General features: G+C 52.5%; 1 protein-coding gene across 2 annotated transcripts; it reads right to left on the bottom strand.

Moving 5' to 3' along the window:
* Positions 1–23,592: 23,592 nt before the first annotated feature.
* Positions 23,593–52,529, bottom strand: COLEC11 (collectin subfamily member 11). Of its 2 annotated transcripts, none has more exons than XM_024756923.1 (7): positions 52,410–52,529; positions 48,362–48,504; positions 41,757–41,828; positions 29,049–29,120; positions 26,571–26,624; positions 24,619–24,714; positions 23,593–24,461 (listed from the first exon to the last, which is right to left on the bottom strand). In XM_024756923.1, exons 2-7 carry the CDS (start codon positions 48,477–48,479, stop codon positions 24,070–24,072), a joined length of 804 nt encoding a protein of 267 aa, XP_024612691.1. In that variant the 5' UTR covers positions 48,480–48,504; positions 52,410–52,529; the 3' UTR covers positions 23,593–24,069. The 2 variants fall into 2 exon arrangements, with proteins under 2 accessions (XP_024612691.1, XP_024612690.1); XM_024756922.1 differs by lacking the exon at positions 52,410–52,529 and adding an exon at positions 50,415–50,620.
* Between the last annotated feature and the right edge of the window lie 292 nt (positions 52,530–52,821).

The following is a 52,821-nucleotide window of genomic DNA, read 5'->3' on the forward strand; positions in this document are numbered from 1 at the left end:
AGCCGGGCTGCCTGGGCCACGGCCGCCACCGCCCGCGCTGACGCCACCGGCGATTGCGACCGCAGCGCGCTGCCGCCCGGGAGAGGACACGTGAGGGGGAAGCAGAGCCGGGACGGGTGACGGGGCATCAGAGTCCGGACAGGTGAGGACGGCAGAGCTGGAGAAAGGGACGGGGCGCGGCTTCCGCGAAGGCGGCGGGAGGGCAGGGGGCAAGGCACTGGGCACCCACCGCGACCCCTCCCACTATTCCTCCGTCCTCCGACGCGCAAGACATGGGGACATGGCGGGTAGCAGGACCGTCTTGACAATTAAAACTGCGTCAGGGAGGAATTGTCAGGAACCGTGCAGAGCGTGGGAGAAACTGGAATACTAGGCGCAGCTGGCACGTGGTATCGCAAAGGTGTAGCCTTCGGGGCGCACCTTAATTTAGGGGGAGAACAATTCAAGGGCCTGTACGTCCTTGGGAGAGTCGTGCCCTATTCTGTTTTTTTTTTTGGCTGCATTGGGCCTTCGTTGCTGCGGGCGGTCTTCTCATTGTGGTGGATTCTTCCGTTGCGGAGCATGGGCTCTAGGCGTGTGGGCTCAGTGGTTGTGGCTCGAGGGCTCTAGAGCGCAGGCTCAGTAGCTGTGGTGCACGGGCTTAGTTGCTGCACAGCATGTGGGATCTTCCCAGATCAGGGATCGAACCCTTGTCCCCCGCACTGGCAGGCAGATTCGTAACCACTGCGCCACCAGGGAAGCCCTTGCTTGCTTTTTGTATGGCGCGTAGTAGGTGCTTGCATTGTTTTGTTGTTGTTGAACTAATAACTCCAGGAAGGCCAAAAAGCAATTGGGAAATTCACCACAGATGAGTGTTCGGTGCCAGAAATCAGCATTGCTAAATCCTACACCGACTCACACGAGAGCCTTACATTTTTATTTTTACAACACATTGCTTTGCAATGCAACTGAGAATACTACAGCTAATATTCTCAAAATCAAATAGCTGCTGAGAACCACAGCAGCCTGAGATTAGGTCTGCAGAGCAGAAAATAGCTACCAAGATCCATTCACATTATCTGATTCTAATAAAATGAATGCTTTTTATTTGTTTGATTATTTCCTAGAAGGTGGAAGCCAAGCTTTTTTATACAGAAGCTCAAAATCATTCATCAGAGTATTCTGCTGAAGCCAGCCCTATATATCTGTACATGAAAGATTTGGTGAAATTGAGTGATCTGAAAAAATTTCAGTGGAACAGTGGGAGTCTCGATATTTACAGTAAATGAAACCAGACTGTGTTGGCATAAAACCCAAGAAAATATACTAGCGAGACTAACTCACAACACTATTCTGGTTCATGGAACATTGTGATCTGCTTTAATGGTATAGAATGTTAATGTCTGTTAACGTAAAGCTGGTTTTACATTTTAAAAAAATGAGGTTCTTCTTTACAGAATTAATATCCAGCCTCCCTTTCATCAAAACTGTCATGGAATATTAGATATGCCTCTTGGTACTTTTGAGGGAGACTCAATAAAGCAACTCCATGCCCACCCCAGGTGTCCCATTGGGTTCTCCTACTGCTTCCTCTCCCTTTTAAACTTGGATCCAGGTAGAATCCTCATGGAGCAGTTAAAGGTGCAGCGGGGGAGATGGGGAGGAGAAATCTGCATACAGACATGCCCACCCCTCACCTTCTCTCCGTTGAGGCTGCCAATCAAGAACGAGATTTAACGTGTGCAGGAAACTTCAAGGACCAATCCCACAAAGCAGGGCTCCCACCCAATACCTTTTCAGACGCTCCCTCAACTCCTAAGCTCTGTACACACTGGGTTGAACATATGAAGTTGCTATTTCAGTTATCAAAATTTGCCAAATAGAAATTTCTCAGGGCTCTACTAAGTGCTTTTGTTGTGACACTTATCACTATTTTTGCAGGATCTTTCTTGTGCATCTCCCACCTGGGTTGTTCACTTTGTAAGGGCGAGGACCCTGTCAGTTCAGTCTTAACAACAAATGGCTACTGAGCATCTACTCTGTCCCCCCAGCCTGTGCTAGGAAGTGGGCGTGAGCAAAGGACAGCCCAGACAAATGGCTACTGAGCATCTACTCTGTCCCCCCAGCCTGTGCTAGGAAGTGGGCGTGAGCAAAGGACAGCCCAGACAAATGGCTACTGAGCATCTACTCTGTCCCCCCAGCCTGTGCTAGGAAGTGGGCGTGAGCAAAGGACAGCCCAGACACATGACCCCTGTCTTCAGGAAGCTTGTGTTCTGTTGCCTCTGCCCTACTCATCATCTGGGAAGTGATTATACGGCCGGTGCTTAGCCCCTAGCTCAATGCAGCAGTACCATAAGTGTTTGCTGAATTAGCAAACGTGAGAAGTCCTAAATCTCTCCTGTTGGCTTTGCTCTTTCAGTTGCTTCCATTGATTTTAGAACAGATGGTTTCCATGAGCAAATCAATATCACTAAACGTGATCACGTCTCTACATGTTGGTGTCTTACTTTAAAGCATGATAACCAGAAACGTGTTGCATCTAAAGTGAGGGTCAAGAGATCCACTTCTAGCATGATGGCACATGGATCTCTGCTGACCCATTCCCCAGGGAAGTTCGTGAAAATTAGGAAAAAAGCAACCACTTAGGGCTTCCCTGGCGGTGCAGTGGTTGAGAGTCTGCCTGCCGATGCAGGGGACACGGGCTCGTGCCCCAGTCCGGGAAGATCCCACATGCCGCGGAGCGGCTGGGCCCGTGAGCCATGGCTGCTGGGCTTGCGCATCCGGAGCCTGTGCTCCGCGACGGGAAAGGCCACAGCAGTGAGAGGCCCGTGTACCGCAAAAAAAAAAAGCAACCACTTAAAGTCTCTGGGAATAGTCCTAAGGGCACACAGAAAATGAAGCCACATTTATTCCAAAAATCTACTAAAACTCAGCAAGACTGGGGAGAGTCTATGGTATGTGAACCAGGCCAGCACCTTCACTCCCTCCTCCCACTACAATGAAGTGGAGTCTCCCCTCCACCCAGGTGCAGCCACGAACGCAGGGCTGGTCCCCAGATCTCAGTTGGGGGCTTTCTTCCCAGGAGGGCTCTCATTCTGCCCCATCTACCTGTTGTGAGGCTAAGTTCCAGGTGAGTGTGGCTGAGAAGAGGGGGGCACCTTCCTTCCACCCAGCCCCCACTCAGGAGATGGGGCTCTACCCTGCACACAGCCCTACTGAGATACTGGAGCCATGATCGCCTGTGTCTCAGTTCACAAGGCAGGGGGTCCACATTGAGAGAGACAAGCCAAGAAGACCTGAGGCTACTGCCCCCGTCCACTGAGCACCCAGCTCCTAAAGCAGGGCTGTCAGTCAGAGAGAAGTACACCATTGTCCCCACCCCCCAGCTCCAGAGCCAGGGCTCAGAGATCAGGGAGAAGCGGGTCCTAGAACAGAAAGCTCCAGATCTCTTCCCAGTAAATGGGCTTCACGTGGAACAGAGTATGGAGAAGTTCAAGCCTAAGGTGCTCCCAAAAACAATGGCGGTGATGGTGAAAAGCTGTAAGAGGAGACTGAGACTAATACATTCATCAGATATTCATATATATATATAACTGCAGTACAAACTGTAAGCGAGACAGTTGGCTGGAAAGAACAGGGAAAGAGCTCAAAGAAGCCTTTCTGGGATCAGAAAAAATCTCAAACACTGACCTTGGGCTTCCCTGGTGGCGCAGTGGTTGAGAGTCTGCCTGCCGATGCAGGGGACACGGGTTCGTGCCCTGGTCCGTGAAGACCCCACATGCCGCGGAGCCGCTGGGCCCGTGAGCCACGGCCGCTGAGCCTGCGCGTCCAGAGCCTGTGCTCCGCACCGGGAGACGCCACAACAGTGAGAGGCCCGCGTACCACAAAACGAAAAAAAAAACAAAAAAAAAAACCTCTGACCTCAAAAACTATCACTTCAAAGAAACCCAAATTTAATTGGATTGGTATGTGGAGCAGTTTATGCCCAGGGCGTTGTTGAAAAAATAGAGCAATCGGACGGCAATTAGTGGAGCTAACTGTGCATGTGGTTAAGGAAAGAGACAGTCAAAGAGAGCTCTACCCAAGCTGTCGTCTCAGGGCCATGTGGGCATCCCCAGGGTTGTGCCCCCCAAGGGGCAGCACCAGAAGCTCACACTGTGAGGGTGAAATTGACTTCACTGAAGTAACACGGCCAGCAGCTAAACATGGAAAAGCAAAGAGCACCTGTAAAGGTGATTATATAATTATTATAAGAGACAGTATAAATACACAGCTCCTGTCCCTTCTTCTGTTAAGTGATTTAAAAAACAATAGTATAAAATAATATGTATATACTGTATGTTGGGCTTTTGATAAATAAAAATGTGATCTATGTGTAATATATTTACCAGTAACTGCACAAAGGAGGTTGTTGGGAGCACAGCTGTATTGGGCTAAAGAAAATGACTACATATGGTAACTTAAATCCACAGGAACAAGTGAAGACAACCAGAAATGATAAATAGGAAGGCGAATATAACAAACCTTAAGTAAATGTAAATAAACTTGCTGTCCTTTCTTCTCTCAGCTTCTTCAGAAGACATAAAATTATGTAAATAATTGTAATAGTGTATTGTTGGGTTTGTAACATTTATAGGTGTGCTTTGTAAACCAACAATGCCACCAAGGGGGGAATGGAAATAGAGCTATATAAGAGTAACGTTTCTGAAAGAAAGTAAAAATAAAATAGTGGGGAAAATTACTAAATAAATTAAAATGCTGTTTATAAAATTTCAGTTAAATCAAAAGAGTGGTAAAGGAGGAAAAGAGGAATGAAAAAAGACATGAGACACAGAAAGCAAAATGTTAAATGGTAGCTGTAACTCCAACTATATAATAACAAACAATAACAAAATATGTATTAAACAATCAAAAGGCAAAAATAGTCCCACTGCATGGAAAAACAAAACTTAACTATATACTGCCTACAGGAGACACACTATATATTCAAAGATACAAATATATTGAAAGTAATAGGATGGAAAAATTAGATCATGCAAACAGCAACCACAAACAAACTTGAGTGGTTTTACTGATAACAGACATAATAGACTTTAAAACAACAACAACAAAAAATGTTACTAGAAATAAGGAGGAACATTTTATAATGGTAAAAGGGTCAATCCTTCAGGAAACTATAATGATTATAAACATGTATGCACCTAATAACATATACCCAAATCATAAAGGAAACAAACTGACAGAAATGAAAGGAGAAATAGACAACTCAACAGTAATAGTTGGAGACTTCAGTACTCCACTTTCAATAACGGATAGAAAAACTGGAAAAAAGATCAACAAGGAAACAGAACACTATAAACCAGCTATAGCTAATTGACTTATAAACCACTTCACCCAACAACAGCATAATACACATTCTTCTCAAGTACACATGGAACATCCTCCAAAATAGGCCATATCTGTGGTTATCAACAAATGGGTTGAAATAATACAAAGTGTGTTCTCCAATCACAATGAAATGAAAGTAGAAATCAGTGAGAATGAAATTTGGAAAACTCACAAATACGTGAAAAGTAAACAACACACTCTAAACCACTGGGTCAAAGAAGAAATCAAAAAGTAAAATAGAAAATACTTTTAGATGAATGAAAATGAAGATACGACATGCCAGAACTTACGGTGTCCAATAAGCAGTGATTGAAGGGAAATTTGTAGCTATAAACACCCATATTAAAAAATTAGAACCTTTACCTTGGGACACTGGGAAAAAAAGCAAACTAAACCTAGAGCAAGCGGAAGGAAGGAAATAATAAATATTAGAGTAGAAATTAATGAAATAGAGAGTATCAATGAAACTGAAATCCAGTTCTTTGAAAACATTAACAAACGTTTAGGTAGATCGACTAAGAGAAAAGAGAAAAAAGACTCAAATTATTAAAATCAGAAATGTAAGAGAGGACATTACTACTGACCTACAGAAGTAAGAAGAATTATAAAAGAGGAATTATATACCAATAAATCAGATAACTTAGATGAAATGCACAAATTCTCACAAGACACAAACTACCGAAAATGACTCAAGAACAGACAATCTGAATAGACCAATGTCACGTAAATAGATTGAATTAGTAAACAAGAAATATATATCAATTCTTCACAAAATCTTCCCAAAATATAAAACAGGAGGGAACACTTCCCAACTCATTTCATGAGGCCAGTATTACCCTGATCCTGAAACCAGACAAAGATATCACAAGAAAAGAAAACTACAGGCAAATAGCTCTTATGAACAGGGACATGGAAATCCTCAACAAAACACTAGCAAACCAAATCCAGCAACACATTACAAAAAAGTAGACACCATGACCAAGTGGGATTTATCCCAGGAATGCAAGTTTAACATCTGAAGATCGATTAACGTAATACACTGTACTAACAGGATAAAAGACATTTTATTAAGCCACACGATAACCTCATAGACAAAGAAAAAGTATTTAACAAAATCCAACACCCTTTCCTGATAAACACACTCAACAAAGCGGGAGTAGAAGGGAACTTTCATAATCTGATAAAGGGCATCTGTGAAACCCACAGCTAACAACATATTTAATTGTGAAGGACTGAATGATTTCCCTCCAAGACCAGGAAAAAGGCAAGGATTCTGCTCTTGCCACGTCTTTTCAACTTTGCACTGGAGATTTTAAAAAACAGAGAGAGAGAGGAGGGGGAAGGAAAGAAGGAAGGAAGCTGGCATTCATATTGGAAAGGGAGAAGTAAAACGATCTCTATTAAGAGATAATATGATCTGGTCTGTAGAAATCCTAAGGATTCCACTAAAAATCCATTAGTACTAATAAACAAGTTCAGCAGAGTCATAGGACACAAGATTAATTTTCAAAAATCAATTGTATTTCTATACACTTATGATGAGCAATCCAAAAATGAAATTAAGAAAACAATTCCATTTATAATAGTATTCAGAAAGAATAAAAGATGGAGTTAATTTAACAAAGAAGTGCAAAATGTATACTTTGAAAACTACAGAATGTTGTTGAAAGTAATTAAGGAAATGTAAACAAATGGGAAAACATCGCATGTTCGTGGATTGGAAGAGTTCATTTTGTTTTGTTTTGTTTTTTTTGCGGTACGCGGGCCTTTCACTGTTGTGGCCTCCCCCGTTGCGGAGCACAGGCTCCGGATGCGCAGGCTCAGCGGCCATGGCTCACGGGCCCAGCCGCTCCGCGGCATGTGGGATCTTCCCGGACCGGGGCACGAACCCGCGTCCCCTACATCGGCAGGCGGACTCTCAACCACTGCGCCACCAGGGAAGCCCAAGAGTAAGTATTTTTAAGCTGGCAATACTCCCCAAATTGATCTACAGATCCAATGCAAAAATCTCTGTGAGAATCCCAGCTGACTTCTTTGGAAATTCACAAGCTGATTCTGAAATACAGAATTGCGTATGGAATTGTAAATGACTCCAAATAACCAAAACAATCTTCCAAAAGAACAAATTTGGAAGACGAACTTTCTGATTTCCAAACTTACTACAAAGCAACATTAGTCGAAACAGTGTGGGACTGGCATAAAGATAAACACATAATATTGAGAGTCCAGAAATAAACCCATGTATGTATGGGTCAACTAATTTTTCACAAGTGTGCCAAAATCATTCAACTGGGAAAGAAGAGTCTTTTCCAGAAAAATGGTTCTTGGACAACCGATATCCACATGCAAAAGAATGAAGTTGAAACCTTACCTTACACCATATATAAGAATTAATTCAAAATTGATCAAAAACCTAAATCTAAGAGCTAAAAAGATAAATCTCTTAGAAAAAAATCTAGGGGTAATTCTTCATGACCTCGGATTTGACAATGATTTTCTAAGTATGACTCCAAAAGCATGAGCAACAATAGTGGAACTTCATCAAAATTGAGAACTGCTGTGCTTCAAGAGACAGTGAAACTGTCTGTGCTTTCTAGAGAAAGTGAAAAGACACCCACAGAAAGGGAAAAAGTCTCTGCAAGTATATATCTGATAAAGGGTTTGTACCTAGAATATACGAAGAACTCTTCAACTCAGTAATAAAAGACTAATAATAAAATAATAACATTGGATTTTTACCCAATTTAAGAATGGGCAAAAGATCTGAATAAACATTTTTCCAAAGAAATATGCAAATGGCCAGGTAAGCAACTTAAAAGATGTTCATCGTAATTAGTCATGAGGGAAATACAAATCCAAACCACAGTGAGGGGCTTCCCTGGTGGCGCAGTGGCTGAGAGTCCGCCTGCCGATGCAGGGGACGCAGGTTCGTGCCCCGGTCCGGGAAGATCCCACATGCCGCGGAGCGGCTGGGCCCGTGAGCCACGGCCGCTGAGCCTGCGCGTCCGGAGCCTGTGCTCCGCAACGGGAGAGGCCACAGCAGTGAGAGGCCCGCGTACCGCAAAAAAAAAGAACACAGTGAGATACCACTTCACATCCTCTAGGATGGCTGTAATCAAAAATTCAGAAAATGACAAGTGTTGGGAGGATGTGGGGACGTTGGAACGCTTACGCGATGCTAGTGGGAATGTAAAATGGTGCAGCCATTTTGGAAAAGAGTCTGATAATTCCTCAAACAATTAAAAACATAGAGTTATTATATGATCCAGCAATTCCAACCCTAGGTGTATACCCAAATGCAAACCATATGTCCACACAAAAACTTGTACAGGAATGTTACCAGCATTATTCGTAAGTATTCAACAGGTGGAAACAACCCAAATGTCTATCAGCTGATGAACGAATGAGCACCCTGTCTCTCTGTACAACGGAACATTATTTGGCCACAAAAAGGAATAAAGTACTGACACATGCTACAACATGGATGAGCCTTGGAAACATTATGCTAAGTAAAAGAAGACAGTCACAAAAGACCATTTATATGAAACGTCCAGAGTAGTCAAATGTATGGAGACAGAAAGTAGCTTAGTGGCTGCTTAGGGCTGGGGGAGAGGAAGGTTGATAGCCAAGAGTATCAGATTTCTTTCTGAGGTGATAAAAACTGTTCTTAAGTGGACTGCAGTGGTGGTTGCACATATATATCATTTACATAGACTTTAAATCGTACACTTAAATGGGTGAATCGCATGTTATGTGAATTACAATAAAGCTGAGGGTAATTTGTACATAGCACTTCAACTAATGGACCTGTGAAACAGACATTGTTAGGAGATATCTAACCCAATACAGCTTAGTTCCATCACATCCTAATTTAATTGATAGTTTTTCCTAACTCCCTATGGATGGGGACGCTAAGACAAGAATTTCCTAGCGCACTAAAAGGGCAAATTATAACCCTGAAGTGCTAGAGCAAGAAGGAAAGGGTGACTTCATTTTGTATTTTTAAAACCTGCCAACATTAACTAAAGAAGCCCCAGTGCTGGAGAGGGGTCCACATCATATTTACCAGGGAAAGGTTGAGTCGTATGTGACCTCACCTCTGCCGGGAGTTGACAGGAGAACAGTGTGGCTGGAAGCAGGATTTCCCGGTTTAAGCTCTGTCATGGGAACCAAACAATTCCAGTCGCTGGACTTCAGCTAGCAGTAAATATAAAAATGTTAGTGATGGCTCTAGGCAACAGTAAATTCTCTCATTCTAATGCCCGTGTGGGGCTTACAGGGCAGGACATTTTGTAATAAAAATTAATGATGGATGCCTAATGGAACACTTTAATAAAAATACTAATAAAGATCAAGTGTCAGTTTTAATAAACAGAATAAAGGCCTGCTTTTTTTTTTTCACCCTGGTCAAAATAGCCACTGGGTGGTGGTGAAAGGGGATGGACAGGGAGGTCTGGGAAGGAGCCTCCAAAGCCTTCACCTTGAGGGCTCACAGAAAGAAACAGCCGGAATGTGGTGTGAATGTTCACGTAAAATCCGGGCTCTTCCCATGGACCATGGCTTAAATGGGTCAGCCTGAACCTCTCAACAGTTTCCCTAGATCAGTGCTCCTCAACTGGAAGGGCCCATTTGTTGTTACCATTATGTATTTCCCAGCCAGCGCTGGATCAACGCTTTTGTAACACACAATATAAATTAATTACTAGACAAACTTGGAAAAACAAGAATGTACCGAAACACAAGCCAAATGGTTTATTGTATTAAATTCATCACGGATAACGTTACTTCGTCCAATTGCTATCAGAAGTATTTACGGTGTCAGTTTCTGTATTTACCTCATCGGGCATCATTTTGCAGCGGGGTCCCTGCGAGCAGACCACCCTGTGGGAAGCAGAGCCCTAGACCTCGCATAGGCCATGGTACTGGGGTTGCACAAACCTCTCCAGATACATCTTCAGGGTCACACAGGGCAAGTACACATGCACGAGCTGTGCCAGGTTGAGTGCATGGCCGGGCGAGGAGGGCTGCTCCCTTGCTGTCGTAACAGCCCATGACAAGACCCCGTTCCTTGGGGAGACATACCTTAGCGATGGCTTCAGACTCCTCAGGGCTGGCTGTGGCTCATGTCCTGACTTCTCGTTGTGGGATTTCTGGTTGTTTATCTGAAGTTAGAGTGACCATTAGGGTTACGGTTTGTGTTCAAAATCAGAGGATATATATACCCTCTTAGCGGATTGTGTGGTCATTTTTATTTTGCCAAATAACACTAAAGACATCGTTTCTTAAGTCAAAGTATCAGATGATCAAAGTAACAGACACACATGTTAAAGTTCCTCAGTATTTAAATTACGATGGTAACCTCAAAAAGAGGTGCAAAACATATGGTGGTACGTCTGTTCATTAAATAATAAATATCGTTTCCAAGTTCAAACTTCAACAAATTTATCACATGACTAGAGTTTTCAGAAAGCTTGATTAGTAAAGTTTTGGAATATTGTAAGTCAATTCCAGAGACACTACTTCCCCCAAAGGCATCCTTAGAATTGATACGTGGGCGATTCAGAAATAGAAGCAGTCGTGGCCAGTTGAAGGGCTTGCTGAAGGCATCTTAGTCCTTGTCTGCTAGTCTTTCCTGCTTGTAAAGGAGCATCCCTCGTATCGCCATGTGACTTTCCGGGTTCCCCAGCTGTCTTCCAGGAGGTGAGCCCATTCATGTCCAAGAAGCCTCATACGGTGCTGTGCGCGGAGTTGCTTCCAAAATACGTTTGCTAACTGACATGATTCCTCTTTCCCAAGTACACGTATAGACGTGCACTTAATGGTACATGTTTCCAAAAAATTAACTCTGGGACCAACCTTGGAGGATGCCAATTAAAGAGCCTTATGAGTCACATGGCCCAGTATTCCAGGGTGTGGAAAGGAACCCTTTCTGGAAAGCCCACGGCTGTCATGTCATTACGCAGACCAGGGCAGCCAAAAGGGGGCAGGTACGCTGCTCCCACAGGTGGCTCAGACCTGGCTTCATATCGTCCAGGCGGTGCGGGCAGCCCACTCCTGCCACCTGCCCCAGCAACCTGCTCACCAAACCTCACAGTGACGTGCGGGGGCACCATGGGGTGGGGAGGGGTGGCTTGCAGAGCGTGGGAATAATGAAATCTAAATCGGGTCGAAGAACACTGTTAAGGTAAAAATCAAAAATCACAGAGCACTTGAGCGGGAATCTCATTGTAAAGCTCCCGTGGCAATAAAGGGGCCTCTAGACAAGTTGCTGAGCCTGTCTGGGTGGGAAGTGTGCAGTCGGGGGCAGATGGGCCTCACCACCCCACAATGCTCCTTCCCGGGGTAGGGACACTGGTTCCCGAGGCACCTTCTTCAAAGTTTGCCGCTTGAATCGACACTCGAGGAGGATAATCTCCTCGTGTGAAGTGAGAAGTGTCCACGTCGAAGCCCCGGATGACCCCCTGTACTCCCAGCTGGATGATACACCAGTCGTGACCTGGAGACGTCAACAACAGCAACACCCACCTTAGATTGAATTCGGCAGACGAAGCACACGATTGAACAAAACGACAATGAAAATAAAACACCAGAAACGCGCTCCTCCCATCACAGAAAAACGTGTGTGGGCTCCTTCTTGACCGTGGCTTCAAGATCTCTCCTGCCGTGGCCGTACATGACCGTTCCCGCGTGAATTCTCAACTCTAATCAGACCAGAACGTGAAAAGGCCTTGGATTCTGAGAGCAATTCTGATTCCAAACTCACCATTTCCTGAGTTGTGTGTGTCTTTGGCAAATTGACCTCTCTGAGTCTCAGGTCTTCAGCTGTGAATCAAGGATGAGATTGGCTTCCAAAAGGTTTAGATGTGGGAATTCCCGGGCGGTCCAGTGGTTAAGACTCCGCGCTTTCAGTGCTGAGGGGCCGGGTTCGGTCCCTGCTCCGGGAACTAAGATCCCACAAGCTGCACGGCCAAAACAAACTCACAAAAAGTTTAGCTGTGACTCTGGCGTAGGGAACACGCAGCCCAGCTCGGCCGGCGCTCGGTATCGAGCTGGGTCTCCTAGAAACATCGTGTTCTTTGCCATCTCAAGCTTCAGGGGTTTCCTACAGCCCCAGCCAGGCGCCCTCCTCGGCATCAGCTAAGTCTACTCTTGATCAGTGTGTCGCTGTGTTGTTCTTGGTTTCTGGCAGTCAGATACAGACGCACCTTAAAACGTCCAGACGTATTAGAATCTCATAAGGTCTGGAGGACCACAGAAGTATAGAAAATTAGAACTATCCAATATTTCTATAATACTTGAGATGATAGCAAAAGAAAGCCAGTTATTAGCCTAATGCTGGATTGGCTTCCTTTTACAGGCATTTCTTTAACTGTATTTTGATTGATGAGTAGCGATGAGTGAAAGTAGCATCTTAAGGTTACATAAAAGATAGGATGGATCTTGGCTCAATTCCCAGTTTATGTTACCAGTGATGCGACCTGGGCTGAGTGAATGAGGCTGTTTCCATGGCAATCAGGTGGGACAAGAACACCTGCTTCAGGGAGTGGTGCTGAAGCCAAATGCGACGCATACACCAAATGATGTTTGCGCAGCTCGTATCCTTCATCCACAGCCCTCATCGTCTTTTCCTTTTCCTAAAGAAGTGTTTACACCCTCCTATTTGCACAGATGACCAGGGCTCGCACGACCTCTCGTGAATTCTTAGAGCCTGATGGTCAGAAGGGACGTCAGAGGCGACAGAGCATTCCAAGGGTCCCAGGTTAAAATCGACCCCAAACGTACACTGCTTTCCAACAGCCCCTGGTTTTAAACTTCGCAAGCGTGAATGAACAGAGTCATCATCATCTTACCTGGGATCCTTTTCCCTCTGGTCTGCCATCCAGACATCCACTTCCTAAACTCAGTGTACTCGTGTAAAGCAAAGACGTGTGACAGTGGATCATTAACATCCATGCGAGAGCCTAGGCTAAAGGGACAGATGGGCAGTGCAGACAGGGGCTCTAGGCAAGACCTTAGCAGGCGCGGTGGTGTCTGCCCCACTTTCACGCCCCCGGAACCTGCTCCAAATCAGGGGGTGCCTCCTTATCTCTGTATTGCCTTCAGAGAAAGAAGTCCTACTTCTCTGTGGGCCTTCATTCACAGAATTAGCCACTGACAGCAAAAGGTAAGACCACATAGGATTCATTCCACGAGCCCCGTCACTGGTGCAACTCCCGACTGCAACCTAGGTGCCTCCCAAAAGGCTGTCAAGCAAAGCGAGAAAGGGCAGTCAGATTCCCAAAGCAACCCCGAAAAGACCATGTAACCAGGAATTCAGCCGACGTCAGAGGAAAAGTAGGCTCGATGCTGGGGTCCAGCTGAGCACCCAGTGCCCCGCGCTCTGAGCTGCTCCGTGGCCACGTGTGAAAGCAAACACTCTGACACCACGGAAGCCGGCAGCGGGCCCGGGGAAGGCTCAGCTCGGCCCCTCGTGGAGCCTTAGACAAACGGCTGCGTCCCACCACTTAACTGGAGGACAGCAATGGTGAGCACATCCCCCGAAGACTGTTTCCAAGTTGAAGTAACGCTTGTGAAGCCCCTTGCACATATTATGTATTTAAAAGTACATAATATATTAGAAGAATATGCCAATCTTATCATAGTGTTAATTCTACAAAGGGAAGGAGCCAATTGGCATTGAATTGGTGGTGAAAGGGACTTTAGCTTTACCTGTAATATCCCTTTTTCTTTTCAAACAAGAGAATGTGTGTGTGTGTATATATACATACATACACATCTTAAGTGGTCTGTAAGTGTGAACATATGTAAGTGTGTATATATAGAATATATATATATATATATATATATATATATTATATATATACACACACTAGAGTGGAGTGTAGGAAATAAGGCCCATTCTCTCTCTCGCCAACTTCCCCAAGCCCGGCTCCCCACAGACACCCCGCCTCATGGTTGGCGTGAACCCTTTCCAGCATGTCTCCGGCACTCATGGCCTGCCTGGACCTCTGTCCCAGCGCGTGGGCAGCCTGCTCAGGTTCTGATGGCCACATCATTCCATATCTGAAAGACCCCAGGGTTCTTTAACTAGCTCCCCACTAGGGGACATTGAGGTTGGCTTTTTCCCCTTCAAGCAACACCGGAATGAATATTTTCTACATATCTTTGTGTACTTGTGCAAATAAGGTAAGCCTGTGGAATAGCAAAGTCAAGGTGTGGATGCATGTCAACTTTTTCAAAGATAAAAGTATGGTAAATCGTAAGAGCTCTGACAATGATGGCTGTGTGACCTAGAGCAAGCTAATCAACATCTCTGTTCCTTATTTTATGATCATTTTCTCCGACGGGTAAGTTAGCATATGCGAGGTGTCCTCAGAGGGTCAGACTTCAGCGTGCTCTGGACCTGGCCGGGTCCTGCCCAGAAGGAGCAGCTGTGCCACCAGAGTGGCCAGATGGCCAGAAATCACATCACCAGGCCAGAGTCTGCACCCCACCCGACCGCAGTCACACCCACTGCCGGGCCTCTGCGTCCATCATGCCTCACGAGAGAACTCTCGCTGCTCTCACTGGTGGGACAGGGTGGCAGTATTCCAGCAGAGTTCCGGCTCTTCCCCATATTTATCAGTATTTTCTCTTTTTAATAAACATGTCCTACATTTTTATAATTAGGCAGGTAAAACATTTTCCAAAAAAACTCAAGATCTGCCCCACTTTTCTTCCCATCACGGATTATGAACACGACGTGGGGCAGAGAGAAATACAGGAGGATCTCAGTGATTTCCCCCGTAGAGCAAAGTGGTCCCAAAGTCCTGTGTCAGGTCCCCGTCTGTCTCTGCCATGTCTTAGCATGAGTGGAGGCTGATTTCTGCACTTCTCTGCTGCTCTAATATGCTAATTCACTGATTGGCATCGTGTGGCTCCCAGCCCAGGTACACGGGGAGATTTTAATTAACAGGGCTGCGTGGATTACCCCACCCGAGCACTTCGCAGAGGCCAATTTACAGTACCTTTATAAGGTTTTCTGCAGGAGCAAAAAAGTCATCTGTTGCAAATAAAATCTAACCAAAGAAAGAAAGAAGGATAAAATAACCATAAATTACAAACCGTTTTATTTCATTCCCTAGTGAAACATTAGGAGCTGCAGTAAAAAGGAAACGTGAAACTGCCTGGGGGAGAGAAACAATGTACAGTTAAGTCACAATATGCTTTTAACTGTTCAGATTTCATTGCCTGCTTCCCCCTTAATCTTTCCTTCCCACACTTTTTTCTTAATCCCCTTTACCATCTGGATGCAAAAGTGCTAACTTCTTACACTTGGAAAGAAAATAAACCAACTTATTTTCAAGAACAAAGGACACTGGGCTTTGTGAATCTTTCACAGAGCAAGGGCAAAAAAAAAAAGTGGCACAAGGTCACCCCTGTGTCTTAGCCAGCTCATCAGAGGATGCCCTGCAGGTAGTTTGGCCTGGTGATTTGTTAACCAAAGCAGAACTTCTTTTTTCTTTTGGCTATGCTGCTAGGCTAGCAGGATCTTAGTTCCCGGACCATGATTGAACCCAGGCCACGGCAGTGAAAGCACCAAGTCCTAAACCCTGGACCGCCAGGAAACTCCCAAAGCGGACCTTTTTTTTTTTTTTTGGCGGTACGCGGGCCTCTCACTGTTGTGGCCTCTCCCGCTGCGGAGCACAGGCTCCGGACGCGCAGGCTCAGCGGCCATGGCTCACGAGCCCAGCCGCTCCGCGGCATGTGGGATCTTCCCGGACCGGGGCATGAACCGGTGTCCCCTGCATCGGCAGGCGGACCCTCAACCACTGCACCACCAGGGAAACCCCCACAGACCATTTCTGAGAGTAAGGTTTAAAGTGGCTGCTGGCCACCCTACTGAACCTGGGGCCCAGGGACGCCTGTGGTCTGGAAAGGATGCAGTGTCCTGGCCTCTGACCCCAGCCAGAACCCAAAAGGCAGGGGAGGACCTGGCTGTTCTGGAGCTGCCAGCGGTTTGGGTGACCTAGCTTGTGGGGCTGTTGCAATGTGCGACCTGCGTCAATGAAAACAATGCTGCTGCCATATCAGTAAACAGAGGATGTTGGGCCATCGAGCCGTCACATTGCAGCCGCCCAGATGGTGAGCCCTGAGGGAGCTCAGGATGGAAACAGGATGCCCGCCACCAAGCCCTCAGCCCCTGCAGCCACCCCCTGAAGACAGGGGGCCCCCTACGGGGACTCAGGATGGAAAAGCACAGGATCCTGGCCCCAGGTAGCTGAGGTGCGGATCAAAGGAACGATTCCGGTGAGCCCAGACTCCTGCCTCTTCCCATGCACAGAAAAGGGCTGAATTCATTAACCTGAGATGTCTGGTTCTCTTTAATGAACAGTCATCTTTGATCTTGTGACTGCCTGGTCCTTGTGGCAAAAACCCCTGTAGATCCTGGTTCCTCCCCGACCTCTGCACAGCGGTCCCTCAGCGCTACTGACAGGCTGCGTCCTGGGCTTACGTCCTCAGTTTTGTCCGCCAAACAAAACAACTCTCAACTTTTAGGTTGTGCAGGGGTTGTTTTGGTTGACACCTGCCCCTGAGAATGTAGCAGAGCGAGCGAAGCACAGGGGAGCTGACCTGGGAGTCCCTCCCCTGCCCCAGGGCCTAAACCCTGGGACACAGGGGCCCTCACCTACCCTCCAGGCTCCTGCCCCTCAGGCCCCCCGTCAACTCCCTTTGCTGCATCCTCTGTCTGGCCAGCTCCCTCTCCCTCTTGAGGAGTCCTTTGAGCATCACTTACCTACGTGGTACTCCCCTCTCCCCCACCCCACGCAGCGCCCTGGCCTGCCTTGTTGCCAGCGCTGGTCTGGACGTCTCCGGGCAGAGTGTAAGCTCTGGAGGGCAGGCCTGGGTCTTTCCCTCTGTGCCTTACCTGGTGCCTTGCACACCACGTTAAGCTCTCCACGTGATTCTCCTACAACTCTGAGGACCACTCATCTCTACTGTAAGAAAACACAGAGGGACGGGGAATTCTTTTCACGGGTGCAAAATGTCTTTTTGTTTAAACCTCAGGCAATGCTGCCTTTGCTCATAACTGTCGCCAATTTAAGAGAAGTTCTCGGAAGCCTTTTGCAATAATGGGCTTTCTCAAGGAGGCTGCCCTTGGGTCTGATTCGTGATCTTCTAGTCAGGGTCCCTGCAGTGGTAAGTGAGCTGGAACTTTGGCCTGGGTGCTTTAAGTGCTTCTTCTCACCCTGAGAGACCCACTGACCTTTCCTCCTACGAACTCAGATACCATATCCATCCAAGGCTAACCAAGGAGAAGAGTGGGCAGGATGAGGTGGGCGGAGCTGGAGCGTGGGAGGGGGCAGGGAGGTCCTCTGGAGGGGGGCTGCTGTGTGGGCACTGAGGGAACAAACGTGAGGCCGGCTGAGGTTCCCCAGAAACAGATGGGTGTGCTGCATCTTCTCTGGAGATGCAAACACAGGGTCCGGGGACTCTGTGCCAGTGTCCAGTCAGACTTTGCCCATAGGCAGACTCCCTTGGTTGATCGGGTCTGAGTTCAATAAGGGGACCCATAAACACACACTTCCTAACTGCAAGGCATGAGTCCAGGAGGAGAGAGCAGCCAGGGCACACCACTGATCCCAACAACAAAGACATGCACGGAGGGCCTGGGTGTCGGCACAGCCCGTCCACCCTGTGGTGGGCAGAAGGCCCCCAGCGATGTTGCTCCCCAGTCCCGGAAACCTGTGCCTGCATCACCTCACACGGCAAGGAGAGTTTGCAGCTGTGACCAAGGTTGTAGACCCTGTGAGAGGGAGGCAGTTCTGGCTGATCCAGTGGGTTTAGTCTAATCACCTGCGGTATCTCAGGGAAGCCAGTAGGGGGTCCACAGCTCTGGGACCCAGGGGCTGCGGGCTCACCAAACCCTCTGCTCATGGCCCCCACCACCTCTACTGATGGAGCAGCCAGGTCTGTAGGGAAACGGGGAGGAGACTCCAGACCCGACCACCTGCTCAGACCACCTATGGCATCTACTTCTAAATCCGTCTAAGTCTGGAATCCCTTACTAGTTCATTTAAAAGTAGCTTTTAGGGCTTCCCTGGTGGCGCAGTGGTTGAGAGTCCGCCTGCCGATGCAGGGGACGCGGGTTCGTGCCCCAGTCCGGGAAGATCCCACATGCCACGGAGCGGCTGGGCCCGTGAGCCATGGCCGCTGAGCCTGCAAGAAGACCCAACACAGCCAAGAATAAAAATAATAAATAAATAAATTTATTTTTTAAAGTAGAATAAAATTAGCTTTTAAATAATTCTAGGCAAAGAGCAAGATCGCCTCTAAAAGGGGCTGTGGCTGAGGCCAGGCTGTGAAGTTTAGTGAATATGCTAAAGCTTTTCATGCAAACTGCAACTTGTGAGGCCGTCATCAGAAATGAGGAGCATTATAATGGGTTGTTCCGATGCAGTGAGGCCGTTTGTCTCTCCTGGTGGAAAAAAGCATAATCTTGACATTTCACAGTCAAAAGCTGTTTTCCTCTGGGATTTGCCTTAAAATAGGAAGGTGCAACGGGGTGAGTCTAAGAAATGTGGGAGCGTGGTCTCCCTCTGAGCTGCAAGCCAGGCTGTCCCGACATTTCCCATTCAAGAACAGAGGCTTCTGTTATCACTGCCGATGGGGCCTAATAAAAAAGCCTCTGGGCAAAAGGCTGAGACTTACAGTGAGATAAAAGAAGTTTATTCAAGTGTGGGACAAAACTAGAGCGCGTACAAGTAGCGATGTGGGGGAGCCCAAGGTCAGCACGGAGATCCCTGGTGGACGTGCTTGGGAATTTGTTCAAGTTTCCCTCGGATGCGTGGCTCTTCTTTGGGACAAAGTTTCATTTCACCTGTGGGCTTAGTTCTTTAGTGTTTTTGTACAGACCAAAGTGACTAAAACCCCAGCAGAGCAGGACCAGAGCCCAGAGCCACTCAGCACACTCGGGCTGTTCCCAGCTCCGCAAACACCATTCCCAGCATTCAGCCACCCCCAACACCAAACGTCTGTGGAGACCCGTCCCACCCTCACCTCTCAAAGGGGTCAAACGCTTGCTGTGCTGATAAATTCCTCTCTGTCGCCCTGTTCTTTCTGCAATAACAACTTTAAAATAGCAAGTTGTTTATAAACAGTCCTCCAAGCTCACCAGGAGTCCTGACGTTCGGTGTTCAGAATCGGGTTTCTTGCTTCCCACTAGCCAGCCAAGATCCCATGGTACTCAGGTGCCATCAGGAGAAAATTTATAGGGGCGCGAGCTGGGGAGTCAGAGTTTCCCGGGGACAGGCCTCACCTGTGTGATGTCACAAGGGCTGCGGGGAGCTAGAGCTCCAAGCTGAGCAGCCCCTCCCTGCAGAAGCCAAGGGCGCCCCTGCAAGACCCCTGTGCGAGGCCAAGGCAGACCTGGGCCCCCCGCTGTCGCTGACCCTGCCACTGTCCGCCCCCATCCCTAACAGCAACCTGGCCTGAAGCCCCTCCTCCCTGGTTCCCGGGTCTCCTGGGCTTTGTCTCTAGGAGACGTCCGTGAGAGCGTGTGTTCAGCACACCCAGCAGTGGTTCCAGGCAGAGGAGAGAGCCAGGGGGGCTGAGAACGGGAAGGACCCTCAGCCGGGAAAGTGCAGACGCACACAGAGCTTCCATGGGGGTTAAAGGGGCTCGCGGACCTTGAGAAAGCACACCTGTGCCTCGTGGCGCAAGAAAGACACATGTCCCAGCCCTGGGAGCCTGGGGTCTGGGGAAGGGCTTCTGGTGAGACGGGGACAGCTGAGCACCTGCCTGACTCACGTGGCCACACCTGACACACGAGGGGCACAGGTGATGACATCATCACACCACCCTGTGGAGCGCTGTTATCACAGATGGAGAAACTGAGGCCCAAGGTTATCCCAGGGGGCCTAAGTCGTAAGCGGCTGAATGGAGCAGGGATTCAGAGCAGCAGGTGTGCCGGAGCGAGGGGGCCTCTGATGCCTGGAGGGGTTTCCTGCCTCGGGAACCCCTCCCACTTTCCTTCCTGGGTTCTCTTTACCGGGTCTTGGCCTGCCCTGCTCCCCACTGCATCTCCAGTCCTCCGGGATGAAACCAAACCATCGGGAGAGGCTGCCCCCATCTCCTTCCAGAACCTGCCTGGCCCTCCCCCATTCAGGTCCCACTGGACCCTCTGGTCTCAAGGGGCACATGTCTCCCCTTCCAGATGAAATTCTTAAGAACAAAACTTGTCCATTACCGTTTAAAGGCCCTAAGTTTGGCGGTGGTTTAAGCTACCTGATATGGTCTGCTTGGGATACCCCACCCTTGTGAAGCAGAGTTTCCCTCCCGCCATCAACACTGCAAACGGCAAGCTTTCCCAGCCTTCCTCATATCTAGGGCGCAGACACATACAAAGCCACTGTGTGCGGAATGTTCTCGGTGTGGTGCCTCTGGATCTGTGCAGTGCACAACCTGGGCAGACACACATAACTGGCCTGGAGATCTAGGTACCCAAACAGGCTCGATCCCAATGCTGAATGCGGAGCTCGGCGCGGGCGTGCAGGGCAGTTGCTCCTGTCTGCAGCCGGCTACCGGCAGAGGGACCCTGCAGGCCCTGCACGGTGTATGGGCTTCTCCCTTCCGTGTAGCACCCAAGACATTCTCCAGTCTTTCCAAAATTCCTTTGAACTGCCAAAAAGCTTTCAACAAATTCCCTTTCTGCTTAAATGAGCCAGACTCAAGATTTTTTTTGCTTACATCTAAGAAACGCCACCTGCCCTTGGTTCTGATCTGCTAGATTAAACGGGGTTACCCCTGGTGACCACTCCTGGGCTCTCGCCTGCCACCCGCCCCCAAGGAAGCAGGTGGGCGCCGTCCAGACCCCCAGGGCGGCAGACGCGGAAGCCAGTTTGTCAAGTCTGGGTGAGGCAGGAACGGACAGACAGAGGCTGCCCCGGGGACAAGAAGGCGTTGAGCCGCGGGTCCCCCGCCCAAGAGGAGACACCCTCTTGCCATTCTCGCTGCAGCCCCCCGAGACCCCGCTCCGCGCCCCGTGCTGCAGGGGCACCGGGCCCAGGGCGAGGAGTGGAAGCCCATGCTAGAGCTCGCCGTGACCCCTACGGTCAGAAGACCAATGCTTTTCCCGTCTCCTCGGTTTGTCAGGTCTCCATGGCTGCCGCCACCTGGGGTCACACTCAGGCCTCGATGAGAAGCCACACGGAGCACGGCTGAGTGTTCCCTGAAAGGCCTGGCACTGCTGGGTCTGGGGGGGCCCTCCTCCCCTCCCTGCTGCCCTTTGTCCCTTTGTTCTTCTGCATCTGTCTCCCTTCTCCGTTTCTGACTGATCCACACTCTCTCAATACCTCTGTCTCTCACACACACACATACACACACGCGCGCATGCATACACACACACACGGACCCCCAGAGCCTCAGTGCGGCGGGCAGCCTAGGGGGCCCGGGACCCCTGCAGCATCGTCTCGCGGGTGCACGTCCCCCCGCGGCCGCTGGGTGGCAGTGTGGACGCGCGGGTGCGCCGCCGCCGCCCATCCTCTCCGCCCACGCTGCACCCGGGGCTCAGAGAGATGCCCGCGCACCAGCTTTCCGGTCACGCCTCGATGCAGCACCTAATAAATCCCGGTTCTCCCCTCAACCAGACCGCCTCCCTCCTGCGCTGCAAATCAGGGGCCGCGGCCCACCCCGCAGGCCCTTCCTGCCGAGCTGGGGGATTCAATTAGCGGCTGTGCTTCTGGCCTCCTGCCGGCTGCGCCTGTCCTATCAAATTGTCTTTGAAACCGTCACAGCCCTGTAGAGGTGTGTGACCCGGGCACAGACAAAGGCCGGCGTGCTTTCCTGCGCTTCGTGCTGGCACAGAGCCTCGGAGGCGGGCTCAGCGGAGGCGGCGACAGGAGGGGACGTGGATCGGCTCCCTCTGGTTTCACCTGAGAGCCGAGGTGACACGAGAGCACAGAAGTGGCCCCACCCCAACTCCTCCCCTACCAGGGACGAAACCAGACCCAGGGAGGCGCCGGCTTGCCCTGGGCTGCCCTTGACCCCGGTGAAGAGCCCGGAGGGGTGGGGCACACCTGACCCACCCTAGAACCAGGGCAGCTCTGTCCAGGTGACCGAGGGCAGTCGCATGGGCCGAGGCCGTCGTGGTGATGCTCGGGAAGCTCCGGCTTCAGGACGCCCTGCCCAACCGCAGTCACCACCTGGTCAGTTCCCTTGCACAGGCCCCGGGACTGGATCTGCCTGTCCTGTGAGGGGCAGGCACCTGGGCCAGCTCAAGGTCATGGGCCCTGGGCTGTGGGCAGGGGTGCCTGGCTGCCCCACAGGCCCGTGGGTGCAGCGGGGGTCCCGCAGATACCCGGAGCAGAGCCGCTGCCTTGGCCCCTGTGGCACCTACAGCAATAGCACTGGGGCCTGAGCTCCAGTCTGCAGGGCACAAAGAGGACCAGCCCCTGGGGAGGAAGCCGGCGGCACCTTTACTGCGCTGGGCTCTCACCGCGCCAGCAGCTCTAGGCAGACGCTCCCCTTCCTCCAAAACAGTCGCTACACAAACACCCTGCAGGCGCGGTCCAGAACGTCGGGCAGCCGGGGCCTCACTCCCAAGACACGCAGACACACAAGAGCCCCTGGAGAGCGGTGTCCCCGGAGCCCCCTTCTGGCTCCCAGCCCCAGCTGTTTTCCTTTGTGGGTGCGTGTCTGCCTGTTTTCTTTGAAAAATGAAGATGTTTATTATTTTTTACTGGGGATTCTGATGTACAAAAGGAAGAACTGCGGGTGATTGGCAGGCAGCTTCTGGGATGGCCCCCAGCGGTCCCGTCTCCAGGAGTCCCCTCCCCAAGTTCAGGCTGGACCTGGGGACAGGCTTCTGAGACCACAACGCAGACAGTGATGGGGGGGGGTCTTTCCAGGATGGGTGCACGCTCGCACTGCTCTGAGGCGGCCAGCGGTCCTTGGGGAGGTGCCCAGGGCAGAGGTGCCCGGCAAGGAACTCAGGCCTCCATCCAGCCACCCGTGTGGCACTGAATGCCACCAGCAACCTCACGGTCAAGTGTGGCTGGTGAAACAGAGCCCCCCACCCCCGGCCCAAGGCGAGCTCTGGGTGAAGTCCCGCCCCACAGGACCTGCGGGGACATTGATGCTTTGTCGTGAGTCGCTGTTTGGGGGCGACCGCGATACAGGAATAGATAACGAACACCGCTAGAGAAGACACTGAGAGAACAACATTCGGCTGTCAGATTCGGAGCATTTACTTTTCTTTTTCCTGAAATCCGCAGCAACGCAAAATTGTTTCTACTTTTACAGAAGCATTGATCTAAGCTAAGAGGATTCTTTTCCATATAGAAATTAAAAGGAAGGTAGTCATTTAAGACCTCACTACCATTGTTTGTACTTAACTGTTATAACATTTAAAGATCTCGTTTCATACTTTGCACAAAGCCAAGAGAGATTCTGAGTAATAATTACATAACAAACATTTTGTCTACACTACAAATAATAAAACTCTAGTTCTTCAGACATAATACCCAGAAACACGTTTTTTTTTTTTTCTTCTTTTTCGCCCAAGCATGCACCATTCTCTAAGATTCAGAAAAGGAGCCTTTACCGGGGACCCCGCACTCCTGCTTGGGGACCACGTGGCGGGCAGAGCCTCCCACCCGCGGTGGCAGCCGGCAGCCACCCGGTGGCGGAGGGGCCGCCGATGCTGGAGCAACAGGGTCCCCGCTACACGTGCTCCTTGTCGAACTCGCAGAGGAAGTGCATGGTGAGGTGGCAGGCCACGTCGTTCCAGCCCCCGGAAGCCACCAGCTCCACGCAATCCTCGTCGTCATAGGCGTTGTTGGGCTCCCCGCTGCGCCACTGGCTGAAGGTCTGCATGGGCGAGCGGTCCGCGTAGACGAAGGTGCCCTCCCGCTCCAGGTCGTTGATGCCGATGAAGACGCGGGCCAGGCCGGCCTGCGCGATGTAGGCGGCCAGCAGCCCGTTGGCGGCCTCATCCTTGGGCATGCTCAGCGTGCCGCCCCGGCCCTGGCAGGCCAGCTGTGCATCCACGTACCGCTTCTCCTCCTTCACCAGCAGGTAGATCTTCTGCTCCGTCTCGCGCACGCCGGCGACGGCTGCGGGGACAGGGCTGGAGGGCGAGCGCTCGCGGGTCCCCAGCAAACCCGGGGCGCCAACCCAGCACGCGCGCACGGGGAGCAGACCCAGGGCCGCTCTGCCTCCGGGCAGGGGTCGGGGGGACACGGGAGCAGGGAAGCCCCGAGAAGCACGTACCGTGTTTGATGAACTTCAGCTCCGCTGTGATCTGCGCGACCTGGTTGTCTGTCTCCCCGACGGCCTTCCTCAGCTGGCCGCACTCACACGGGATGCCTGCGGAGACCGCGCCCGGCGTGTGATGGGACTGACCCAGAGGCGGGCTCGGGGGGAGGGTACCCCCTCCCCAGCATGCTAGGCGATTCAAACCACGAAGGCCTTTGAGGCTGCAATGGAGATTTCAGACTTGATCCTAAAGGCAAGGAGCAGTGGAAGGGTTTCCACAGGGGCACCAAGGTCGGATTCACGTTTCACAATCTCGCTCTGGTCACTTAGGAGGAGATCAGTGGAGGTATGGCGGCGAGACGGGTGGGCGAGAGCAGGGGGTTAGGCCAGTCACCTCGGGAAGACTGCGGGCAGTGACAGCGCGGCAGGAGAGACGACAAGACGTTTGACGAAAGTGGTGGAGCTGGAACCGTGGGGGTGATGTTCAGTCATCCCAGCGTGGCCAACCCTGCCTCAGCTTAGGTGTTTCCTCCTGGCCCTCTCAGGAGGACCCTAACCTTCCAGCTGTGAAGAGCTCCACGTGGTCAGGAACCTTCTCAGAATGTCACTCGGCCGTCACAGTGCTTGGGGGGCCCATCGCCCATGGTGGCACTGCTCGCTTCGGCTTCTCCACCAGACCAGGAGGGGCCACCGGCTCCCGCCCGCCCTCTGCTCGGACTCTGTGAGCACAGGGGCAGGACTTCTCACCTTTTCCTGAGAAATTCCATCGTGCGAAGCTCTCAGCCTGCCTTTCCAGTCTGAACACACTCTGGTGTTTGGCCCGGTCTTCCAAACTCTCAGCCCCCCTCTACCACTTAGAACCCAAACACTCCCCAGCGCATGGGCACCTGGAATGATGCTGGTGTGATTGGGGGTTTTTCTTTAATGGAACTTTTTCTGAGACACACGTTGTCTGAGTTCACTGCGGTTTGAGGCGCTGATGTTTTCTGGAGAGATGGAACCGGTATCAAGCTGACAGGTTCCCTCAGCTCACAGGAAGGGCCTACCCAAGGGACGCAGACACTGTATCTTCCCCCTCAATCTAGTATCTGTGCAGTGTCTCCTGTGGTCACACGTGTTGGGGACAAGGACCAGAGGGTGCACACCTGTTAGGATGGCGTTTCAGTGACGGGGCTGAGAGGCCACAAGGGCCTGAGTGACGGTGGCGGGAACAGTCCGGCAGGGGTTGGGGGACACCGCGCATAGACGGCCTGAACCTGGCGGGGACAGGGGTTGAGTGACATCGGGGTGGAGGTGCGTGCTGGGCAGGGGGGCGGGGGGTGGTGCAGCCGAAGCCCAGGGAACAGTGGTGGGGTTGGAGCGGGCAGCAGGCTGTGCCACATGGAGAAAGAAGACAGGGCAGCAGGCAGAGCTCCTCCGAGAAGAGAGGAAGAAGCAGGGGCCACAGGGCGGCACGCAGAGAGGACGGGGGCTGCCTGCAGCCCGGCCTCCTGGCACCAGGGAGAAGTTAAGGGAAGTCGGTTAAGTCCACTGAGCTGGGCCAGGGTCCGCGGTGACAGGAGGGTCGTGGGGAGTCAGCTGCAAGGACACCCAGAATGAGGAAGATGAACCAGAAAGTACGGACGCGCTTCTCAGAGAAGTTGGTGGTCAGGAGGGGGTCCTGATGCTCCCAGAGAACAGTAGGAAAGGAGGAAAGTACACTTTAGGGCGCGCGTATCTAAGCTGGATCGTGATGAGGTGATAATACACAGCCGGCATGCAGACCACAGCCCTGAACGGGAATGAAAACATTCAGGTAGCAGGAAAGCAAATATTGAAATAGTCCACAGGAGGGTGTGATGCACGAGGAAGGCGTGTCAGTTACACGCGCTTTTTCCAGCCTATTAAGTTTTATGTCATGATTTATACTTTTTAAAAGTGCAATTTTAATACATTTCTAAAAAATCCTTGGACCCTTTATGCCATACCTGGTTCTCCATTAGGGCCAGGGGGTCCTATGTCACCAGAATCTCCTTTCTCACCTGGAAAAGAGAAGCAAGGCCAAAGTCACAAAGCAGGGGTGGGACGTGTCCCCTGAGTTCAAATGTCCAGGTAGCAATGTTCTTTCTTCCATGTGCAGTGCCCTGCGGTTCCTCCCAGACCCTCCTTCTGCAGTGAACTGGAGGGAGGAATGGTCTGTAGATGACTGATTCTTCAGGCTCTGTTTATGTGACGTGGCACATCCACATATCATGGGACTTCAGAGATTATCAGATGAGCGTTCTTTAAGTCAATTCTGGAAAACCCAGCATGTCTCCTAGAACACGCTATCACCTCGGAAATCCGTAACACCCAGTGCCAGTTCTCTCCACGTCCCACATCACAGCAAGAAAATTCAGGTAGAACAGGTAACGTCAGAGACGGATGGACCATAGAGGTTCCCTCATCCAAACAGAGTCAAGATGAGATCGGTCCTCCCTGTCCCTCTCTGAGAGGCAGCAAGTTGTCCCAGGGGCACAGCCACCAGGACACCTGGGCGCCAGCCTTCTGTGGACAGGACAGACGACTCAGCCACTCTGCCCCTCCGTTTCTTCCAACTTATGAAACAAAGGGATAGGAGAAAATCAGGGCAACAAAGCTTTCTAGAAATTAGACAATGGCTATTTATTTTTAAATCACAGGAATATTCCTAAAGCACTACCTTTCTTCCCCCTGAGAGAACTTAAGCTTCTCAGCTGACCTGGGACAGTGAAGGGGCAGTGACTTCTACATCCTTGGAGAGTCATGTTCCATTTGATGGGGATGGAGAGAGCTCGGCAGTCTCCGTCCAAGTGATTCCTTTTTTTGCTTTTATCAACACCAGGAGCTTGAAAAATGACTCAGGGATCAGCTTGACAAGGACCCAGGACGGCAGAGTCTCAGAGATGGAGCAGATCAGGTAAGCTAAGCCCAGTAAGGGCCTCCTTGGCAAGTTGTCCCCTGGTGAGACTCTGACATTTACCCAGAGCGTATGCTGTATGTTAGAAGCACACACATCCCTACTTGTAGCCAGTATCCACTGCATTCTTCACAGCAGCTAAAAGGTGGAAACAACCCCAGTGGCCGTCAGCAGACGAAGGGATAAATAAAACGTGGTCCATCCATGCAACAGAATATTATCCAGCCTTATAAAGGAAGGAAAGTCTGACACCTGCTACAACATAGATGAACCCTGGAACATCACACCCAGTGAAATAAGACACAAAAGGACGAGTACCGTATGATTCCATTTACATGGAATATCTAAACCGGCAAGTTCATGGAGACAGAACGCAGGTTAGAGGCTGCTAGGGGCTGCAGGGGTGTGGGGCGTTATCACCTCACAAGGACAGAGTCTCTCTCTGGGGGAATGAACACATTTTGGAAATGTACGGCGGTGGTGGTTCTACAACATTGCAGTCGTGCTTAGTGCCACTGAATCACACTGAAAATAGTTCAAGTAACAAATTTTATGTTACAAATATTTTACCACCATTGTTTTAAGCTTTCTCAAAGCTTCCACATCCCTCTCTATATCACGCATATCGACCTGTGTGCTCTGTAATAAATCCACGGGGCAGGTGTTTCCCACGGATTTGCCGGGAGGAGAGACGCAGCTCACCGAGCTGGCCACACTCTTCGTCTCGGTCCTGGCTGAGGGACCATTCCCACCAGGGACAGGCTGGGCCAGGGGAGGTCCGTGCCATCGATCGGAACTGACCACCTGGACCCACTCACAGCTCAAAGCCCCAGGCAGGGTGATGGAGCACAGGACTGCAGGCACCGCGCTGGGCAGAGCAGACCACAGCCAAACTCCCTCCCAGCCCCAAGCCCCCCAGCCTCTGTCTCCTGCTGCCAGCACCCATGACAGGACTTGGGGGAGCCCTTCACGGGGCTGGGGGGCCTCGCCTCCTTCACCCCGAGCCCTCTGGGGTCTAGCACGGGCGCAGGACAAGCCAGGGACTCAGAAAGCGTTTGCTGACTGAGTGCGGAATGGGGGGCGGGATGCGCGGAAGAGCCGGGCGATGCTGAGCGACCCCTTAACTGCCCTGGGGACAGTCTCCCGAGCTGCCCACCCTCCAGGGTTGTGCAGGTCAAACGGGGTCACGTGGGCACTGGCGCTGCTTCCACACTGCCGCCACCCCCGAGTCTCAGAGAGTCTGAGTCACCCGAGCTGCAGGTGGACAGACAGTGTGTCGGGAATGCAGTCCTTCCGCTGCCTAAATGGGGCTCCCGATTCTCCCCCAGGCAGCATGTGAACCCTGAGGGGCAGGGAGCTCTCCCCACCTCGTGGCATGTAGTCAAGTCTGATCGATCCCAAAACGCAAACGCTGGAACACATCTTATCGTGTATAAAGCGCACAAAATAAACACAGCCACCAGCTACTCTCTAAGCGCCTGGGAGGTGAGCCTGCGAGGGAAAGTGAGCAGAGGTGTGTCGGAAGTACCTTTAGAACCAATGGGACCGATTTTTCCATGGCGCCCCACGCCGCCTTTCTGTCCTTTGTCACCCACGTCTCCTGTGGAAAACAATGAGATGACAGTTGGTCGAGGCACAGGTGACGCAGTCCACCTCCTGCGTGTCAGCCCACGTGAACACGCACGCACACACCCACACGAGGAGACCGAACACGTTACGACTCGTTTAACCTCTCCAAGGTCGCGTATCCGACTGACCCCAGAAGGCTCTACATGTCACCTGCTGATGTATTTCCCAAAGGAAGACACACCCCCCCTAAAGTCACACACACTGCGGAACAGACGAGGCCACACGGTACATCCCCATGTCCTCAACTCAACCGAGCGCTTAGACTGAGCACTTCCGGCCAGCAAGCAAGTCCTAGTTCTGTGATGTTCCCACAGCTCAGGCCAGGTCGAGGTCAGAGGACAACACAGGCTGAGCGGTGAACCACAGCAGAGATGCAGACACCCCACCCAAAGCCGGCTTACGTCCGCACAAGGGTGAAGTGTCTGGCACAGAGCACATGCGTTCTCTTATTTGGTCACAGGAGGGATTCATCGCGCAGACGGGGTTCACGGGGGTTAAGCGCTTGCCCGGGTCAAGTACCTGGTCCCGCCACGAGGTGACTCCTGCCCCAGACACCGTGTACGGTGCGTGATGCTGAGGACACAGGAGTGACAGGGCTCAGGGTCTGCGGGGGGATCGGGGAGATAAGCGGCCTGTTACACTACAACTAGTAGTGTAACAGGAGATGCCCAGGGCTCCGAGGAGGCATCCGGGAGCTGGGGAGAAGAGGGCCACCAGCCAGGACCACGTCACCATGCCTCTGGTCACACGTGGACGAGGCCTGGACAGGGACGAGGCAGGCACCGCAGGAGGCGGCCCAGGGGACTGGTGTCGGGAGGGTAGGGAGAAATTCCCAGACTGAGAAATGTCTGGGAGGCAGAGACTTATAAATATTCACTCTGAGGATATGGTGAGGGCTTCACTTTATTGCTGGAAGAGGAACAAGCTACTCAGCTCTTGGGCCAGACAGGGCCACAGCGGCCTCGACAGCCACGCCCCTGGGGCTCCAAGTGAACCCCCCAGCACAGCCATCCTGAGGCAGCTCCAGCCACAGAAAAGTGCTCCTTTGTTGACTTGCAGGAGCTCGAAAGCCGTCACCTGCTCCTTCCACCCAGCAGTCCTGGTTTTGCAGCCAGAGAGATGCACGGCTAGTCTAATCCGCCGTCCACAGACAGTCCTTCAAACGTCTAAACTGTTTTCTCCCTGAAATCTTCCCCTCAGCTTCCCCACCCTGTCTGTGCTCCCATACAGGAGCACCAGCCCCCAAGCAGGCCTGACCACTGCCCCCTCCTGCTGGGGACTGAAGTGCCCCCCAGATTCATATGCTGAAGACCTGACCCCCATGTCATGCATCTGGAGGGGGTCAGGGTCAGAGGAGGTCACGGGGGTGGGATGCGTCCCCTGATGAGAGGATGAACAGTCTGGAATCCTCTCTCTCCACCATGTGGGGACACGGCCAGAAGTCGGCCGTCTGCAGGCCAGGAAGCGGATCCTCCCCAGACCCCAACCATGCAGACAGCCTGCTCTGGGACCCCTGCCTCCAGAATCGTGCGAGATCAGTGTCAGGGGGTTAAGCCCCTGTGTCTGTGGTGTTTGGCTATGGCCCCCGAGCCACTTGTCTGGACACCCTGGTCCCTTGTCTGGACCCTCTAGTCCATTAGTGTGGTCTGAGCTCAAAGATGGCCACAGACACCCTGCTCAGCCTCCTGCAAAGTGTTCCAGAGCAAAGCCCCTGTCCCTGGAGTGCGCACTCAGCTATTGCTGTTGTTCCAGGGCCTCGGCTGCCACCCTCCTTCCGGACACCTTTTCTTCAAAAGGCCAACGTTCCCTTCCCTATAACTCTCAGTTGTGCCCCTCCTGAGGTCCTGGGGTCAACGTGAGCCCTGGGGAAGCTGGGCTGAGCAGGATAAGTGTCGAGATGATGACCTCCGTGCTCATGCTTTTTACTTTCACATCACGCCAAACCACGGGGTGGTTTGGCTTGGTTTCATGCTGTCTCAGCAGGGTCTGCTGGGACACTTGCTGCGGCGTCCTTACGGGGACGCGCAGGCCTGATAAACTGGATTAAGCTGGGGCTCCATCGGAGCCCCACGAAGAGAGTAGCCAGGGCAAGAGGAGGTCTCGGAGACCCCCAACCCAACCATATCTTCAGGCAGGAAGGCAGAGACAGACACAGAGTCTGAGGGATTTGCACCTACAGTAATGAGTCGGGTGGATGGTCCCCAGCATGTGGATCCCACTGAACTCCCACTGGAGAGGGGCTGGGTCGCCAGAGTCTGGAGAGTGGCTTCCTGCCTGGGGAACACGCCTCCTCGTTCAGAAGACCCAACACCGCAGAGGAGTCTGGTCCACATTTTAATGGGCAGATTGGGGCAGACTGGGTGTGAGTGCAAACCCATCACCTGAAGAGTCTGCTGTTTGCTAAGATTCCACCTAGAAAATGTGAGAACAGAGTGTGGGCCTCCTGCCAACCTTGGGGTCACTTCTCCCCGAGACCCCTCCCTGCAGAGGGGAACTCAAAACAACACCTGCCCACCCCTCTGCTCCCACCCAGACGGCTCCTGCTGCCCCAAGCAGACAGGGAGAGGGTAAGGAGGCTTGGACGAGCACACTGGAGGGGGAAACACCTGCGATGAAAAACAATGGCGGAAGCGCTGCCCCCTCACCCCCCGACCCCGCACAAAACCGCTCGGCTTAGCAGACGATTAACTCATGACTCACTGCATCTGCTGAAGGACGCAGTCAGGGTCCAGCACACATCCTGCTGTGGGAAATAAGTCAACCTGAGGATGACTGGAGAGCCCACCTATCAACGGCACAGCCGAACTTTCCCACTAATTCAAGGTTGCTGCTGACACGTGGCACCTGCCCCCAGCAGGTACTGAGCCCAGCTCCCGCCCTGGGAGGGGTGTGGGACCCGGCCCCTGCCATAGGGGGCTCTGAGAACCCAGGCACATGTATAGAAGATCAATCGGATGCCAGCAGCTCACGGGGCAGGGGGATGGGGGCAGGCGGGGAATGAAGGCGCTGCAGGTCTGCAAACCTCAGGGTGGGAGTCCCCCGGGGGCTCGTCACCACTGACGGCTGGGCCCGCCCCGGGGGGATTCCACAGGTCCGGGTGGGGCATCCCCATCGAGCTCCCAAGTGTTGCTGATGCCGCTGCTTCCTGAACCGGGCTTGGAGACCCCTGCGGTTTGCGGTGACGTGAGAAGGCTGGAGCTGCAGGAGGTCGCCCGTGCAGGCCAAGGCTGGGGGTCAGGCAGCCCCAGGTCTGTGCCCCAGCTCCACCTTCGAGGCTGAGTCTCCCTGCGCCTCAGTTTTCTCTCTGCAGAGTGGTGTCCTGTAGTAACAGCTCCTCTGTGTGTGAGACTCCAGGCCCGCAGCGCCACGTGCACAAGGCTTGGAGCTCGGGCCCTGCGCCCAGCTGATTCTCCCCGTCACTCGGCTGTACCATCTCTGTGCGTTTCTGACCTACATAATGGGGCTAATAATAGCCCTACTAGAGCCACCTCACTGGGTCTGAGGGAAACGCGAGCACCGTCGGGAACGGCATCTGGCACGCGGCAGGTGGACCTAAGTGTTGGCCACTATAGCTGTCATTTGGAGGCAGAAGCTCCGAGCTGGGACGCTGCTTCCTCAGGAGCGATCCATGTCCCCCATGACCCACCTGGGTCTGCACAGCATGCAGAGCCTCAGGCCCCACCAGCTCAAGCACCAAAATCTGCATTTTAACACATCCCTGGGTGATTCCAGGGGCCCCAAAGCTGGAGCAGGGCTGGACCAGACCCCGCGGGCAGCCCTCTTTGGAGGTTGGTTGAGATTCCGTGGTAACCCACTGCTTGCTGCGGCCAGGAGCAAACTGGAGCTAGCAATAGAGGTGCTTGCAATCTGGGGCAGTTCTGCTCATTTCTCCAATTTTCAGAGATAAATTAGAATACTCTCAGGTACACTGTGTGCCAGGAAAGCCTGTCCACACGTACTGATGGATCTCAACCTCACAGCGTTATTGCCATTACCACCTGGCACGGGCTGAACTGTGTGTCCTCCAAAATTCATATGTTGAAGCCCTAACCCCCAATGTGACCATATTTGGAGATGGCCTTTCAAGAGGTGATTAAGGTTAAATGGGGTCAGAAAGATGAGGGCCTAATCCGATAGGACTGGTGTCCCTGTAAGAAGAGGAAGACACACCCAGCAAGCCACACACAGAGGAAAGGCCTCATGAGGATGCAGGGAGAAGGCGGCCATCTGTGCCCCATGGAGAGAGGCCTCAGGGAAACCAGCCCCGCAGACACCACGGTCTCTGACTTCCAGCCTCCAGGGCTGAAAGAATAAAAATCTGCCGTGTTTGTTACAGCAGCCCCAGCTGACTGGTACACTTTCCCTCTGCCCCAGAAGAGAAAGTGGAATCAGATGGGTGGCGCCACCCACCACCAGTCATGCCACTAGTGATTCAGGGCGCAGCCTGCAATCGGGCAGACCAGGCCCCGGTCCCGGCCCCCAACCCGCACAGCCTGGGGTGGGTCACAGCCCTCAGAGCCTCGGCTTCCTCACCTGCAAGGTGGCATTACCCTTCAGGCCACTGAGCATAGGACGTCGGCCCAGGTCTCGTGGCCACATCCAGGGCCCCGAGCCCTCACCTTGGCTGTGGGGCAGCGGCCTGGTCCTCACAGACCCAGCCACAAGCCAAGGCTGCACTTCCAGGGACTGGGCCTGAGGGCATGCTGCAGGCTCGTGGGAGACAAACAGCCCTCCCTGGGGGCCCAGAAGGTGGGAAATAGGAAACCAGAGAGAGCAGAGCCGACACCCAGCCTCCCGTGGTGCCGACTCACCTGTGAGGAGCCACTCAGGGGCCAGGCCTCACCTGTCCCTGCTCAGCCCTGCATCCTCGGGGCCCACGGCCCAGGCCCTCGGACCAGAGGAGACCTGGTTCGCGACGCCCCCTGATGACCTCACAAGAGGGCCTCTGTGCAGAAGGCTAGGCGCTGGGGGCAGCTGGGCCTGATGCGGACAGTCACCCCAGCCAGCACGACCAGCGCCCTGCCGTGCACAGCTCCCAGCCATCAGTCCCGCCCCAAGAGGGGTGTCAGAGTAACAACAGCCACCACCTGTGGGTGCCTGCTGGGCAACTCATGCACACACACACGTGTATACACACAGACACGCACATACATACATGCGCGTATATGCGCGCGCGCACATACACTGTGCGTACACACGCGTTCACATACGTATGCGCATACACACACACGTGCGCACATGCATGCAGTCACGCACGTTCACATACATGCGCACACGTGCACGCGTTCACATACATGCACAGATACACGTGCTCACGTGCATTCCAAATATGCGCGTGCATATACATGCACGTGCGTGTGCGTGTACATACATGCACAATACATGCACGCATACACACAAACAGCATGTTCAAACATACAAACACACACCAAGCACACCTTTCATCCTCACAGCACTCGGGCTGAAAGCTGGAAGCAGTAGCCTACAGCAGGCCCCTGCACCGTGACCCTGCACACAAGGTCAAGGGCGTGGGCTGCCGTTCCTCATAGGAATATTCTCTTTGGGGTTTGTTGGAGAAGAAGAAAAAGCAAGAACCATTGAGTTCCCCGAGATGTCCACACACGCTCCACTTGAGGGCAACCCAAGGTCGTCTGCGATGCTGACTTGCCTTAACTCGCAGACACTCCTTGGAAAGCAGCAGAAAAGCAGTGTGGTTGCCAGCCTAGAGGAGACTGGATCTGAACAAGAGCCCTGCTGGCTTCATCCCGCCTCCTCTTGCCTCTCCAAGTGACAAGGAGCATTTGCAAAAACCAAAGAAATCCCCCCACCCTGGTGGTGTGGGATGACTGGAAACGCACCAGACACACTCAGATCCGGTCCCTTTAAGTCTCCAGAGCTGGCGGTGGTGGCTCCCCAGGCAGCTGTGACTGCGGTGCCAGCCCTTCCCATCCCATCCTGCTTGTGAGAAGCGTGCTAGCGCACGTTTGTCCTCTGGACATGCACGAGGAACGGGGGCAGCTCGCAGCGGGCTGCTAATTCTTATTAATTTTAATGAAGATCTCACACCGTCCTTTGAAAAGGAGACAGGGCAGAAAGAGCACTTGGCATCCAGCTGCCTCTGAGATTTTCAACGGAGATAATGTTAAAATTACAGCGCCCAGAAAGCCCGTCGCTGACGTAGGGTCGCCCTCCCCCATCGCAGGCCAGGTGGGTCCCCAGCTTCTGCGCCCAGGGTCCCGGCAGCCTCTTAGCTGCGTGTCTGGGGGCTAGGAGCCTTGACAGCTGGGACGACATGCTTTTAGCAGGTCGTGTGGCAAAGCCAGCTCTGTGCTGTGGGCACACAGCGCGCACTCTGACAGTGTGGGGACAGCTCTCATTTCAATAAAGGACAATGGACAGCGACAGCGGGGGCTCTGCCGGCCCTTGGGCTTGTCTTTGTTATTCCAGAAAAGGCAGCCGCTGGCTTTCTGGCGCTTTCTCCTACAGCTGTTTTGAGTTCTCAACAGGGGGGCTGCTCAGTGTGTGACCAGAGGCCACCCCCTAACACAAGGCAAATCAGCGGAAGAGGAAGCCTCCCTGCAGCAGCCCCATGTCCACACAGCTTGCATTTCGCGGAAGCTGACATGAGAAGGGCGCCAGGTGGAGGGCGTCCAGATCCTCACGATCAACCTGCAATCCCACCCCACACAGCCCCGGGCGATCGGCAGCCCCAGCGGGGGCCAACGGACTCGCCCCATCTCAGGCCGCCCCCCCAAACCAAAGCTGAAGCTGCATTTTAACTCCAGGCCCAGCTGGTCCCCATGGTTTGGGAAGCATCGTCAGAGCAGAGCTGTCTGCTCAGTAGGCAGCAGGGAATGAACCCAGCTCAGCGTGTTCTGAAGCCTCAGCCCGCAGACTTCTCTAGAACCTGGGGACGAGCAGGTGCACGCACACCTGAGGCCCTCAGCCACAGACAGGTCACTGCAGATTTCAAAGATATTTCAAGACATTGAAGGTCAAGATATTTTACAAACAATTGATTGAGAGCCTTCCAAGGGCCAGGTCCTTGATGGGACGTGAACAGTCCAATCAGGAACGAGGTGGTAAGTGAAGGAAAGGGTCCCGCGGGGGAAATGGAAATGTGCAAAAACCCAGGGAGATGGGACACCACTGAGGAATTCTGGACTACCCACAGGGAATTACTCACACTTTTTCATAAACTAGCAAGAAAGTAAATAAGAGTGTTTAGTCTTCTGACAATTTCATAGAGAATGTTACTGGTAGAAATAACCATCACCAAATAAAACTGACGCTGGCTAAAACTACACAGAGGAAGATTGTCATTAACTAAAAATTGATGGGAGAGTCCTGTCTATACAATTTAGAGCTGAAATTTTCAACCAGGTGTAAATAATGACACTCTCAGAAGAGCTCAGGACGGCAGAGGTGAGAGTTGGGAAGATGTGAGGTAGGTAAAAAAACAAAACGTTAAAACTGTTCAAGGAGGACTTCCCTGGGGGCACAGTGGTTAAGAATCCGCCTGCCAATGCAGGGGACACAGGTTCGAGCCCTGGTCCGGGAAGATCCCACGTGCCGCGGAGCAACTAAGCCCCTGCGCCACAACTACTGAGCCTGCGCTCTAGAGCCCGTGAGCCACAACTACTGAGCCAGTGTGCTGCAACTATGGAAGCCCGCGTGCCTAGAGCCCACAAGAGAAGCCACCACAATGAGAAGCCTGTGCACCACAACGAAGAGTAGCCCCTGCTCGTCACAACTAGAGAAAAGTCCGTGCGCAGCAGCCAAGACCCAACGCAGCCAATAAATAAATAAATAAATAAAATTGATTCTTAAAAAAAAAAATCTGTTCAAGGGGTCCGTGAAAATTCACAGGGGAAAAGTAATTCCGGTGAAAATAATTTCTAAACAATGAAAATCAAGTGTGAATGATGTAAATGCACTGCATAAACACAACTGAGGATTTAAGTTGGCTTAATGTAGTGCCTGGGGAAATATCAACACAGCCTCAAGTGGAAATAACCGTTTTTGAAAGGCCCCAGCTGACTCTGAAGGGGCCGCTGTCTGGGATGAGCGAGGCCCACCTCGGGTTCAGTGCCGGTGGGCGTGGGGCTGGAACAGCTCAGAAGTGGGAACAAGGCAGCTGCGCGAGGGCCCACGGTGCACCAGGCTTGCTGCTCCCGAGTTCCCAGCTTTCATCCTTTAATAAACAATAGGGACTGACAGCGACTACGTTATTATTTTGCCTTCACGGGTTGGAAGCGAGGGTGTGAAGCCAGCACAGCTGGTAAGCAGCACGGTTGGCGTTGAGCGGGTCTGCCCCGCCCACACCCTGCCCTTCCCGCCCCAGAGCCCTCATCCTAGGAGCCCCTTTCGGAAGCCTCTGGACAGGTACCCAGATCCAGCCCACTGCCATTCTTCGTAGAAACCAAGCTGATGCAGAAACCAGGCAAATATCCCCAGCGCCCCGCCCTGCAGTGGTCACTGCTCTCCGTAGGGGACAGGGCCCCCGGGCAGTAGCTGCAATCCGCTAAGAGCAGGGCACTGGTGGGAACGCCTCCACAAAAGCAGGATGCAGGAGGATGGGAAGGTGGCCGGAAGAATCCCGCATCCCGGCAGGAGAGCAGTTCCAGTGAGGAGCCTTGGGGCGTCCTGGAGCTGAGGTCGCCTCCCAGCACACCTGAGTCTCCGAGCACGGCCCGCCTCGAGCTTCACCACACTGAACCTGCACTAGCGCTTCTGAGGTTGGCGGCAGCTCTCAGTTTCCAGGCTCCGACGACCCCAGGTGCAGCCATGCTGACCCCGTGAGCATGGCCGTCAGTGTGTGGGAGACCGCCAGAGCTAACGAACCCTCACCTGGGCCTCCAGGTGAGCCTACATCGCCAACAGGCCAGGGCCACGGCCACAGCAACCTTTCAAAATACCTGTTAACATCAAAAGTATAGTTCATGCACATTGCTGGGAACACCAAAGATAGAGACAGGAGAAAATGTAAAGAATTGAAAGAAGAGAATTTAAAGGTCCATAATCCTATAACCCAGAAATGTCTACTACTAGTATTTTGATTGATTTCTTTTCCATCCTTTTTCTTCGCCTTTTTGTAAATATCTTAGTCGATCACATGTCTGTTCTTGTATCCTATTTTATTCTCTTATATTCTATCATGCCACGGCCAGTCCTCTTTTTAAAGGTCATCCAAAAATGGATATTTCCTAGATTTCTATGTAAGTATCCCACTATTCAATAATCCAAATGCATCCCACTTGGGTTGACTTGTTCTCTGTACTCTACAAAGTAGCAAAGACCCCAGACCAAACCTGCTCATTTTGTCAGTGGCAAAGCCAGACCCCTGGCAAGCCCGGTGATCACTGCCCCATCGCCTCCTAGCCCGGCAGGTTCCTTGTCAGGCAGGTCAATGGGACTGTAAAGGGCAGGTCCAGGCTCCCCTCTCCTGCCCTAATCATACACAGGACTCTGCTCTCGAACATACGCTCCCAGTGGAGTTTTAAGTTACCCATGCGTAGGAGACATTCATCAAAATGATTTCATACATGAGAAATCCTTACACTAACATTTGGCATTAAATTTAAGAAATAGGTTCAAACTTATATACACAATTACAACAAAGCAAGAAAAGTCACCCCGAAAAAGAAAATATACCAAAATAAGTGGTTATCTCTGGATGATTTTATTACGCCTGATTTTCCTCACCACTTTTATAGATATATGTAAATTTTCTATCATGAGCACACCTTACTGTTACATGTTAGAAAAACTGGAAACAAGACAGATTCTCGATCCAGCCCAAATTCCCCTCCACACTGCCCCGCAGATTTCTGTCTCAATTTATTCTCCAGGGTCCACATATCTGTTCTCCCCCTCTGACTCGGGCTCAGGTGGCCTCCCCGAGATCTCAGCACGTAACAGCACTCAACTTACTGGTTAATGACAGGAAAACGCAGTGAATTAGGCTGTTGCCTTCCCAGCAACGTTCATCCTCATCAACAGATTCGGACGCTATAGTAACAGCATTTATAGTCTCTGCGTGCTTGTCCTGCCTTTTCAAGAGTGAGAATAAGAGAGAATGATGATGATGACAGAGCGATGAGAGAGCTACATGTTGGTGACACTAGTGACAGAGATGAGAGAGCAGCCACGGGTCCACACTGGCATGAAATTAGGCATTGCCTGCTGCACGTGCGTTGAGCTCAAACATCGTTACTTTGAAAAAACATCAAAGCAAAAACCCCGCGCTTCCACTGCAGGGGGTGGGTTCAATCCCTGGTCAGGGAACTAAGATTCCACATGCTGCACAGCTCGGCCACAGGAAAAAAAAAAAAAAAAAATCAATGAAATGGCGTCATGAAAATGAATTTGTGACCATCCAGAATAGAGGCATATTCACTTCCTAACTGAAATGTGACATTGTCCTCACAAGACAATAGAGGGGGACTTCCCTGGTGGCGCAGTGGTTAAGAATCCACCTGCCAACTCAGGGGACATGGGTTCGATCCCTGGTCTGGGAAGATCCCATATGCCGTGGAGCAACTAAGCCCATGCGCCACAACTGCTGAGTCCACACGCCACAACTACTGAAGCCCATGCGCCTAGAGCCCATGCTCCGTAACAAGAGAAGCCACTGCAATGAGAAGCCCACACACCGCAACGAAGACCCAGTGCAGCCGAAAAATAAATTTAAAAAAAAAAAAAAAGAAGAACCCAAGAAGGGTTTTTAAAAAGACAGGAAAAGACAATCCTCAAAAAGGAAAAAAAAGAAAAGAAATACAAATGACTTTTAAACACCTGAAAAATAAGCTGACTTCATTTATGATAAGAGAGGCTAAGTTAAAGCCCCACTGATGTGGCCTTCCACGGCTACCAGACCGGCAGCTTTCTGAGGCAGGGAGGGTGAAGGGGTCGGCCGTCTTGTGCTTCAATAAACAGAGGGTAAATGGATTCGATCCTTTTGGAAGGCCACATCCACCAACATTTCAAATGCACGTGCATTTTGATCAACAATTACTCTGTCCGGAATTTATCTTCAGGCTGTACTTGTCCACATTAAAAATGACATTTACAAGGTTACTCACTCACTGCGGCAAGGCCCTAGGGAGCTGTAAATCTGCAGTAATAGGAGACCAGTTAGATAAAGAACGGACACAATGTCTCCAGGCGGGAGCAAGCATAACCTGCATGTCCTCCTGCAGAATGAATGATCTCCAAGAACACGGTTACGTGAAAATGCAGAACATTACATACAGTTTGCAATTGTTTGTACAGAAGCAGGAAAGAATAGAGTTCACTCGGCCATTACAAAATATCTCTGTGAAGATAAAGAAACCTAACAGTGGTTGTCAGTGGGGAGGGCTGCTGGTGGGGATGGGAAGGAGACTAGTGGCTGTGAATAATTTCTGTATGTTTCGAACTTTGAACCAGGAGCACAGTTCTTTTATTTTTTAATTAATTTGTTATGAGTAAAGGGAAAGTAAGAAATAAAAATCAGCGCCTGGGCTTGATGGAGGGATGGTGGTGACACAAGTGCTCGGGACCTTGACTGTGACCAGGGTTTCACAGGCTTTGCAGCTGCCAAACTCACTGATGCTACGTAAATCACACCTCAAGAAACGAAAAAACTGGGACTTCCCTGGTGGTCCAGGGGTTAAGACTCAGTGCTCCCAATGCAGGGGGCGCGGGTTCGATCCCTGGTCTGGGAACTAAGATCCCATATGCCACACAGCGGGGCCAAAATAAATTAATTAATTAATTGAAAAAAAGAAAAAACCAACATTAAAAAAAATTTTTTTAATTTAAAAATGAAAAAACAGTGCATGGACTTAAAAACATAACCACCTTTATCTGTGTGGTTACAAGAACCACCTAACTCCGATGCTATGAGGCTGGGTGGGGACCGGCTGGATAATCCCAGCACGTGTTCTCACAGAATACTGTGCAGGCGTTGACAAAGCACTTCCAAACACAGCTTTTAAGGATTTCACAAACTTTAAAGCAGCAAAAGTAAGTATATCCTAATGATGACATTTATTGACATCACTGTGTACCATGTAGCTACTTTTTTAGGCAGGATCTACTTTCTGTAAGCCTCAGCACAACCCCAGGAGGCAGGCTGAACGACACTATTTGTTTTCCTAATGAGGAAACAGATTCAAGGTGACTAGGGTCCGTTAGCCAAAACTGGGAGGCCACGGTGTAATGCCCCACCCAAATCTGTGGGCTCTCTCCTTTGCACACCTACATGACTGTTTCCGTCACTGTTCACACGCCTCCATCACTGTTTGCACACCCTCATAATTGCACTTATACGTGTAACGATCACAAATGATCCCCATTTTGCACGTGAGGCCAAGCGAGCGCTGAGTTTCCATACACGTAACCACCCAATGAGGCACACCTCCCAGAAGGCACTTTGTTTCTCGGTGCCGGGCAGGCCAGAGCCAGGGAGCACTGTTTAAAGAGCCCTCTCTGTGCCCTGCTTCAGTCCCGAGACCTACACAGGTGTCAGGTTCCTCTCGAACGCACCCCCCTTCTCCCCACCAACAGCTCTCCAGGAGCCGGTGCCCCAGCTGTGCTCTTGGGGCCCAAGGGCAGCAGGTACCTTTCTCTCCCGTGGGGCCGACTCTTCCAGGCCGTCCTGGTGCGCCTTTGTCCCCCTTCTCTCCAGCATCCCCTGTGGAAGAAGTCACATGCCTTTAGGACCTTGCTCTGAGCGCCGGGCTCCAGTGTCTGTGTGCCGCCAGCCAGGCCCCTTGGCCTCCCTCTTCCCATCCCACCCCCGGGGGGTTTCACCCCTTCCTCCCAACCTGCTCCCAGCCTTTGCTCTAGGTCTCCCTCCCCAAGTCTCTTCTCAGGATTTGCTGCCTTGCCTCCCCGCTCCCTCTGGGAACGCATCTGTCCCTCTCTCCGTCCATCCCTCTGGGCTGTCTGCCCTCTGGTGCACAGGGCTTCCCCAGGACCCACCACGGCTGCTCTGCTGCCCCTTACCACCCGTGCTGGCCTCTCTCTTCCCTTGTCTGGCCGGTACTCTCAGCAAGAATAAACTTGAGCACACGAGTCGGTGTCCCCTTGTCCCTTCAGTGTGAGCACCCCCCAGAGGGTACACTACTGCTCAGGGGCAGGGTCCTCCCACACGGGACACCTGTGACCAGGTGAGCCTTCACCCGGTTCAGGCTCGTTGGCCAGGTGCGTCCTGCTCTCAGCCTAAGCTGCACACGCCCCCAGCCTTCCTCACAGATCCTGACCATGTTTTGGCACATTTTCCTTTATTTCCTGTTTTGTTCAGAACCGAAACAGGGAAACGGGCTGTTTGTGGAGCCTCCCTGGTACCCCGCACTTAGCACGTCCCAAGTCGGCCTGATGGTTTTCCCCAGAAGTGAGGCTCTTCTGTGGACTTTCCTGCTCCTGCTGTTGAGACACCGAGTCTCCCAGGCTCCAAGCTCCAAGCCCCACGGTCATCTCTGCTTTTCTGTCCCCCTCATCGGATAAGTGCAAGCATCGCCCAGCTCTGCGAAGCCCAACCGGCCGCTCCCTCCCGATGCCCATGGGGGCTCCACGCTCAGCCACGTCTCTGCAGTTCTGGAGGTGACGGGACCACCAGCCCGCCCTCACGCGGCTCGGGGCAGGAGACAGGTCGCAAAACACCGCGGAGACACCCTGTCTGAGCAGCACAGTGCACGGGTGGAGCAGAGGACGGAGTGCGGACGGGACATCCAGGCCCCTCCCGGTGCCCCCCGCCGCCCCCACTCCAATCCACCCCAGAACCATCTTCCTAAAACACAGGGTCCATTATGATACCTCCCTTCTCAAAGGAGATTCAAAACCACCAACAGCCAAATGTAGTTATAAATAATGTCCCATTTCTAAGCTCCTCCCCACAGGCCTGCACCTGGAGCCCAGGGGTCCGGTTACACTGCTGCCTCTGCCTAGTCGGCCGTGACCGTCAACCCACCTGTGCGGGTTTCACCTGCTCACCTGACTGTCCAGGAAGCTGTTCCTCAGCCCCTCACTGGACCTCTGTTCTCCCGTGATGAGGACCCTGCTCTGTACCGCAGTCACTGTCTCGTGGCCTCATCTACTTCCCTGATGTATCTGCCTCCCACGGGTGGGTGTGGGTGCTGACGTGCACCTGCCTAGCTGTGCAAACAGCAGGCCAACATTCAAGTGAACTTTCACCCTCCGTAAATTCTCTACACGCGCCTTCATTTGGTAAGAGGCTCCCCTGAGATTACAGATTCCACAGTGAAATCCCCCAAACTGATAATCTGGCCTTAAGGGGAGGGGGCATTCCATTTAAACGTAAGGAGACAAAGAGACAAGCAAAGCAAGTGCCATTACAACGTGGAATGCAGGGCTGGCATGTTGTTGCCACCCTGTCACAGCTGTGACAGCTCCATGAACCGCTGCCGAAGGGCGGCTGACACACTTGGTACACACGGGCCCCTGAATCTCTGGGTAGTTCTCGGGTTTTTTCTTATCTTTTAAAAAGAAAGGAAATCATTACAGTAGTAATATTTGGAGAAGAACTGATAGTCTACCAAGAAATACCGACTAACAGACTGCTCTCACCATCAAGAATCAGCAGACATTGGAGGGGCACCAACATCATGAAAAAAGAAAGAACAACCCAGGAAACAGGACTCAACGGGGCAGCCAGAATCTGACTGTGAAAGACACTGAATATCTTCATAAAGACGAGAGAGAAGAGGCACCTACGAACTAGAACAAGCGGCAAAGAAAGGGGACCAACTAGGGAATCTCGTGCATGAAACACATTTTGACAGGCAGGCTGAGTAACAGAATGGCCAATGATAAAAGCTAATTCATGAGACAAATAATCAGGATGAAGAACTTGTCTACAAGGCAACACTGAGAGAGAAGGAGATGGAAAGTTTTGTTTCGGTTTTGAAGTTATCAAGTCGAGCGTTGAAGAAAAAACCCCACAGATCCCAATATGCATCATACAGGAATTCCAGAAAAGGAGAATAGACATTTGAAGCCTTAATAGCTGTGACTTCCCGGCACTAAGGAAAATCACCAAAGAGCACAACGCACGTGCCCACAGAGTGCCAGCAGGAAAGAAATGAGGGGAAAAGAACTCCGATGTGTCAGAGTGACATGCAGAACACCAAGAATCAAGAGAAAATTCTGTGAGCGCCACGGGGAGAAGGAATGTTTAAAGACGGCACGCACGCGCACGGGAATTAGATTGACACAGAACTGTCATTAGCAACACAGGGTACGGGAATAAAACGAAGCAGTAACTTAACAGAAGGGCTGTAATTTAGGCTGAGATCAGAAGAGGCCTCTCTGATGAAGTGGCTTTTAATGGAGACCTGCTGAACCAGGAAGATGCAGCCAGGCAGAGACTGAGGAGACAAGGGGACACCTGCACAGGTGAGGTGGGACGAGCCGGGAAGGCCGGGCACAGACAGCGCTCAGACCTCACACGTACGGCCCACCGGACGCCCCCGCCAGGCTTTAAGGAGGAAAATACCGTGGTCCCATGCCTGCGTCAGGGGAGGACAGTGAGATTAATGTTTCCAGGGTCCAGGCCAGACGCGAGCATTGTCAGTGCCCACGTCCCACTGCCCCCCGTGGACGGAGGGTCAACGTCATGCCTGCCTGCGTCTCCTGGAGCAGCCGGGAGAGCCCTGGGCCGCACAGCGGCTCTGTGGCTAATCGTGGAAAATTAACACCAAGCAAACCCACCAGCTTCTTCTATAGATTAAGATGAACTCCTAGGGTTCACACACAGCCATTCGCTTAGTTCCATTAATTTAACCTGCCCCCGCCCTGCCCCGGGAGGCAAGGATCACGTCCACTTTACGATGAAGAGCCAGTCCAGAGACAGGCGACAAGCCAGCTCTCCAGCTCCGGGCAGCAAAACCCTAATCAGAGAACAAGCAGGCCACGTCCCCGACTGGACCCTCCTCTGGGAGAGAAAGCAGTCAGGACAGGAAAGAGGCAGGGAGACCAGAGCTGAGGAGGCAACTGGCCCAGAGCAGCATTTCAGAAGCATGAAATCCCCACGTGCATGTGTTAGTCACATTATTGGCTTTATCAGCCTTCTTTCAATTAATTTGATAAAACCTGTAAGAATAATGATGCCCTTTTTAAATCTCTGAGCAGCAGGCTTGCTAATACACACCAGTGTTTTCCTACCTACAACCCATTTTTCCAGCCATCAAGGAAAGACTGCTCTCCCATCAGAATGAGTTGTTACTCTCTCCAGATACAAAGATAACATGGTACGTTTAGGTCTGTAATAGCACATGACTTTCTTCTCAAGGAGAAGGCCGCCTGGAGTCCTTGAGAAGGATTCTGAAGCCCAGTGTGGATTCGCAGGAGGAAGCACCGGGACGGGCCGGAAGCAGCCGGGCGCCATGTCCCCAGAGACCTCCTGCCACCTCCAGGCTCCGTCTCCAAGGAAACGGGCACTGGCTCCACCCTCGCAGGCTAAGCCTGGCCTGGTGGGGCCTGTAACACAGACACGTCTGATGAACGGATGGAGACCCCTCACCTGCCTCTTTCATCTTAAGGGCGGGGCCTGTATTGTGTTTATCTCCACTGACCAAGGCAGGCCCTGGCACGTGTGCTATAATCAGACCTTTCACAGACTGCCCTGGCTCTCGGACGCATCCCGCTCTCTGTGCCCTGAGAGCGGCAAAGAATGTCCTCGAGGTCGGAGCTTGGTCTGAGGAGGAGCTGGGCGGGACCAGGCGCCGGGCAGAAGGCGGCCGGCCCGCCGCTGCCCCACGCTGCACAAGACGCGGATCCAGGGAAGGAGCTCTGCCGTGATGCCAATCTTCACTTTGCAGGGGACGCACATCTACGTGGGCCTGAACGTTCGCTGCTTAGAAGCCCCAGACTTGCTTTGCTGCCGTAGATTTCTCTCCTCCACTCTCACCCCTGCTGCCCAACGTGAAAATCAGAGCATGAATCCCGTCCTCTGTTTCGGCTCGGCACCCTCGCATCACAAAGAAGGAACTCTCGCTGACCCACGCTCTGCGTCACAAGACACGCACAGAGGGTAACGAGGTGAGGTGGGTGTGGTCATCAGCGTGACCGCGATCCGTTCACAAGGCACCTGCCTATTCAAGCAACACGATGCACACCTTGAATAGACAGAGCTTCTGTTTGTCAGTTCCACCCCCAGCAAAGCTGGAAATTTAAAAAAGAACAAGATATCCAGTTTCTAGAGGCTTTCATAAATATACTAAGTTTCTCCACTAAAATCGCTACTTTGGTGCTGACAGACTAGCGTGAAACCGGACATGTGAAACGACGCTGCCACTGAAACGCTGGATCCGGAACACACACTGTGGGTAGCACGTGGTCTGTGTGTTGCCCATGGCCCCAAACATCCCACACAGCTTCAGCACCACTTGGGAGCCTGTCTGACCACCTGCCAGAAGATGAGCCTTGGAGAGCAGGGGCCCCGCAGATTCCCTGGCAGACCCCTCCGCTGGAGGGCCCACACCGTGTCTGCTCACTGCAGACACTGAGTCTGCGAACGGGGTAGGAGCAGGAGAGTGACAGCAAGTCGGCTCTCTGTGGACCATGCCTCCACCTGGCAATACAGTGGCTCATCACTGACCACAGCATGGTGTTGGGTGGTGAGAAATCATTGCTTAGAGGAGGTGAGGTGTCCCTGGAGCGGGCCACCCTCGGAGAAGGAAGCACTGCAGGGGACCCGCCGAGCACGCGGGTTGGAACGCCCTTAACATGGATGCAGCAGAAATGGTCACCGACGCAGATGTCAAAAAGCATCTGTCTCAGAGTACCCTCAAGATGTGCTTGAAAACCCAGAGACATCTGAATATTGATAGTGTCCCGGTTTTATATTTAAATTACGAATGTGGCTAAACAGTAGAATATCTGGACCGAGCTTTCCCAGACACCCACAACTCCGTGCTCAGAGAGAAGCACTGCTGCTAGCATGCCAGCATATCTCCGTCTAGATTTTTTCCTATTTCTGTGTATTTGTATATTTTTAATGGGGTTAGGAAGAGACTGTTTAAAGTCACTGACTCTGGGACTTCCCTGGCAGTCCAGTGGTTAAGACTCCACACTCCCAATGCAGGGGGCCCGGGGTTCAATCCCTGGTCTGGGAACTAAGATCCCACAAGCTGCGGTGCAGCCAAAAAAGTAACAATAATAATAAAAAAATAAATAAAAATGACTGACTCTTTCTATAACAATAAATATACGCTTAAACCATTCTTTCGGGCCTCCTCCCGGTGTATGTTTCCCAGGTGATCGGAGATTCACTCGAGTCAGGAGCTGTGTGCTTCAGAGGCCCCGAGCAATTTTAGAGCAGAAAGCAAACGGCCGTGTAACTTCATTACTAAGAGCACACGCAGCCCTAGAGGGGCAGGAGGGGCAGAGTGGAATCTGGGGATGCGGGCCCCTGCCCGCTGCTCCTAGGAGCACAAGGCCCAAGGGGCAAGCTCGCCCCATGTGGTGGAGGTGCCCTGTCCCCATCTTGAAATTCTTTCTAACTTTTGAACAACAGATCCCACATTTTCATCTGCATTGGGCCCCTCGAATTACGGAGCTGGTCCTGCTTGGGAGCCACAAGGTTTGGGATCTCCTGCCTGTGCATGGTAGAACCCAGTGACCTTTTGAGTGAAGGTCCTCCCCCTGTGCTGGTGCCCACCCATCCCTGGTTTGCAGAGGAAGCTCCCCCTGGAGGTGAATTACAGACAAAGCGCAGGTGAAGTTTTCTTGATTTTTCGAAGAAGGAATAAAGAGCTCTCAGGAACCGTAACAGGAGCCCAGGCTTCAGAGCTACGCAACCCACTTAGACAAATTGCTGTTTCCCTGAGCCTGGACCGGCCTCATCTGCACAATGAGAGCATCTCACCCTGAGAGGCGCTGCAGGTGACGTGTGCAGTGCCTGGAACACACCTCGGACACCTTCTAGGGTCCCTGCAGGAGGACCGAGCTGCACACGAACGTCTGGTTTCAGAATTACAGGATCCCTCGCCCGAAGACAGTGTGGACACCACGTACAGTCTGACCCTGGACTTTACAGAAGGGGGGACCAGGGCCATTGACGGGGCAGATTTTCCCACGGCCGGGCCCCGAGCCGGCCCGGGGACGCGGGATGAGCTCTGCATCCGCCGCTCGCACGCAGCTCCCGCCTGCACTCCGGCGGCTGCCCGGGAGGCCCTGACCTCCGGGAGCCCCGGCGGAAGTTACCTTTGAGGCCGGGGACGAGAATCTGCACGGAGCAGGTGTCGTCCACCGTCTGCTGAGCGCCCCCAGCCCGGAGCACCGACAGGAAGGCCAGGCCAATCAGAGCCAGAGCCCGCTTCATGGTGAGCCTCGCAGCACGTTGACTCCTGAAGGGAGGGAGAAGCAGTAAACAGTGACGGGAATTCCGGGAACCGGGACAGCAAGTGACAGTGTGCAGGCGCGCCGGCCACCACACTCGCCCCGCTCAGGGGCCGCGGTGGCAGCTGCCCTGGAGCGGCTGTCAGTGCTTTGGTGCCTCTTTCTCTCCCTGTCGCTCTGTCTCCCTCTCTGTCACTCTGTCTCGGGTGCCGACTGAAACCTCCACTGAGACATCCCCTTCGCCCAGCAGTGACAACAGTCACCACTCCGGATGCGTTACTCCAGATTCTTCTTCTTGATTCCTTATAACTGATACCTGATACACACAGAGGCGTGTTTACCGTTACGTGAAAACTCGGACGCTCAGCCATAAAACAAACATTGGTGAGCATCGCTTCACACGTCCGGGCCCCTGACCCGAGTCCCTGGTGCCCATCCCGCCCCCGGGCTCCCCTCGGAGGAGCCGCTCTCCTCACCTGCGAGCCCACCTTCTCCTGCTGTTTCCAAAACAGCCTCAGTGCACGGCAGTGGATGCATTCTTAGACAACGCCGTGTCTAGTGTGACGGGTTCTGAGTTTTAGGAGATACTGGGTCACGCCGTGTGTCGTCTTACCTACGTGACTCAACATCGTGCTCCAGGATTCGTCCTGTAGCTTACTATGTCCTCACGTCAATAAGGAAGCCCCCGTCACCAAAGGGGGTGGGACAGGGACAGAGGTTGGAAGGACACAGCTGCCCCCCCGTCCCTGTGCCGGTCCCCCCACCATGGGCCAGTGAGGAAGCACGCAGACTTTGAGGTCTGCCCCCCGGGACCTTGGTGTCTGGATGCCACAGTGCTGGGAGACAGCTGTGCATCCGGCTGCACCCGGACCAGTGCCCTGGCTAGACTGCATCTCCTGTCAGCTTGTTCCCTCACCTTACAGTGAGGCAAGCGTCCTGGGGTCGCCCTGAGGAAAAACAGGCAGCGGTGCACGCAGCTCAGCACCAGGCCGGCCCCACTGGACAGCAGCTTTTGACATCCTGGCCACCACACCCTGAGAAGGAGTCCCACAGCCGGCCCTGGCTTCCAGACAAATGAAGGGCTGGAAGCAGAGCTGCTGGGTGACAGCGTTCTGTGCCCCCCGTGAAGAGCCTGTGCGTTAGCCAGATCTTCCACGAAAGGGACAGAGGTGACAGTCATCCGTGCCGTCCTGCAGTGAGGCCCCGGCTCCCCACGTGTGGTCACAGATCTGATCCTGTAGGGACAAGGCAGGGGGAGGACTGCTCACCAGCTCGGGGACAACATGGTGCTCATGTAACCCTGCACAGGGATGGGCACGTCATTCCAGCCTCACGGGCCAGGAGGCCAGAGGCAGAGAGACCTCAGTGACAACTAAGAAGTGGTGACGATGGGCTGGCCTGGGACTTCCTAACGCTGTCCTGTCAGCACCGTTGCTCACTCGGCCCGACTGTCAGCTTCCCCGAATCAAAGTAAGGGCCCATCCTCCCCCCTCAGTCACAGCAGTAGTGGGCTTTTATTTTATTTAATTTTCTAATATTCACGTTTGGTGGAGAGAAAAGGAGCTAACGTTTACTGCACACCAAACGTGGACACACACGTCTTTAGTCCCTGGACCCCCTGGTGACGTATATGGCCCCTGGTCTTAAAGACAAGGAATAGGAGGCAGTGAGAGGCTGCAGGGCCCTTCAGGCGTGCGGGCCCCGGTGAGCTGGCTCTCTCCGTCTCCTTTGTCAGCTAAGCCTTGACCCCTGAGCGAGCAGCTGATCCCGGACATCGGCCGCCATGAGCACCTGCAGCCGTAACTGGAAGAGCTTGGAGCACTCAGGCCTGGGGTTTGCAGGCACTAAGCTGAGTGAGTGAATGGAAGGATGGGCACATGAATGAATGAACGCCCAGAGGTTCCCAGCGGCAACTCACATAGAACGTGACACTCTTCTCCTGCTGATGGCTTTCCACGTTCCCATGGTGTTCCCAGGGCCAGCGCCTCGGACATGCGACCTGTGCAGACCCACGTAGAGTGCCGCACAAGGGGATTGTGGCCTGGAATTCCTAATGGTCTTTGAACAAAGCAGCACCGCCAAGTGTGCAGCCAGCCCGGATGATCATAAAGAGCGTAGCTGCTGCTTCAGCGGCAAGTCGTTTGTTCCTTTCAAGGAGGTACTTCTTGAAGGCGATGATAATAGAACGTCACGTGTCAACTAGCTGGCGGTTTTTAAAAAGCCACGATAAACACTTGCTCCCCTGACTTTTGTGCTCAGGCCAATGGATGCTTGCCTCTTGGTATGTGTGGGAGGCCAGCTGTGTTTAGATTGTTTTAAATGTCTCAGGAACTGCATGGGAATTTCCTCTCTAGCTAGAGACAACTGGGTCAGAACACAGCCACCTTGTTCAGTAAGACTCGCTGCTCTCACACTGCAGAAGCCTCAGGAGCGGCCTCGAGAAGATCAGATGCCACCTCCCAAGGAGGGGGAGCGAGGGGCAGAGGGTCCGGAGTGCAGGGAAGCCAGGGCTGCCCTCCCACTGGCCCTCGGCCCTCGGCCCGCTCACGCGTCTGGGCCCACCTCGGGTCCTGCAGCAGGAATCAGTGCGGGCGGCCCTGGTGGGAGCCTCTTTCCCAGACTTCGGGCTCCTTCCTGCCCTCTTACAAGAGGAATTTTGTTTTATAAACGGGGAGGCTGCAGCTCCTCCTGGGTCTCTTCAAGAAAAACATCCTTATCTCCCAGCCGGGGCCCGCCCCTCCGTGAAGGAGGCCAGCTTGGCCGAGAAGAAAGGAAATTCAATTTGGAATTCTTGGTAGAAACACGATATAACAATGAAATAGACAGGGAAAAAAGTGCGGCTTAATGGGCCAAACGTGCAACTGTACATTTTCATTAAATGTCTACAGCAGGGCCCACCGTCTTACGGGCACCGTGAATGCCTGCAGAAGCACGTTCCCTAGAAGGGTCGCAGGTCTCACTGGCAGGCAGACACCCCACCCCCACCCCTACAGTGACACTGGGCCTTCCCCAGCGACTATGGCACTGACAGAGTTTCACCCCAAGGGCACACATTTTTCCTATCTTTTTACCAAGGCCACGAAGCAAGAAGAGGCCTTTTCCCTATTGCCTCCCCGAGCCCTATGCAAATCATCTGTCTGTTCTTTTATTTGGCATATAGATTTTTCAAATTCGTAAATAGAACTGAACAGCTGTGAACGTTTGGGGCGCCGCTCTGCTTGCTACCCGGGCAACGTGCTTCCCATCAAACAGAAAATCCAGTTATGCATGCTCAGTCGCTTCCAAACTTTACCTCTTAACTTCAGAACCACTGCCTAACTTCGGCCTCACAGCCAGGGCCAAGGCAGGAGGGCGCCACCCCGTACAGGGTGACCCTATGTGCCCTTGAAAGTTGCCTTCTCCAGCCCCGCCTTACGCCCCACATCTGGGACTCCCACCACTGAGCCCGAAACAGAGAGGCTGGCCACTAAGCAGAGAGGAGCTGGTCGCCCCGTCACCCCCGCTGGGGGGTCCACCAGGCCCCAGGAGCCTGAGCTGGCTGCTCAGGAAGGTGTGTGTGCCAGGGGCTGGGACGGGGGTTCTGCGGCCGCTTGTACCCCGGCTGGGATGCAGGAAAAACTGCGTCACCCCTTTGAACCTATGGAAACCTGATCATCTCCTAGTAACTGGTAGCTCTTGGTGCCCAGCGCTCGGCTCCAGGAAGTTTCCACCGTGAGCTACCAAATCAATCAAGCCTCAGAATTCTGGCCTGATCCCTGCGACACACCCGATCTGAGAGCAAATCCCTCGGCCCTGCACCCAGTTCCTACCTGTGCCCGTCAGGAGCCTCGCCTTCCCGCCTGAGCATCTGCCGCGGGTTCCCCACCCCCGTCCCGCTCCCAAGGCTGCAGAGTGGCCAGCAGAGCGTCCCTACCTGAGGCGTGCGCCAGGCCAGGCTGCTGTTTTCGGGCCGCGGTCCCACACGTCGGGCAAGAGGCCTGGCTGTCAGACTGCCCGGCAACTCAGGCTGGGGCTGCGGTATTATCTGCAAACAGCTTCCTGTTTGAAATGCATGAGGCGGAGAAGGGAGTGTGGGAACTTGGAAACACATGAGATGTCGGGGTCTTGGGGCCCCTCCTGGAGACGCCTCCCTAACTCTGCACCCCGAACTCCCCAGTCAGTCTCTTTTTATCCACCTTTTCTGTTCCTGTCATTTTTTGAAAAAATAAGCATGTGTATTGTGGAAATTTAGGAAAGTAGAAAGAAGAGCAACAACTGTCACCTGGTATCACACGGACAGGACTAAATACAGGCTGGCATATTTTGCAGTTTTTCCACATAGGTTT

Source organism: Neophocaena asiaeorientalis, unplaced genomic scaffold (assembly GCF_003031525.2).
Source record: "Neophocaena asiaeorientalis asiaeorientalis breed wild unplaced genomic scaffold, Neophocaena_asiaeorientalis_V1.1 scaffold703, whole genome shotgun sequence".
Lineage (NCBI taxonomy): Eukaryota > Metazoa > Chordata > Mammalia > Artiodactyla > Phocoenidae > Neophocaena > Neophocaena asiaeorientalis.

What these genes read in the sequence shown, in the direction of transcription:
- COLEC11 (XM_024756922.1), bottom strand. Translation starts at nt 50,461, where the DNA reads ATGGGAACGTGGAAAGCCATCAGCAGGAGAAGAGTGTCACGTTCTAT. An exon ending in CGGTCCCATTGGTTCTAAAG is followed by an intron (nt 26,625 to 29,048) that starts GTACTTCCGACA and finishes TCTCTTTTCCAG; the next exon opens with GTGAGAAAGGAGATTCTGGT. An exon ending in TGGCCCTAATGGAGAACCAG is followed by an intron (nt 24,715 to 26,570) that starts GTATGGCATAAA and finishes CGGTCTCCGCAG; the next exon opens with GCATCCCGTGTGAGTGCGGC.